The sequence below is a fragment of the Ceratotherium simum genome, chromosome 5 (genome assembly GCF_057802395.1).
Source record: "Ceratotherium simum simum isolate JZ-2026a chromosome 5, ASM5780239v1, whole genome shotgun sequence".
NCBI lineage: Eukaryota > Metazoa > Chordata > Mammalia > Perissodactyla > Rhinocerotidae > Ceratotherium > Ceratotherium simum.
This window is the reverse complement of record NC_141904.1, coordinates 45,790,495-45,862,583: the sequence shown is the minus strand read 5'-3', so window position 1 is coordinate 45,862,583 and position 72,089 is coordinate 45,790,495. Positions and strand designations below refer to the sequence as shown.

At 42.4% G+C, this 72,089-nt stretch overlaps 1 protein-coding gene and 1 long non-coding RNA gene across 2 annotated transcripts in view; both read right to left on the bottom strand.

Moving 5' to 3' along the window:
• Nucleotides 1-9,103, bottom strand: part of LOC147917019 (uncharacterized) — a 10,399-nt gene extending 1,296 nt beyond the window's left edge. Inside the window, exons 1-4 of the long non-coding RNA XR_015552204.1 lie at nt 8,949-9,103; nt 7,904-8,017; nt 4,535-4,615; nt 1-109 (exon numbers count right to left, since the gene is read on the bottom strand). The exon at nt 1-109 is cut by the window's left edge and continues 1,296 nt beyond it. This is a non-coding gene — a long non-coding RNA (uncharacterized LOC147917019). The remainder of the gene's footprint in view (nt 110-4,534; nt 4,616-7,903; nt 8,018-8,948) is intronic.
• A 27,582-nt stretch (nt 9,104-36,685) lies between these two features.
• ABHD5 (abhydrolase domain containing 5, lysophosphatidic acid acyltransferase) lies at nt 36,686-70,326 on the bottom strand. Its single transcript, XM_087430811.1, has 7 exons — nt 70,221-70,326; nt 58,415-58,500; nt 54,964-55,336; nt 45,194-45,348; nt 42,310-42,421; nt 39,575-39,761; nt 36,686-38,972 (listed from the first exon to the last, which is right to left on the bottom strand). Exons 1-7 carry the CDS (start codon nt 70,265-70,267, stop codon nt 38,883-38,885), a joined length of 1,050 nt encoding a protein of 349 aa, XP_087286937.1. The 5' UTR covers nt 70,268-70,326; the 3' UTR covers nt 36,686-38,882.
• Nucleotides 70,327-72,089: the final 1,763 nt, after the last annotated feature.

Below are 72,089 nucleotides of genomic sequence, written 5' to 3'. Positions count from 1 at the left end.
TGCTGGGAGCCAGACTCCACAGTCCTGACAGGTACGGCCAGGATGGATGCACCTTGCATGCAGGAGCTGTGTTTGTGGAAATGCCTTTGGTGGACAAGGTGGAGAGAGCCTGGAAGGTTGGAGAGTCAGGGGTCACCAGGATCAGAAGCCTCTCACTGGACCGGAAGGGGAAGTTTATGGAAGGGGTGAAGCTGCCCAGAGAAAACGACAGAAACAGTAGAGCTGGCCCCACAGGGCCGAGGAGGAAAAGGTGCTGAAGAGCCAGCTAGAGCTCTCATCTCCTCCTCCCCCCCACCCTCCTGCTCGGCGGTGAGCTTGGGCCCCTGTAACACAGCTGCACCGCCACCAATGACAAAGTCTGTCTCTTGGTTCAGATTCTTGAGAGGTAAAAGCTGATTGACGTGTTTGTTCAGTAGGCAGGGTGGCTTCTTTAGAAATAGCTGAGGCAGTCCAGGCCAGGAAACCTGCCCACTGCATTCCACCTCTTTGCCTGCCAGGCACACACGCCCCTCTTCCCATACAACACTTCTAAAGGATCCTCTGCTTATCAAGTTCTAAAAGCACGAATGTGCAAACATTTGTGTGCTTGCCACTTGCCAACGAGAGACACCCAAAGTCACAGCCAAGTGACAACAGCCAGAGATGATTTTGTTCACCATTCTTCTCCGAGTCCACAATCTCCAGTAATATCTATTTCTCTCTCGGCACCAGGCAAGCCTGGTGTCACCTCCTCACAACTGTGCAACTTAAAGACCACGGCAGTAAATTTAACCTTCCCTACTATACCCTAAATACAATAGCAAAACACAAACAGGGCAAGTTCAAACACACTTCCTGTCTGGGAGGGGGCAAATAACTCTCCAGGACGGCACCTCACAGTGGCCCTTGCTCCACAGCAAATTTCATAATTTCATACGATGTCACACAGCAGCATGGATCCTCCTCGTGCAGCTGCCATTCAAGTGAAGGACTCTTGTGAATGACCAGGAACATGATAGGACCAGGGAATTCCATGAGCATCACTTATTGACTGGATTCTACAGCACAGGGGTGAGTTCTTTGGTCAGCAAACCTGGCTCCCAGGTAGACAGGAACTGTGTCCTAGTCATTTTTATGTTCCTTACAGTGCTTACTAAGGCATGGTCCCTGCTCACACAGGCTTTGGTACAGTGTGAAAATATCTTTGGCAAGAGGTTGAGAAAGTGCAGCATCTCGGTGATTGGCGCTCAAGACGGAAGGAAGAGGAAAGGATGGCTGAGATGTGAGCTGGTTGCTGTTGGGTGGTAGACAGATACCTGGACCAATTAATTACCAAGGAAGGAGGCTGGTGGGGGTTGGAGAGCTGGTGGCCACCCTGAGCTTTTTTGCACTCCCAGGGGCCAAGCGAGGCAGAAGAAACAAGGCTTTGCTCTCCTCTCTCTACCCATCTCCTTTGGGACAGGCACCCTTCTACTTCAGAGCCCGCAGATGATTCCATCTCCCATCCAGCTCAGGTAGGTTGAAAAAGGCTGCCAGGATTTGAGCCCTGGCAAGGATGCAGAGGCCACACGCTGGCTCAGGGGAGCCATTAGCCATGGCCTCCAGGGGGCAGGAGAAGGAAGGGAGCTTATATCTGCCATCCCTGTTCTAGGGTCAACCTAATAGGCTACAGGCCCAGAAGTTTAAGCCTGTGCCATTGTTTAGCATAATCATAATGTAATTTAGTGAGTGTTCACCATGTCCTGCCAATTGCCTAATGTACCCTGAAGAAAGCACATTATTATCCCCATTTTCCAGATGAGTCTCCCAGACCTAAGTCGATTACTTGAGGTCACTTGTAGCACACACGGTCAGTGCCCGTCGACTGTGTGAACACCAGCTCTCGTGTGCCTTCACTCCAACAGCTGGCCCCTGTGTCACTTTGTGGGACCTCTGCCCTCAGACTTTCAGAGTCCACTTTGCCTACCCACAGGAACGCCTGGGGTGTCTGGAAATTTAGGTCTCCTGGGGAAACCTTTAACCCAGGACTGTTAGGTGCAGAGGAATAAATGTTCTAGCTCCCTTGCCCCTGATAGGGACACTCTGAGGTGTGACCTACGCTGACCCCAAAGCTCCCAGTGGAACTGAGCCAAGTGGGAGCCCTCCCTCCATGGGACGTTGTTCAATGCTGCCCACTGCACCCCTGCCTGGCTCCTTCCCTGCCTGCTCCCACTCCCATGGTCTCCACTGGTTTTTCCTGGGAGCATTTCCCAGTAACCACTTGCATGAAAAAGCTCATCTGGGGGTCTGCTTCTGAAGAACCAAACCTGGAACATCACTTGGCTATAAGTGCCAGAGTGTTCAAATTCACTTCAACTATTTACAGTGCAAACTGCTCAAACAGAGCACCACCCCTTCAGAAACAATGACAACAAAACAGCAAACCCCCAAATAGAAAGATGGAAGACCTAAACCAAACTCTCGCTAACACCGGGCTGTGACAGCCTCTGCCTGTGAGGACACCTGGAGCTTTGACACCCTGCCTACCCGGGGGTCCTGCAGACTCTGCTGTGTCCTCCTCTGACAACACGCCCAGCATAATCATGGAGGAGCAAGTCATTCGAGTTTTGGAAGCTAGGCAGGCTTTCCTTAGCCTGGTAATTTTTTTTCTTTCAAACCTCTCCGCAAAGGGTGTAAGTTAATTGATCAGTCTAACGGTCTGTGCATTCTGCTATTCTCTTTTCTGCAGCCAAATCAAAGTGTGCATCTTTGATGTGTGTGAATTAACATCTTCCGCAGCTCCTCCCACTCACTGAGAGAAGGGAAAAAGATACTCATCATGACACTTGCAGTTCTCACATTCTTATACCAACGTGGCATTGAAGCAAAATGCATGCCTCTAGCTGGGGGTGGAGGCCAGAACAGGGAGAAGAGCTTTTTCCCTGTCTCACCATTTTGAAGAAGTTATCTTAGAATAAGGAACACAAAATAGCATCCTTGTTAATACAACCTCATGTACAAAGAAAGGAAGGTGTCCTGTGACCTTCATGATGTACCTGAAACTCCACCCACTTGGTCTCCCCCAGAAACGCTGAAGTCCATGGATCTCAGGCACAGCCCTCACTTAACCCTTCCCCAGCCTCCAACTTGCTCAGGCCACACCTCACCCCTTCTCCACTGCACCTCTCATGCACAGAGAACTGCTGTGGAAAGGATTTGAAGGTGGCCCCAAGTGAGATGATCTAGAGATTACGTGAGGGAAGAGGATATCAGAGACTGGCTGAGGTAAGAGAAGAGTTTAGAACATTCCTTATATTACTTGGGGGAAACTATTTTGAGGAGCTAAAGCCAGGTTCTAGGTCCCTCTTTGCTCATGCCAACTCAGAAGCAAGCACCTTTCGGGGGGACAATGGCTTCGTTCAAGAACAGTTACCACTACAGATTTGCTTCACTGGCAGTTTGCACCAAGAGTAACACAAGCAAACTTCAACCAGACAGACTCCCAATCTCACCTTCTTTACACGCATTCAGTGTTTCGTTGGCTGTTTCCCAAATATTTCTGGTTCTTCTCCCTCTAGGAACATGATGGGATTGCGTTCCTAGGCCCCTGTGGTTGTTTGAGGATGTGTGACCGATTCTAGCCAATAAGTTGTGAAAGTGACATTTAATCGCCAGTGCCTGGTCCTCCAGAGCCCTCTTTTCCCTCTGGTATGAGGACCTGCAATGTTCAAGATGGCAATGCTTCCATCCAACTTTGACCCCCGAATGACCACGAGGAGCAGACCCATTCCATATCCATAATGACCCACAATGGACACGTGAACTAGTAAGAAAATCATCTTTGTTGTTTTAAGCCACTGGGGTTTGGGGTTGTTTGTTACTGTGGCACAACCAAGCCTATTCTGACTGATACACCCTGTCATCTGTAGTTTGGATAGCTAACCTCAGTGGCAGTTGATGTAGTATTTCCTAAAGAATGTAGATAAATTATAACTAATTATGTAATAATAGGGAGATATCTTTAGGAAAAATGACTATCCATGAAAGGGAAAAAACAAAAGGGCAAAAATTGATGTCAGATTATATTAAAAGATAAAAGCAGGCAAATGAGTGGATAGAATTTGCCACATGGGTGAGTTTTACCGAGGATCTGGCAGCCTCCAGAGGTGCCTCTATTGGGAAGAGGATTTGGGCAATAAAAACACCAACACAGGTTATATATCCCAAATGCCAGAAACCCAGAGGAAGAAGGAATGGTGAGAAATTGTTACCAACAGAGCTACATCACCTCCTCTGCTGCTACCAGCAGGAGCCAACCAGGCAATGTCCCCCAGAAAATCAGCACAGTGAGAAAGACACTATTACACAATAGTCATTTCCCTCTGTTAGTTACTAACAAAATCCCAACGTAGTCCTGGTTAGTGATGTGTTCAGTTAAAAATGTTCCCTTTTCCAGACTCCCTGGCAGCTAGGAATGGTTAGGAGACCAATTCTAACCGATGGGACATAAGCTAAAGTATACCAGATGGAGCTTCCAGGAAAGCTATTGTTTCCCTAAAGGGACAGATCCAGGTACCTTGTGCCTTTCCCATTTTGCCCTTCCTCCTGGCTGGAACAAGGAAGTGATGCCTGGAAGTGCTGCAGCCATCCTGTGAACCTGAGGATAAAAGCCACCGATTCAAGCAAGTGGAGGAAAGATGAACCAAGCCCAGGTCTCTGACAGCAGCATGTGGAACTGCTGCGTCAGCCCTGGATTGCCTCCTGAGACCTCTTATTATGTGAGAAAGCAAATTCCTGCTTATGCTAGCCTCGGCAGGTTTCTACCACACACAGCTGAACATACTCCCAACCAGCACACCTGGAAAACTGCAACTCACAGCTAGGGGCTGACCCACAAAGTATCTTGTTTGACCAGCATAGTATTTTAAGATATTTTAAAAAAGTGGCCAACTTCATTCAAAATCTAGATTTCTGGCTTTTTTTGAAAAGCTAGAGCGTATGGAAAAATTGGGCTTATATTCCTATATGGCTGTGCAGTCCTCCCTGCTCCTATCACTCCAATTAACGGAGGGGCAGTTGTCATTTCTCATCACACCTGAGCTGGTTTTCTCACACATCTGCCAACCCCTCCCCAACTCGATTCATCCACTTGAGTTACTTGCTTGGCCCCTGCAGCCATGCGAGTTTGTGAGCCCTCGTGTATAAAAGAACACAGGTTTGTTAATTGGCCATCTTGGTTTGAATCCCTGCTCTGAGTCAATCATTCAACATCTCCGAGCCTCTGTTTCCTGAGATACAACAACACCTACAGGAAGGGGCGGTGTGAGGTTATAGGAGAAAGTGTGAAATCGTGTTGCATGTTATCTGCTATTTCAAATAAACCCCATGGCAGCCCCTCAATAAATATTAGCTCCTTCCCCTCCTCTGTGGGTTTCAGAGATCAGTCTTCCTGTGATTGAAGAACTCAGGGCTGTGATTGCTCAGGCTTAAATGCCAGATGTCCCTTCCAGAGGTGACATCCCCAGTTTGGTGCCTAAGTTCAGCCTCTGACTTCTGACTTAAAGGAGGCTTCTCCTGCGGAGCCTCCCTCACAAACATTGGAGCTGGATTCTGAAAAATTCACTCCAGTGAACACGGGCCTGTGACTCAAGGGTTCTTTTTATGGTCCCCCTTCTATCCTGGGACATTTGTCTGCGTTCCTTGTTCATTGCGGTCTCCTGGGGTTTATTGGTTTCTGCTAGCCCGGGGTCCAGATGGCTCCTTCTCATTTCTGGGATTCTGATCCCACAAAAGGGATGCACCCCTTTCTCTGTCTCCCCCACCCAAGTCAGGTAAGGCTTTGGGGTGGAGTTAGGCTGAGGTGGGAGAGAAGGGGAAAGCAGAGAGAGGGTACAAATAAACAGTGGCTGATGGAGGGGCATGGTCACCGCATCAGGAAGGATGTTCAGAGGGGCCCTGTCTCTCGTCCCCACCTCTCCCACTCCCACCACCGCATTTGCGACCTCACAGCATCCAGTCCAGTCCCCAGCATAAAGCCACCGCCTGTCCTCCCCGCCTCTCCTCTGACTCTCAGAACCACGGGCACGGCTCCCAGGCCAGGTGCCTTCTGGAGTTAACCATCCTCCATCCTGACTGTATTTCTACTTCTCCCTTGCTAGGTGGGTCACCTCCTGACCCCTCCTGTAGCTGCCAGTCCCCAGGCCCACACTTATGCCTCCTGAGTAATATTTTTCTCCACAGAAACCTTCTCCCTACAGCAACAAAGATGTATTTGCACTTTTCAATAGAATCATACGGGAAAGCTTTCACAAGAGCAATACCAGGGAATCCAGTCTATGGTTGGACTCAGGAACCTGCAGCCCTCCACTTGAGGGCCCTCTCAGTTGCTGAGTGGTGACAGCCTGGAGCAGAGAAGGTGTCTCTCAGAGGCCGCCTCTGACTCTGGTACCAGCAAGACCAAAAAACCCGGGATTTCAGGCCCTTCCACCAGTCCCAACTCCGGGTGGTGGAATTGGGATGTGGGGAGGGACAATACCTCCCAGCTGGCAGAAGGCAGGCCCATTTCTCTGAATCTCAGGGACTGGACAGTTACCTGCTGTGATTTCTCACGAACACCAGAACTGCGGGCATAGCCTTCCTCACCCAGGCTCCAGCCCTGTGGAGAACTGGGCAATGCATGGTCCTAAACGAACGTGTTGGTAAAAGATTTAGGCCAGTTATACTACCTAGCAATATACCCTAAGAAATCCTATGATTTGCATAATAAATATCTAAGGTTCCCAGTGGAAACCCTCCTCTGTAATGCCTTTTGCTGCAGCCAGGAATTACGGATTTTCTTTATGAAACCCCCACCTATACAAGATAAATAAAACTAATAATATTGATAATAAACATGGTGACTACCATTTATTGAATTTTTCTATGTATGTTAAATACTTACACACATTTTCTCATATATAACTCAAAACTTGGACACTTCTCGTAACTTCCCAAAACAAGAAGGGCCAGCTCCTCCCACCGACACGCCAACACTACTACCCAGTGGGATCCCGTGCCACCTCCAGCTATGCTGGGCAACGATATGCATTCATTCATCCATCCATTCATTCACTGCACATTTATTAAGTTCTCACTCTGTGCTGCGTATTTTCCCAGATGTTGGAGGAAACCATTGTGGATGAAACCAACAGAAAAATCAACCCCATGGATCCTCTCCTCCATGCGTAGAGAGAAAAAGCAAACAAATAATTTCAGAGAGTGATGAGGGCCATAGAGTAAATAGAAGGAACCGTGGAGAGAGGGGAGAGAGTGTCTCTGACCTTGAAGCACATCTCTTCAAGGTGACTTTTCCTTCCTTCACGCCTTGATGCAGCAAAGATTTACTGAGCACCTACTCTATGCTGAGCATTTGGCCCTGGGGATGCAGAAGTAATTAGAAGCAGCTGGAATGCCTGCCCTCGAGGAGCTTATGTTCCGGTAGGGGAGACAGAAAAAAATGAGTAAAATAGAAACCATGTGAGATGGGTAAGTATGGTGAGGGAGGAAGAGGAGAGGATGTGCTGGGGGTGGTCAGGGGGACTTTCTGAGGTGACGCCCAGGCAAAGGGGAGGGAGCTACAGGTGTGTGGGGGAAGATCCTCCCAGGCAGCGGGAACAACACCTGCCAAGGGGCTCTAGGTAGAGCCCAGAGGGCATTGGGATAAGACCTCAGAGGTGATCAGGAATCAGTGATGAAGAGAGCACTGCGCAGAGGGACAGGAAAGGCTGCGTGCGTTCAAGGAACAGAGAGGATCTGACCAGCAAAAGCAGAGGGGCAGCTCCTGATGGGATCCTCCTCCACGGCAAGAATGGCCAAATACTTCACACCTTGGGGCTTGGGCTGATGCTGTTCCCTCCGCAGGAATGCCCTCGCACCTTCTTCTGAGAAAATAAAAACGACCACTCACTTGCTAAGGCCCACTCCTACGAGGCTCTGCCCTCTTCTCTCGGGCAGAAAGATTTGCTCCCTCTTCAGAGTTTCATCGTTGAGTGAGCTCCAATCACATTAAATAGCAGTTCATCTAGGAGGAAAGGCAGTCTTTTAATACCCCCAGCAACCGCTCGGTGCCTGGAGCTTAGTAGGTGTTTAGTAAATAAAATAAATGTTGGTCAACTGACTGACTGGTGGATGGTGGGCTACTTGCACCTGACGGCAGCCAGCCAGAGAGGAACACTTTCTGGTTCTAGCCTCACCCTCTGCTCTTGACATTTCTCCTTCTGAGACCTTATGCCCCAGAGGCTGGACGGGGCAGAAAGCAGCAGAAACGCCTGCATTTTCCTCCCTTTGAGCATGCCGACACAGGGAGTGGCCGCAGGAAAGGCAGCAGGTCCACTGTGCTTCACCTACGTGCTTTCTCTCACGCCCAGTGCAGCAGCTCCGCCGCCACCTCAGATCCCTGCTTCAGGGCTGACCTTCTTCAAGGGCTTTCTCCCTTGCCAGTCTGTCAAACACCCAGCTCCTCTCCCTTCCCCGCCTCCCACTGACAACCAGCTTCCTATAGCACGGGGAAAGCAGAAGCCATCTGGAGAATTCCACAGGCTCCCACCCCGCCCCCATCCTCTGAGCTGCGCCTCAGATCCCCCCCTCTCCTGTTTCTGGCTGGACCCTGCCAACTAAGGGTAACCCTTCTGCCCGAGCCCCCACTCCCTGTCCCACTGCTCTGCAGCTCCAGCAATTCTCCCTCTCAACCGCAATCTTTTCACCATCACACAAACATGTTATTTCTTTTATCCTAAAAAAAAAAAAAAAACTCCTCTTAACCCACTTCCTCTCCAGGTTTTACCCATTTCTCATTCTCTTTGCAGCAGAATCCTGGAAAAGTTGTGTGGAGTCCCTCTCCAGTTGTCCCCCTGCAGTTCCGCCGCAAGCCCGTGCCAATCACCTTTCACCCCAGCCTCCACAGGTCCCCCAGAGACCCCACCTTGCTGGTGCCACGACTGCTCGGGCCTCACCTTATTACACTCTCTCAGTCGTGCCTGACAAACTTCTCCTCCCTCCTGCCTGGTACACTTTCTTCACCCGGCTTCCAGGACCCCGCCTTCTCTGGATTTCCCCTGCCTAAGCCGTTCCTCCTCGTCTCTCTAACGTCTACACATTGATGACGTGTAACCAGGGCTCAGTCTTGGGACTTCTTTTCTATTTACACACACTCCCTTGGTGACCTCATCCAATCCCGTACATTGAAATGCTGTCTATACACAGCCGCCTACGTGTAGATATCTGTAGACAACTCCACTTAGAGGTTTATCAGTCAGGATAAGGTGGGTTATGATGCAGAACAAACTAGTCCAGCATCTCAGTGACTTAAAACAACAAAGGTTTACTTCTTGCTTGTGCCACCTTTCCACCACAGGTCAGCGGGTCTTCTACCTGTTCTTTCATCCAGGAGCCCCTGGGCTGATGGAGGCCCCTCCCTCTTATGAGCAGCGGTGTTAACACAAAGCCCCAGGGCGTGCCATGGCAGGGCATAGAGCATGAAGAGCATCTCTTAGCCCCTGACGTCTGGGACGTCTAGCTAGTGTCCTCTCGGCTATCACCCTAAGCAGTTTTCAGAAAGGATATATGTACTCACATGCACAAATTAATGTCTACTTCATAAATCTTCACATGCAACAATTCACTCTCACAAGCAATGGAGTTAACATTTTCACAACCTTCCACCCCTCAGATGGAGTTATACGAGTCTTGTGGGTAGTAAAGGATTGGGCCTCCAGCACGTGAAGGCTTTCCCCAGCGGGGCTAGTACATGTTTAACAACCAGCTCTCTTAGAAACCAAAAGCTCTGATTTGTACTGTTTACCAATTACCACAGTGTAAATACCCCCATTGGTTGATTTCAGGTCACCAAGAGTCTCACAACCAGCTCACAAATTTACTATTTAATCATTGGCTCTCACGAGCTGGTGTGAGCCCGCTCTGGCACACCACTGGCTTTACCCCAAACTCCTTCATCACACCACTTAACCTATCTCCTGACAAAGAATGAGCAAGGAGGGGACATATATCCAGCCACTGTGACAACACTTTGTGTGCATTAAGACTGGTATTAGTTGATATAGTGGTTCCAATGCTTTAACAAAAAGACCCAAAATAACTTGTACACCCATGTTCATAGCAGCATTATTCACAATAGCTAAAAGGAAACAGCCCAAACGTCTATCAAAAGATGAATGGATAGAGGCCAGCCCAGTGGTATAGTGGTTAAGTTCGCACGCTCCGCTTCCGCAGCCCAGGGTTCACAGGTTCAGGTACCAGGTGCAGACCTAAGCACTGCTTATGAAGCCATGCTGTGGCAGGCGTCCCACACATAAAGTAGAGGAAGATGGGCACGGGTGTTAGCTCAGGGCCAGTCTTCTTCACACACACAAAAAAAGATGAACAGATAAATAAAATGTGGTATATATCTACAATGGAATACCATCCTGTCTTAAAAAGGAATGAGAGTCTGACACACACACTACAACACAGATGAACCTTAAAAACATTATACTAAGTGAAATAAGCCAGACAGAAAAGGACAAATACTGTATGATTATATAAGGCACCTAAAATAATTAAATTCATAGAGACAAAGTAGATTCGAGGTCACCTCGGGCTGGCGGTAGGAGGAAATGGGAAGTTTTGTTTAATAGGTACCGAGTTTCAGTGAGAAGATGAAAAAGTTCTGGAAGTAGTGGTGATAGTTGCACAACATTGTGGATGCGTTTAATGCCACTGAATCATACACTTAAAAATGCTTAAAATAGTAAGTTTTATGTTACGTGTATTTTACCACAATAAAAAAGGTTTTAAAGACGACTCAAGAGAGTAGAGGCTTAAATACCATTTCTGTCACTCATAAAAAGCTGAATAGGTGTCCAGGGCTGGTAAGGTGACCCCACATTGCCAGACTGAGGCTTGTTCTACCCTGGTACTCTGCCACTTGCAACATGAGGTTTCCCCCTCATGGTCTGGAGAGCTACTTCTCCTCTTACCGTCACGCCAGCATTCCAGCCAGCAAGAAGAGAACGTGGGAAAGGGAGGCATGTTCCTTCCCTTTAGGAGTATGGCCTGGATACTGCACACATCACTTCCACTTTTATCCCATTAATCAGAATGTATTTATCCAGCTGCAACAGACGCTGGAAAATGTAGTCTTTCATCCATACAGGTATGTGTCCAGCTAAAAATCCTACTGCTTCATAAAATGAAGAGAATGGATGTTGGGGTATAGTAATCTCTGTCCAAAGCCATAAAAACCCTATGAAGTAACCAATATTACCCCCATTTTACAGAAGAGACTGAGGCTCAGAGTGGTTAACTAACACGTCCAAGGTCACTCCACAAGTGAGTAGCAGACCTGAAAACTCTGTTTCTGACTCCAAAGCCTGTGCTCTTTCCACTACATTATGCTCATTCCCTCCAAGAAGTGAAGTTCATCTGATGTTACCTCCAGAGATACTGCAAAAGAGAGCATAGGCTGCGGGTGGAGGGAGGGGGAGCCACACAGGATCACCTGTTATTGTATCTGAACCCACATACTCAACGCTGGTGACATTTGGGATGATGGCCATGTACTGACTTGGAGTTGCTAACTGACTGTATGTGTGGCACCATGCTGGAGCTGGCTCTTCACTGGCCCATGAGAACTGCTTATTAAATGTTCAGGAATTTTGTGAGCCAGTTGTTAAACACAACCGTTATAAAATTAAGTTATATAGGTTTACAATTAAATTTTATTAAAAACAAAGGTAATACCCAAATTCATCACTTCCTAATGATTTCTACGTTTGCTCGTCTCTCTGCTCTCGAGGTTATGTCTATGTATCTGTATGGTGGAAATACTACGTAAGGGTGAGCTGCTGTCTCCTGCCAACTCGGTGCTCAGCAACGTCACATGGGTAGCTTGATGTCAGCCTTGGGGGGAACGTTTACAACACAAACTCAGCAAAGGCTACAAATTAGGGCCTTCAACGGCTTACCAGCACACCACTGCACACACGTGTGGAGGTAGTGTCACTGAGATAACTGGAGAAACAGCCTGCCGGGTTAGAAGAGGCACACACTGCTTTCTGTCTCTCCCACCCTTCTTTCCTGCATTCTGACCTCTCTTACTAAAAAGGCATGCAGAAGCAAGTTTCCTGGCTGCATTTTTTTTTTTAACTATTTTTTTAGAGCAGTTTTAGGTCCACTTGCAGTTCTATTGGTTTTTGCCTCCCATAGTTTGATACTCTTTTATTAGACATGTACATATTAAGGACTGTTATGTCTTCTTGGAGAATTGATCCCTTTATCATTATGCACTGTCCTTCTTTATCCCTGATAACGTTCCTTGCTTTGACTTCTACTGTCTGAAACTAATATAACTACTCCTGCTCTCTTCTGATTCGTGTTAACATAGTAAATTTTTCTCCATCCGTTTAATCTCTGTGTCTTTATATTTAAAGTGGGTTTCTTGCAGACAACACAGTTGGATCTTGTTTTTTGATCCACTCTGATAATCTGTCTTTTAATTGGTGCATTTAGACCATTGATGTTCAGTGATTTTTTACATAGTTCAATTACTATCCATCATATTCATTATTGTTTTCTATTTGTTGCCCTTGTTCTTTATTCTTATTTTTGTCTTCCACTTTTTCTGCCTTTTGTGGTTTTCATTAGGCATTTCTTTAATTCCATTTTCTCTCTTTTCTTAGCATATCAGTTATACTTCCTTTTTTCAGTTGTTGCCCTAGAGTTTGCAATATACACTTACAGCTCATCCAAGTCCGCTTTCAAATAGTACTATGTGTATTACTTCATGGGTGAGTACCTTATATTAAGAAAATCAGCCCATTTCCTCCCTCCCACCCCTTCTATCATTGCTGTCATTCATTTCGCTCATATATAGGCATAAGATGAGCACACAACATGAAATACATTGTTGGTATTATTTTGAGCAAATTTAGCAAATTTCGCTCATATATTGCCAGACTGAGGCTTGTTCTACCCTGGTACTCTGCCACTTGCAACATGAGGTTTCCCCCTCATGGTCTGGAGAGCTACTTCTCCTCTTACCGTCACGCCAGCATTCCAGCCAGCAAGAAGAGAACGTGGGAAAGGGAGGCATGTTCCTTCCCTTTAGGAGTATGGCCTGGATACTGCACACATCACTTCCACTTTTATCCCATTAATCAGAATGTATTTATCCAGCTGCAACAGACGCTGGAAAATGTAGTCTTTCATTCATACAGGTATGTGTCCAGCTAAAAATCCTACTGCTTCATAAATTGAAGAGAATGGATGTTGGGGTATAGTAATCTCTGTCCAAAGCCATAAAAACCCTATGAAGTAACCAATATTACCCCCATTTTACAGAAGAGACTGAGGCTCAGAGTGGTTAACTAACACGTCCATGTCTGCCACACAAACTGGCAACACTCGGGCACCACGTGTGGGGCTGAAGTTCTCGGCAGGGCTTTATTTGCCTCTCCAAACCAGCAAGAGTTTGATTACTCACTTCATTTCCAGCTGTGTGGCCTGAGTAAGTTCCCTTATCTCTGACTCTAAGCCTCTGATCCCTTTTTTGTAAAATGAGATGTGAAGAGCTCAGGACATTGGAGGCTCTGGGCAGACGTGAAGCACCTTTCTCCTCCCTCTTGTCCCCACCCTCCGTGAGGTGACCAAGACCCTCTTCTCCTCAATTCTCTACAAACACATTCTTCGCCCTCATTTCTCTTACTTCCTCAGGGTCCAGGTGCCTACCAGGGCTGTTTGGCTGAGGACCCTCTTTTCAGAGCGTCTGTCCAGCTCCCCAAATCCAGGGTCAAGATCTTCAAGAAAACAATTGACCAAGTTGCCCACCTTTTCTACCCCACTCCCCAACTTAAATCCTCAGTGGCATCCTGGAACTTGCAGGCTGTACAAAGTTAGTGGCTTAAAACAACACAAATTCACTATCTTCTAGTTCAGGAGCTCAGACATCCAAAATGGAGCTCTCTGGACTAAGACCAAGGTGCCCACAAGGCTATGCTCCTTTCTGAGGCTCAAGGGGAGAATCCTCACCTTTTCCAGCTTCTAGAGGCTGCTGCTTCCCTTGGCTCATGACCCCCTTCCATCTTGAGAACTGGCAACGTCTGATCGAGTCTCCCTCACATCACCTCACTGTGATGCTGCCTCCCCCCGCCTCCTCTTCCACATTTAAAGACCTTTGTGACGACATTGGGCCCACCTGGGTAATCCAGGACACTCTCCCTTGTAAGGTCAGCTGATTAGCAACTTAATTCCATCTGCCACGTTAATTCCCCCTGCCATGTAACACAATACATTCACAGGTTTCAGGGATTAAGACGTCGACATCTCTGGGGGAGCCGTTATTCTGTCTATCACACAGGCTGAGGTCAGAATGCCCTCCCCAGGGTTTTCTCCCCTCAATGTAGCCAGATGGAACTTCCAGAAAACAAGTCAGTCAGTCATCTCCTGGTTACACCCCTCCATTGTATTGAGAAAAAGTCTCTAACCAAATCCTTGGGCCTGGACTGTCCCGCCCCTGCCTCCCTCTTTGGCCTCACCTCGGGCTGCTGCCCCCTCCTTTCCCTCCTCCTGACCTACAAGCTTCAGATGGTCCCTCATCCTCACCTGGGTCTGTCCTGCCACCTAGCCTTCTGCTGTGTGAATCACCCTTCTCTTCTCTACCTGTTGAGTCTTCCTTAGCCTCCAGGTCTTGGCACCGTGTCACTTCCTTGGGAAGGCCCTGACCTCCCTGACAGGCAGTCTGCCTCTCCTCCCTTGCATGTGCCATGATTTAACAACTAATCACAAAGGAAAACTGTCATGGGGACAGTGTGGCAGGCAGAAAGATGGCCCCCTCCCCACAAAGATGTCCACATCCAAATCCCCAGAACCTGTGAACAGCAAAGGGGCTTTGCAGGTGTGATCAGGTTAAGGCTCTTGAGATGGGGCGATTACCCTGGATTATCCAGGTGGGCCCCGTGTCATCACAAGGATCCTTCTAAGAGGGAGGCAGAACAGATCAGAAAAAGGGGACGTGAGGACAGAAGGAGAGGTTGGAGTGATGCACTTTGAAGATGGAGGAAAGGGCCCCAAGCCCAGGAATACAGGCGGCCTCTAGAAGCTCCAAAAGGCCGGAAGTGGATTCTCCCCTGAGGCCTACAGAGGGAACCAGCCCTGCTGACACCTTGATTTTAGACTTCTGACCTCCAGAGCTATAGGATAGTGAGTTTGTGTTGTTTTAAACCACACGTCTGTGGTAATTTGTTACAGCAGGAATAGGCAGCTAAACTGGACAGGAGCTCAGTCTGTATCTGCTCAGCAGGGTATCGCCCAAGCCAAGGACAATACTTCCTATGTAACGGCGGCTCAATAAACCTCTGATGAATGAATGAGTGACCCTGGCAGGCACTAGTGCATAAAACACCCAGCAGTCAGGCTGTAACAGCTCCCAGCACCTCACTGCCCTTCACGTGTGTGCTTCCTCCACACTTGCAGTTCCTGAAGGAAGAAATGTGGAAACCGCTTCTCAGAGTTAGCATATGAAAGACAAAAAAACGAAGGTTAGGAAAACAGGCTGCAGTGTGGGGAGAGATCAGGAGACGCTACCTACCCTACTCATCTCCAGCCTGAAGGACCACAACCAGCAGCCCAGATGCCTCTGGTACTAAGGAAGAGACTGTCCTGCAGGTGAGGACTTTTTCAAGTCACACGGCCCTCGGGGGAGGGGCAGGGAGAGCTTCCAGGGCCTCTGACTGGGTGGGGTGTGCTTTGATGTACATGGTCCCAGGGAGGACCTGGCCAGGCTGAGGCTGCAAGGACAGGTTCATTGTGGGGAGGTGGCAGCCCTGCATTCCCTGCTGTACTGGATCCACAAATGAATGGAGATCCTAGCCAGAATTTTGACAGTTTCTTCTCTCGGAGGTTAGGAAAACAGAGAACCGGCAAAGGAGATGTGAGTGTGGCAAGAGGAGGTGGGTGGAGAGAATGAACTGGAGGGGGCGAGGGTTTAAAGAGGGAATTCAAATGTGTCCACAATGTTTATTTCCTTAAAAATAAAAGAATCTGAATACAGCAAAATGCTAACGTTTGTTGAGTCCAGGAGTGGGTTATATTATTCTCACTTTTTCTGTGTTTAAAATATTTTTAAAAGAATAGAAAAATGGAGAAAGTACTGCTCTCTGATATGTATTCATAAAGGAATCACACTAATTCTCTATTACACACACACACTGGTTTCTACATAGGCTAATTGCCCACCCTATCTCTCTTTCCTCCCATCACTAAAATAATTTCCTCTGTATGTAAAATTTATATAATCACAGTAAGTAGTCTTAGTGCTTTTAAAAATTCAATGAGTTTTGTTATCAATTTAATTATTTCACCACATTGTTCAAGTTAATTAACTTTCATTGAATTGATTTATAGTCAAAAAAGGTTTTTAAGCTCAACAAAAAAGATTTTTGGAAGTCAACAATATAAAAATGCATGTTTATTTTTGAAATTCTAGTTTTAAACATATTTATCTGTATTTTCCAATTACCCTACCAGCCACCACCCAGACATAAACTCTTTTAAATATTTTATATATTTCCTTTTGATTGCTTTTTTTTTAAAGTACAGGTGAAAATATGTGGTTTATACAAATTTGTCTTCTTTTTTTCCCCTTAACATTGCACCATAAGCATTTTATCATATTATTAAAACTCTAGCCCTAATTTTAGTGGATCCTCAACATTCATTTTGTTGTTGTTGTTCTTTTTTGTGTGTGTGTGTGAGAAAGATTAGCCCTGAGCTAACATCTGTTGCCACTCCTCCTCTTTTTGTTGAGGAAGATTGGCCTTGGGGTAACATCTGTGCCCATCTTCCTCTACTTTATAAGTGGGTTGCCGCCACAGCATGGCTTGATGAGCAGTACATAAGTGTGTGCCCGGGATCCAAACCTGCGAAGCCTGGGCTACCAAAGCAGAGCATGTGAATTTACCCACTATGCCACCAGGCCAGCCTTCAACGTCCATTTTAATATATGTACCATAAATTGTTTACACCTCGACTCCTCACCAGCATTTTGCATATTCTAGTGTTTCACTATTGCTGAGGCAAACATTTTTGTGTGTGAATCTTTGACCCCATCTATGCTTATTTTCTCAGGGCAGTTTCCTAGAATTGGAGCTACCAGGTGAAAGGGCATACAAGTGTTTAAGCTTCCTGACACCAGCTGCCAAACTGCCTTTGAGAAAGGACATAACCCTGTAATGTGGCCACCAGAGAGTGTCTTCACTCCAGTCAGCTTGGCAAGAACTTAGGAAACCTACCTCATTGGTTTAATTTGCTTTTCTTTCGTCATTTGGTGAACTTGGACATTTTTTCCCAACTGTTTTGAGCATTTTCATGCCTACTTTTGCCTATTCCTAGTCTGAGCCCACATAATCTCTGGAGTCTGTGTGTCATCCCTATCTACAGGGGGAAGCAACCCTTTATCTGTTTTCTTTGAAAACCATTTGCTCCAGTTCACCATTTGCTTCTGCCCCAGGTAAGCAGATCCCGGCTGTGATTCTTTGGATTTGCCTGTCTCTCTGGGTTTTGGGGTGGCCGTTTGCCCTGCGACCTCATTTCTGTGATGGTCTAAGAGAAGTCATTGATTTTCAGTTTTTTCAGCTTTTTCTTGTTTAAGGATGGGAGTAATGACGTCCAAGTTCTTTACATGTCATAGCTGAAACCAGAAGAGATTTATTTTTTCAAGAGCTTTAAAATTCTGAATTCAGTGTCTTTAACGGTTGTAGGACTATTCAACCATTAAAGAAGTCAAATTTGTAATTAAAAAGCTCCTAAAAAAGAAATCTCCAGCCCCAGATGGTTTTACCAGAGAAGTCAACCAGACACTGAATAGTCCTATAACTTCGACTTTTTAAAAAAATGCTCTGCCTGAGTGATTTTCTAGATCTAATCCTCTTTCCATTACCACAAATTTTCATTTTAACCTAAAATGTATTTCTAGTTTGTCTGTCTAGTTATGTATTTCTTTATGTCTGCAGTAGTGACCACTAGAATATAAGCTGCAATTATTGTAGCCTTGCACACTTCTTAATCACCACAGTCACTTCATATTTTAGCAGATTTTCTTGGTCTTCCATTTGAGGTTTTCCCTTTCCTTTCTCTTTCTCTATATACTTTCTGACTTTGCCAATAGAAATTTAAACATATGCAGACAGAAACGAATGATCCCTGTACCAATTGCCTTTGAGAGTAGCATGACATGGCACCTTTGGATTTTCACCAGCACCAATTAAAAAACAAAACAAAACAGGAGGATGACTTTTAGTCACTTTCCTGCTTTGCCATATTTACTCGAGTCAAGGGTTGGTGTCCCTAACTTTCTGTCTGTGGCTGCACAGGGGCGTGTAACTGGTGCTGTGATTTAAACATTGTCTTGGGGGCTCTTGGAGGCAGGAACCATGTCCTAACACTGACCTCCTTCCCTGTCCTCTGGATGGTAGCACAGTCAGGCAAAAACACCAGGGGCAGTGGGGGCACAGTTTGGGGCAATCACTTCAGCTCTGCTCTAGGGCCAGCAGAAATCTTGAGAGGTCCCCTAGGCCAGGATCCCCGAACCAGGCTGTGCGTCAAAAGTATCCGGGAAACTTGTCCAGTGCAGATTCCCGGCCTCCACACCAAGACAGTCTGACTCGTAGGCTGGGCCTCAGAAGTTCTAACAGGACCCCAAGCTCATTCTGCTTCATTACCAGTTTTGGAAACCTTCAGTCCAATGCATTCATCTGCCTCCAGGAAGCAGCCCATCTAGCAGGCCTCAGAACTCGTGAGAGGACTTCTTTCTCTGGAGATCTTTTTTAGACATCTATTTTTGGTTACCCCTTCCCGGTAGGGGTCAATTCATAAATTTTTCTGAGTGATTCATTCAACCCCTGAGTACATAGCCCAGCTCCTGAGTGGGACCCCCCACAGGGCCTGGAGTCAAAGCAAGAGATGCGAAGTTTGCTTGAGTTAAATTTCTGGGCGAGCAGCGTGAACGCTATTGTCGCATAACTCCCCAGCTTCACAGCCAAGATCAGGGATTTTAAAAGCTGCAGATAGAGATGCTGGTGTTTTCACCAGAACTAGGCCTGGGTATCTCCTATGGTAGGTGATGCTCATGGCCCTGCATGGCAGGCCAGACCCTCACAAAGCACTAGCCTTCAACATCTCCTACCGAGACCTCCCTGCTCTCACAACTCCCTTTCTGGCTCCAAGTCTAGTTCTCCAGCCTCAACTCCTTAGCTCCCAACTCCTGAGCATGGCGCCTCTGTCCCAGCCATTGCTGGGCACATTCCCCTGTCCAAAGCAGAACTCTTCATGATGGTCTCTGCCAACGGCCTGGAGCTTGTCAGAGAAATGGGCTTTCCATCTTCCTTATCCAGTCTTGATCAAATTTGCGCAAAGCAGGACCTGCTTCAATCTCTCTCCTGCACTTTGTCCTGCTCCTGATCTGCTGGAGCAGCTACTGCTGAGTGCAGCCAAAGGTCAACCAGGCTTTACCACACAACTGCGTGTCCAACTGCCCTGGGAACCCGGGAATGGAGTTCCAAGAACGTGAGACCTATGACCTTCCTTGGCCATTCTTGGATGTGTGGTTCTGCCTCATGGGGGTTTTCCTCCTGTAATGCTGACCCAGCCTGCCCTTCTTCCACAGTGGAGCAGAGCTAGACAAGCCCCACACAGCAGGGTGGCCAAGTTCCATGAAGCCAGATCACCAGGTGGGTCTGCCTTCCTCACCCTCTGGGAAATAGGACAGTGCATGATCCTGCACTCTCCTAACAACTGCTGAGAACCTGATTTTCTTGGGAGTGCATTACCTTTGGGCAAGTGGCCCTCCCACTTTCTTCTCCAAAGCCCTTTCACAAGCTGTCACTTCCCCCGCACCGAGGATCAGGGTGCTGTCCAAGGCCCCAGCACTTAGCTATTCCCAGAGTAGAACAGTCTAGATTGTAAGGCTTGTTTTCTTATCTTACCCTCAGGACTGCCATGTAGAGTTATGCAGTCTGTGCACTGCACAACTCCATGCGACACCACTTATACAGATAGATATAAATGATGAAATGCCCTACTAACCCTAATCCTTCTCACTTCTTCATGTCTCATCCTGACCCCTCCTGATCCGTCTATGTCATGTGACTCTAAATCAGGGCTTGGCAAACTATGGCCCACAGACTGGACGCCTGGTTTTGTAAAGTTGTATTGGCACACAGCCACAGCCATTCATTTACACGTTGTCTATGGTTACTTTTGACCTACAATAGCAGAGCTGAGTAGTTCCGGCAGAGATCATATGGCCCACAAGTCCTAAAATATTTACTCCTTGGCCCTTTACAGGAAATGTGTGCCAACCCCTGCCCTAAATGGAAGTTGCTCAGTATCTTCATTCTTACACCCAGTTCCAAAGCCCCAAGGTGTAGCACCTGGCCGAGGGCTTCCCCTTGCTGAACCCCCCAATGCTCCAAAATCACCAAGGAGGCCAGAGTCACCTGGATTTGTCCATGGGCTCTGATCTCATCTCAGTTTGCAAATCACTTAACCCCTCGGGGCTCTGTCTCCTTGTGGGGATGGTGACAGTACTTACCTCACACCATGATGTGAGAATCAGTGAAATGACCTATGAGACTTTCAGCCTGCTATTAAGCACATTTTGCATGTGAAGAAACTGAGGTCTGAGAGATTTCTCACCAAAGTCATGGGTCATGGGAAAGCACGTGGCATGCAACTGTCACCCACTCAACACTAGTTTTCTCAGTTTCCTTTACCTGCTTCCTCTCTCCTTTCCCACCCTCAATTTACCGTTAAACACCTCCCTCCAAAAAAACTAACACCCTGCATGAGGATGCGGACTGGGAGCGCTGATGGGCTCTGGAGGTGGATGGGGCATTTCTAACAGACGTTTGGTGTCGTAAAGTCCTCCCCACAGTCCTGGGTTAGAGTCCGGAGGCCATGGTTAGGAACATCAAATCTCACTCTGGAAAACCCTCGTACCTCTGAAGGAGTGGCCACACGGGGAGGCCCTGCCCCCAACTCCAGGTCCCATCACCGTTATTCAGGGGGTGACCCTCTGACCATGGGGCCCCTTGTGGAATATTAACCAGGAAAGGCCTGCAGCTCAGGGGGTGGGCATGCTCTCTGCACTGGCCACAGCTGGTGGCCTGGAATGGAACTCAAGTTCCAGAGAGGATCCAGGGCTGGGGTGGGGATGGGAGACCTTTGTTCTTTGGCCACGCATCTCTACTCCCTGCTATGGCCACCCATCACTTGTTCTGAAAAATCCAGGATGAATCCCTCCAAGCTTTCCCTGACTACTCAGCAGTGAGTGGATAGGGAGACATAAAATAACAAAAAGTCAAGTGGGATGAGAACCACAGAGGACGCTGGGTGTGGGCAAAGCAGCAGGGAGGGAGCCAGCGTGTCTCATTATTGAGCCGCGAATCCCAGCACACAGGGCCCCAAGGAAGTGAAGCCTTGACCTATCCCTATGGGCCTAAGGAGATTGTCACCAGCTCTCATTGCCCCAAACACCAAGCAAGGAGGGTAGCTGAACCTGGGAGAGCCACTGAAAGCCAGGAGTTGTCTCCTCCATTGAGTTTACAATATGATGGGAGGTGACCAAGGGTAAAAAGAGGGAGATCAGGACCTACCAAGGATGCCCCCAAGGGCTGGCACCTGCAATCTAGACATACGTGCTAAGATTAACCTCATATACATTGCCTTCCCCCGGCCCTGATCTCTATCATGCTTCTAGAGGAGCTGGGACAGAGTGAGCTCTCTGCTAGGGCACACCAGACTTTTCCTTGTACTCTCTCTCTCTCTCACCTTTGCGCCCCCCAAACTCTTCCCTCCTACAATCAAGCCTCTTATAAGAATTCTAGGCTGCCTTTTAGAAATTCAATTTAATTTAGTTCAATAATTACTGAATACCCATTCCAAGAAAGGCGTGAGCAGACGTTTCTACTTAGAGGTCACACCATCACCACAAATGTAAATTAAATTGTCTATAAACTAAAGATTGCATATTTATTTAACTCTACCTAGTGCTTTAGTTCAAGGCTTCCTGTCTGTTTTTACATCTCACCATTCCCCATTTTCACGGTGACCTTACACCCTCAGGCAGATTCAGGAAATCCCACATCCACAAGCCCTCCCCTCTCAGGCAACTTTCTTGGATCAAGGTCCCAAGTAGTAGAGCCTGAGAGAGAATTTTTGTGTATTTGGGTTTGGTGGTGCTCAGGAGAAGGGAAGAGGAGAGCAGGAGGGAGTGGGGGAAGGCGCTAAGCAAAGATGTGGTTTCAGCTGGAGACTAACCTCAGCCTGATCCCCTGGGGAGTTCAGAAGAATGAATTGCACCACAGACTGGCTCCCACAAGGAGGCAAGGGGGCAGGCTTTTTGTGCCCCCTGCCAGTCAGTCATCCGGTGCAGAGTGTAACCTCCTAAGTAAGGAAGCTCCTGTTTGGCCCAGGGCAATTCCCCAGAGAAGGAGACAGCTCTGAGCCACTAGTGGCCATCCTCCCAACAGTTGGGAGTGGTTGCACCAGCCTGGTAAAGAGGCCTGGGCGGAGCACCACAGCACCTAGTCATGGTCACCCCTGGGAGCTCACTGCAGAGTGATAGATTCCTGACTAGATCAGAGAGATTATTCATTTGAACCCTCTGTTCCACAGACAAGAACACTGTGGTGCAGACGGGGATGGTGACTTGCCAAGGCCGCTGAGCTCATCTGTGGTAGAGCTGGGACAAGAATCCATACTTTCTGACCCTCAGATGTGGCTTTGCAGCATGAGCATTGGCCTGACTCTTGTGTCAAGAAAAAGTGGTAACGATGTTAATGCATCAATTCTCAATAATGTCATCTTAAAGGCATTAACTGAAGGGGTTAACATAACCCAGTCACTGCCCATTTGCACACAGTATTTTAAAATTTATGGGACTACTGTTGTGGAAAAGTATCTATGTACCCCAAAATATGTTTTCCTCTTTGAGTAAAGGACATTTAAAAGGAAGTACTATATTTGCTCGAGTGTCTTCAGAGAAACATGATTCAAATGTAAATGGCTGTGGATGGCAGGACTATGACAACAGTCCAGATGTGAAGGGCAAACACAAGGGTATGCTGTGGAAAATTTTGTTCTGGAATGTTCAAGCCCTTTTTTTTTTTTATCTTGCACAGCTCAAAATGTTGACCTCTTAATATACAAAACTGCCAAATCAGTTTTATAATGCAAATTTAAAACAACCTACTAATGGTGCCAGACTCTGTTTTTCAAAACTGCTTTCATTTGCAGCAAATTGATATGTTCATTCAACAAATAGTGATTATGTGATTGCACTTCAAACCACGTACTGATATTTATGGGCAAGTCATCTACTCTGTCAACTATGAGGAGAACAGGCGAGGCTTTCTGTAAACTGAGGATATTATCAGGTCTCCCATATCTGACAGACCTTACTGTGAAGGCATGTGGTAGCAAGTAGGCTTAAGATGGTCCCCATGATCTCTGCCTCCAGGTGTTCAGGCCCTTCTGTGATCCTCTCCCCTCCAGTGTGGATGGGACCTGTGACTTCCTCCAGGTCAGACCAATAGAATCTGGCAAAGGTAAAGAGACATCAATTCTGTGGTTACATTACATAAGATTGTAACTTCTGTCTTGCTAGCTGACTCTCTCTGTTGTCTTCTCACCTTACAAGCTTTGAGAAGGAAGTAACCACAATGGGGAGGTTCAGGGGGCAAGCAACTGAGGGCGGCCTTCAGTTGACAACCAGCTAGATACTGAGGTTCTCAATCCATCAGGCTATATGGAACTGAATCCACCAACAACCACGTGAGCTTGAAAGCAGATCCTTCTCCACTCAAGCTGTCAGATGAGACTCATCCCTGGCCACCACCCTGATTGCAGCCTTGTGAAAGATCCTGAAGCAGAGGACCCAGCTACACCATGCCTGGATTCTTGATCCAGAGAAGCTGGGAGATAAAAAATGTGTATTTCTTTGAGTCACCAATTTTGTGGTAATTTGTTACACAGTAATAGATGTGCAAGACATTTTTGGGGGAAAATGTCTATAAAAGGGAGAGAGCTAAAGTAGGAGGGGTGAGCTGACATGTGTGAAAGGAGAGGGAAGAGGAAAGACAATGCGGCAAGAAGAGTCTCAGGCAGCAGTGCAGTTCCAAGCAAGTTTCTGCCAGGTCAACGGGGGGCATTTAGGGCAAAGTTGTCCATTTAGAGGAGGCCTGCATCAGGCTCTAGCACCTTCCCCATGCTCAGTCATTGGCTGGGAGGTGTCTGGGATGAGCATGGCCTCAGTGGGAATGCAGAAGTGGATCCAGAGGAGCAGCTTTGGGGGTGTCGGTCACTACTTCCCCACAGCAGATGGTCTGAGCAGTGCCTTCAATGGTCACCTTACCCTTTTCTGAATAGTGAGGACTTTTCTTTCTGCAGCCACTCATCTCAGCTTAAATCTCACTCCCCAAGGTTTCCCCAATCATCTGCCACATGGTCTCAATCTCAGCACTTATACCTTCATAGCATTTACTGGGAACTGTAATTATTTTACTTATTTCCAAATAAATACTTTTTAAACTGCCCCCCATCCCAGCTATAAGTGCCAAGAGGACAAAGAGTGTGTTCTGTTCTGCACTTTTTATTTGCTCAGTGCCCAGCACACATTAAATGCACAACACACACTTTTGAATGAATAAGTAAATAAACTTTCACAATTTATTTAGTTTTTTTTCTCTTATAAATGGCAGATAGCTGAATTAAAACCCCATTGTTTTAGGGTATTTGTCTTATTTAATATTGATTTTATATTATTTGAGAGTCTTTTTTTTTTTTTTTTTTTTTTTGCTGAGGAAGATTTGCCCTGTGCTAATATCTGTGCCAATCTTCCTCTATTTTGTATGTGGGTCACAGCCACAGCATGGCTGATGAGTGGTATAGGTCTACACCCAGAATCCAAACCTGTGAACCCGGGCCGCTGAAGTGGAGCATGCCACACTTAACCACCAGGCCATGAAGCTGGCCCCAAGAGTCTGTCTTTTTAACTGAGGGTGTAGTAATTTCCTATTGTTGCTGTAACAAATTACCACAAAGTCAGTGGCTTAAAATAACACAAATTTGTTATCTTATGGTTCTGGAGATCCAAATTCCAAAATGGGTCTTACTGAGCTAAAATCAAGGTGTCAGCAGGGCTGTGTTCCTTTCTGGTTGCTCTAGGCTAGAATCCATTTCCTTCTCATTTCTGGTTCTAGAAGCTGCTCACATTCCTTGACTTCTGTTCCCCTTTCACCTTCAAAGCCAGCAGTGGCGGCTGGAGTCTCATGCATCACACTGACTCTGACTCTTCTGTCCCTTCTTCCACATTTAAGGACTTCTGATTACATTGGCCTACCTGCATACTCCAGATAGCTTCCCTATTTTGAGGTCAGTTGATTTGTAATCTCAACTCCGTCTGCTACCTTAATCCCCTTTTGCCACATCCATATTCACAGGTTCCATGATTTAGGAGTGGACAGCTTTGGGGACCCACTGATTCTGCCTATCCCAGGATTTAACTCATTCATATTTGTTGTAATTGAATGTTTTGACTAATTTATTTTGTATTTTGTTTTACATTTATTATGATTTTTATATTTTCTTTTTTCTTACCTTTTTTTTGTTATTGAATTGGTTATTTTTCTTGGTCCTTTCTTCTCCTCTAGTGGCTTTGAAGTTTTAAATTCTGTTTTCATCTAGTTCTTATCTCTAAATATTTAAAATCAATTAAAAAAATATTTTGTTCCAGCAAAGTGAATAATTAATATCTAAAACATCCCCTGCCCCTGAACCTGAAAAGTCATTTAGCATGCTTTTACTTTTCTCTTACTCCTCACCCGTCTCTTTTATTTTGTTGACATCATCAAATTTTAATGTATAGAATTTTAACATATGATTTTTAAATAATTTTGCTTCTATTGCTTATGTTTAGAAATCCCTACTTTAAGCTTCACAGAGAATATAGTTAAGACAATAATTTTTTTATAAGTTTTAATGAGAGAGTATTTTGGTATTTCATTTCATCTTATTTATAAGGTTTTTTGCTTACCTCTTTATAAAAAATTTTTCTCCAGAAAGAGCTCTTAGGTGGTAAGCTTTCTGGGTCCAGGGGAATCTTCATGGGCATGCAACCTGTGTAGTTGCATGGGGCCCTACATTCAGAAAAGCCCCCGCTTGGTTTAATGTTCTGCTATTACCATCTTAAAACTCCTAATGTATTTTTTAACAAGGGGTCCCACATTTTCATTTTGCACTGAGCCCCGCAAATTACACATCCAGTCCTGTCTGGGTTTTTGCATGTTTAAGAGCATTGTTAATTTGCTCTCACACTTAATGATAGTAAAGTGAGTATAGAATTCTAGGTCCAAAGTCGTTTTCCTTCAGAATTTTGTAGATAGTTCCCATTTTGAAGACGAGCAATCGGGTGCCAGTCTGATTGTTGAAACATAAACTTTGTGTGTATGTCTCCCTCTGGGAACTTGTAAAATTTTCTCTTTATTCTTAGCCAAGGATCCTTGGCATCTTCAAGAGGATGAAATTTCACTAGGTGACGTCCATGTGTGACTTTTTCCCCACTTCTCACTACCTGAGGCACCTCAAGGAAATTCACTTCAAAAAATGGACTATTTTCTATTCCCTATTAAAATATCTAAAAAGTCTCTCTTTCTGCAATGTCTATTAGATGGACGATAGATCCAGGAAATCCAATATTCATGTCTCTCATCAGCTTGTTTTTTCTATTTTCTATCTCTTTGTCAGGTTTCCTTGACCATACCTTCCAGATTACAACTCCAGGCAAGGCTTATCTGTCAGCAGTCCTCAGGAGAAAGGTCGGATGAACCAGCTGGCAGCCAATGCCAGCAACAGCTGGCCCAGGAGAGGCCACATGGGCAGAGTACCAACTGCATCTGCTCTAACAAGTTAATTCTGTGAAATAAGGGTACCATTCCCACGGAGGTCTTATAAGGATTAAACAAAACAATGTTGCAAAGCTCATAGCACACAATTAGTGTGCTATAAATATTAGTTTTTATGAGAGATGAGCAGTATTTAAACACCAGCTTCTTAATATTTCATTTCAAATGCCACCTCCTGCTTCAGCTTTCTTGATCCCCTAGGCCAGATGCAATCTCCCTCCCTTTACAACAACACAATGTTTACCTTACAGTATAGTTGCCCAAGTACACAAAGAAACTATAGACTCCCAAATAGCTTACGACCCAGAAGGAAAGAGTCCACACCTTACTTATTTTCTTGACTGGAGTCTCTGTAGCATTAAATACAGTGTTGGCCTATACTGTTACAATATTTACTTGAGCACCTTCTATCATAGAGCAACTTGTAATCATTCTGAAAATACCACTTCTGCTTTGCTAAGGCATTGGCGGCTCTGTGAGATCGCAATCAAAACTTACCTACACAACCAAGTTATCTACCTTTGTTATGTCTGTGATTTTCTGTAAAGATCCTGCCCACTCTAACGCATAGCAGGCCAACCGTACACAATTATTTATATTTGGCAACACTGCTAAAGGAAGTCCGAATGAAAATAACTCTAAAGGAAATGAGTCTATTTTGGTTCCAATGTCCTGGCTGATCACTCCTTAGCTGTGTGATCTTGGGCAAGTCTTAACCCAACCCTTAAGTCTTAACTTAACCTCTTTGAGCTTTATTTTCCTCCTTTGCAAAATGGAGATGGTTTTGGAGATACCTTTCAATTATGCCTGGTCCCATCTCCCAACCTCCTCATATTCACTTCTACATCTGCACGTTGCCCTTAGGATGAAATCCAAAATCTTGTGAGTTACACAGAACAGACAGTAAGGGCAAAATAAGGTTTTTGTGGAACCTTTTGTAAAAGTGCTTTTTCTGTCTTCATCCACAGGATACCATTTTCCTCCAATCAACTGAGACGACCTTCTTTCCATTCCTCAGACACACCGGGCTCCCAGTCGTATATTCTCTGCCAACCTCATCATGAGGTCACTGCAGTTGTGCATCCTTTAACCTGTCATTATCAGGAAGGTGACCTACTGCTTGTTCGCAAGGGTGGATCTCTTGGGAGTTCTGCCCAAGGCCGTTATGGTTAGAGTTGCCATGAAAACTTTAAAAACTCATATTTTAAAATGAACTAGCTTTTTCTTTGCTGCTCCTTGGTGCTCAGTCTCTCTCTGTCTTGACATGAGTACAGCCATGTTTGGCCGCTCCATTGACCTACAGCCACCAGCACAAAAAGAAATATAAAAGCTGCTTTCTGCGTGGTGGGAACTGGCCCTTCTCTCACGGAGGGAGTTGCAGGTTGTAACATTTCAAGGCTCTTGGAGCGTCGTAGCACGGGATGGACTGGCCATCTATGCCGGGCTGGGACGATAACCAAAGAGAACAATGCACGTACACAGCTACTGGGCTGGGACGTTAGCCAGGGGGCTCAGTGCACGTACGCCACTGATAACCATTTTGTGCATGGAAACGCTAAATGCTTGCTCTGCAAACTCTGTAATTGCTTACCCTGAAAATTACTGATGGTATAAAAACTGCTGGAAACTGAGACCCGGTGAGAGTTCCACCTGTGGAAGGGACACCTTGCCCAGGACGTGTGATCCTTGCCCAGCCGCGTCGATTGACAGAACTCTCCCGGCAGTGGGGCGTGGATATTGTGAGTTTTTGATTTGATGTGAAGTAATTGATTTGATATGAAGTAATTGATCTGATGTGTTCTCTTTTCGGTCAACCTGGTGTTTCTCTTTCCGGTTGATTTGTGTCATTTCTCTTCAGCCGATGTGGGTGTTTTCCCTTTCCAGTCGGGCTGATGTTTTTTCCCTCTTAATATTTGACCTATTTGGATCTGTTTGCAGACTATCGCCTTTACTATCCTCTATATAATAAAATATACCTTCAGTCCATTTGTTTGGAGTGGAAAGTGTCTTTTACGTCTCCGATCGAATCCCCGAACCTTTCGTAACACTCTCCCAGCAAACAGGTTAGGAACCAGGAAACCCCTGCTGTTACATGCAATTCTAACCACCCAGCAGATTAAAAAGAGCAATTTGGAAGTGCAGTGAGAATGCCAGCTGCATCTTCCTACATCCAGGGCTTTATGTGCAAGGCTTAGGGGTATGCATTTTAAGCGCTCAGGTCTTATTCCTCTTCCTTGGTTCTCAGCTGTGTCTCCGAGTAGAGGTTGCTCAGTAGGTATGAGTGTGACGCCTGACTTAATGGCTGGCTCCTGTTCCCACAGGCCAAAGGTTAATGAATGATGAGGCAGATATCAGAGCAGCAATTCACAGGTCACAGGACTGTAATTCTCAGAATTCCAGATCCCACTTCCTCAGTCTCAGTGTAGTAAACACACCCTCATTAGTATCTGCTCAGTATTTTCATATTCCTTCTTGATCAGCATTGGAGAGTGGAGATATGGAGGAAATGTATCAGGGGCATCACTTTAGGGTTTTTATGGGTTAGTGTTAGGAAATCAGGAATAGTTTCCATCAGTAATGCAGAAGTTTAAAAGCATTCATACCTCAAGATTTTTGCTGGCTTCCAGACTAAGATTTCACTAACCTTATCCTATAGTTGGTGCCATGAGGTTCCGAGTAATGCAGAATATTGGGGTACTTTACTGTATTATCTGGAGCTAGAACCTTCCTGATTTATAAGAATTTGACATTTCTCAAAAATTTACCTATTTTGTTTTTGTTAGCTTAGGAAAAATTTGCAGCACTAGGGCTATTAGATTACAATAAACCAGCACAGCTCCAACCATAAGAATGAGAAATACAATTCCAGAGAGAGCAGAGGCCTCAGGAACAATGCACCAACAAAACGTTGCAAGCTTCTGGAGCCACTGGTGGGCGGGGTAAGCAAGGCCTGAGAGGCCAGCAAAAGCTAAAGACTGAAGGGCTTAAAAGGAAGCTGCTTTAGGGAGATGAGACCGAAATGGCGGATTCTAGACAGGATATTGACTGCAAGCTATATTTGGTTTTCATCTCAGCTAAGTTTGGGGCCTCATTCTCTAAGGACAGTACAAATACCACACTGCTTTTCCTGCATTCGCTAAGTCTTGTTTACATTTCTACAGCAAACTGAAATATCCACAGATCGCTAGACGTGGCCACAGGAGGCTGATGGTAAGTAAAGTACAGAAATAAGATGCAAATGTGTCTTTCTGCAAGGCCAGCCTCTACCTGGCCAAGTCTCAAGCTTGTACAGCAGGAACACTAGAAAACAGTGATCTCAAAGTCTGATCCCAGAGTCCCACTTCCAGTACAGATGAGGAAGATCCTACTGGGGACCAACCCACCCACTGATAAAGCTATAAACTAGACAATATCAAGAAACGACAACCTGAAGGCGCTGGAGAATGAGCAGCAGCAAGCACAGTCAGGGACAGGGGAGGCCACAGCTCAGGGCCACGAGGCGGGCAGCTTCTCCCAGAACTCTGGTAGAAAACCAGCAGTCTTTCTGGCTTCAGGAAACAGAGGACAGAGTTCAGGGCAAGCACAGCCACTGCAAAATGAGGGGCAGTCCTGGAAACGAAAGAGACAGAGGGGAGCCTCAAAGTCTGAATATAATCTTACCTGAATTTCTGCCTGGCTGAACAGGGCAGACTATAGCTAAGGATAAAATAATTGAACTGAGATTTCAGCTGCCACCAAGAGACAGCATTTGCAGTTTGAGTCCAACCAAATTACCTGCCTAATAAACTAAATAAAAAATCGACACTGCTATGTCTGATGTATTGAGGGGTGCTTGTTAAAAATGTAGATTCCCAAGCCCCACCCACAGATCTGCAGAATTGGAATCTCTTGGGGGTAGTGCCTCAAGTCTGTATTTGTAACAAGCAGCCTGGATGACTCAGGCACCCTGGAGTTTAAGCCTCGCTGCTCTGCAAGTTGGTATCGTCCACACCTAGTGCTCAGATGTTTACTGAAACAGCCTGTACTGGAGAGCACAGTGTCTGTCTTTGGCTGCCAAGGAAGATATGTCAGCTGCCTGCGTTTTTGGTGCTGGCCACGTGAAGCTGAGAGGTCATTCAGAGGCACAGGGGAGATGCTTCACTCCTTAAGATCATCACGGAAAACTTTTTGATATTGAACAGGGCCACATAAAGATGGGACAGCTGTCCCTCAATACTCTCCTGCAGGTCAGCATGAGGCCTCCCTGCTCTGCCATCTTTGACTCCTCATATCCTCTAACCCCAGTGCCCCTCCACTCCATGGAAAGCAGCATTTTCAAGTCTTAAATAGATATTAGTTAAAGATTTGCTGGGGTTTTCATGAATCAGCAGAAATACGACAAGCTGGTTGGCATCTTGGTCTCAACATTTGTTTCCATTGCTGTAACCTCCAATTATAAAAATATTCATAGATAAAAACTAGGAAAACAGCTCATAACAAACATGACAAACATAGCAGTAATGTTTGTAATGCACTTATCCTTCCAACCTGGTCATTGTGATGACTATGTCTAATTTTACCGAGGAGGACATGGGCCCAGTCACTTAGCTCTTCATAGCTGTCTCCATGCCAAGTGTCCAGAGTCATACAACGTGGCAAACCAGATTTAGAACTCTCAGCCCTTGCATCTGTCCGCCAAGTGACCCCTCTCTCAAAATGAATACAATGTTTAATAAGGAAAAAGTAGGCATGTGTTATTCTAAATTTTCAATTAATGGGCATTTCATGGTAACCTTTTAAGACTTAAGCAAATATACAGAAAATGTTTTAAGGATTAAAATATATGGTGGAATAAAATTCCTTACCCATGTAATTTAGAAAACTACTTGATAAGAATTTCAATTTTATAAATTTTATTTTTGGAATTTTATTTATTTTTTCCCCCACAGCCCCAGTAGATAGTTGTATGTCATAGCTGCACATCCTTCTAGCTGCTGTATGTGGGACGCGGCCTCAGCGTGGCTGAAGCAGCAGCGCGTCGGCGCGTGCCCGGGATCTGAACCTGGGCCGCCAGCAGCGGAGCGCGCGCACTCAACCGCCAAGCCATGGAGCCGGCCCAGAATTTCAATTTTAAATCTGGGAGCTAATCTAATTAAGTGGTCCTATAGCCAGGCTACAGCCAGAAAACATAACTGGTTCTAATTTAATATAAGGTTAAAAAAATTATTTTAAGGAGAATTTTTAAAGGAAATAGCAGGAGAGATATGATGGGGCATATGAGATGGGGAGAGATAGAAATAAAAGTAGAGCTTAATAGATATAAAGATTTGGAGAAATATATACTCTAATTTAAGTGCCTCTTTCAAGTTTAAGCAAAGAGGACAAATGAAGAGGGCAGTTTCGTGTTGGGATTGTGTTTCTATCTTAGGGAGAACAGAGACATACCAGTTATAACTTTACAGCTTAATCTGCGATAATTAAATTACTGAGACATAGCCTGCTACACTCTGAACACCTGTCCCCCTTCCTCCAATCTGGGTCTGCACATCCACACAGATAACACCACAGCTGGTAAGCCCCTTTAGTTATTTTCTTACCTATTTCATATTAACCAAGATGTTTTTTCTATATTTTATATGGTTTTTATTAAAACATAATGAATGCACAAAGACCCAAAATTTACAAAAGCATATACAACAGAATTGTCCCTTTTCAAAGATAACCACTGTTAACAAACTCATGTACATATTTATCCTCCCCAAAATGTCTTATACATGAGCATGTAGGTAAGTATATCTTTATGTAACTTCATAGACACACACTATTCTGTATGTATATACATATGTGTGTACATATGTATATATATAAAATACTATCCTGAATTTTTGGTTTTTTTTTTTAATTTTTTTCATTAAAGATATTCTGGAAATTTTCCATATTGTCACTTATAAACCTACCTCATTTTTTTCCAGCTTTATTGAGATATTATTGATGAATAACATAAATAAGTTTAAGGTGTAGAATGTGATTTGATACACATATATATATTGAGATCTACCTCATTTTTAAGGCTGCATAATATTCCAGTGTATAGATGTACTATAATTTAATCAGTCATATATTGGGTTCCAGGCTTTGATATTACAGTGCTGCAATGAACATCTCGTAGATGTCTTTGCACATTGGTGCTGGTGTATTTGTGGGATTGAAAACTGGAAACAAAATTGCTGTGTCAAGTTGGTATGGAGCACTTATAATTTTGTCATATATTGTAAATTACTTGCCAAAGGGGTAACACCTATTTACAGTCCCACCATACATCACCCCAACCACGCTCTCCTGCAGCATCATTTTTCCCCTCTCTGCTGGGGTTATTCAAAAGGATCCCCCTCCAGCTATTATCCACTTGTCTGCTCCTTCTTTACTGCTAAAAAAAGTTATCTATACTGGCAGCCTCCAATCTCTGTCCATTCTCTTTTATTCTTTACATTTCTATTATGGAAATTCTTAAGCATGCATAAAAGTAGAGGAAATAGAATAACAATAAACCCCTACAGAAGCCCCTATGTATCTGTCACTCAGCTTCAACATAACATTCTGCTCATTTTATCTATTTCCTGCCCCTTGCCTTTTTTTTCTTAGAATATTTTCAGGTAAATCTCAGTCATAACTTCAACCACAAATACTTTAGTATGTTATCTCTAACAGATAAAGGCTTAAACACAACAAAGGTAGTCACTATAATTCCTTAATATCATCTGATATCCAATCCATCTTAAATTTTTCTCTAAGTGCCTTGAAAAATGTCTAAGTTCTTTTTGTTCAAATCAGGATCCAAACAAGTCCTTTAAGTTTCTCCAATCTTTAAGTCCCATCACCACCATCTGTACTTTACACCTTAAAATTAATTGAAGAAACTGGATTATTTGTCCTATGGAATTTCCCACATTCTTGATTTAGCGTGTTATTTAACACATTCCTCAATATCCCGTGTTTTTACAAACTAACTGTTAGGTGTAGAGGCTTGATTAGATTCAGGTTCAATTTTGTTTATGTGGGGCAATAACTCACCATGGCTGGTGTTGGGTTCTTGCCATTACAACACATCGCAGGCATGTAACATCTGCTTGGTCTTTTTTAGTAACGCTAAGATTAATCACTGAGTTCAGATGTTATCAACCTGAGCCATCCAAAACATTTTCCCATCAACTTTCACCAAATACTTTTAGCAGCCTAGATCCATTATTTCACTAGAAGTGACAAAATGGTGATTTCTTAATCCTATCATTTCTCCGGCATTTAGCTATGATTCTTAAGTGAGGAACTTTCCCTTATCAGGTTAACCTGATACACAAAAAAGGATAAATGCTTCATTTTTCCAGTTAGCAATTTTCAACATAATGTGTTGGTGGCCTAGTAACCTCCAAAGGTGACCAATGTATTTTTTTTTTTAACTGTCATTATGACCTCACGGATTTTTATACATTTCAATCCACTATTCTTTTTGATGCTCCAATTGTTCCATCTTTGGCCAATGGGAACCCCTTCAAGTTGGTTCCTGGGTCCTTTTGACATGACCTTACTCTGATTACTTCCTTGTTTTCAGACACAAGATGTTCCAGACTCATCTTGTCCTTTCCTTGCCCCTTTTAGTGGGACAGTCTTGCTGCTAGGGTGGACCTTACTGCTGGGTTTTGATTCTTTCTAGGTCTTTTCAGTGGACAAAGCTATGCAAAATGTGTTTTTCAGAAAGAGAAAAATAAGTTGGAGTATTTTACTGGTATTTCCAATTGAAATATACAACTACAGGGGTTTTACTTGATTTTATTTTTGTATCTCTTTTCTCTTATGATGAAAATCTTGGCTCTTAATTCCATTGACATAAATATTCGCTTTGTCATATATAAAAATACACACGGTTTCAAAATGACAACACCAATATCATGCCTAAAAATAAAAGTACTGAATGCAGTTTAAGATTTCTTTGTGATTCTTTGGTTTGTAGAATATATTCCATTAGGAAAGTGCAGACAAAATGCTGGGCTTTAAAGTCACTTGAAATAATTCTTCTATGTGTCGTTATACTTTCAACTTGATAGTTAAGTTTTAGTTTTAAGAGCTGCTTTTTTTTAAATTATAGAAAACACAGCATCCCAAAGTAAAAAGTGTAAAACAAGATACAGATCTAGTTGCCATCCCTGTCAAGCTCCCTACAACCACTACCAAGGGAATTATTTATTAGTTATTGGTATAACTAATTCTTCCATTGCATTTAAAAAAGAAAAATAAAAGCAAATGCATATTTGTTTTTTCATTCATCTCCTCTTTTACACAATAAGTAGCACACCATACAACCTATTCTTCACTTCCTCTACTTCAGAGATAACTCCAGAATAGTACTCAGAAATAGTCCTCATTTCTTTTTATAGCTGTGCAGTATTCCATTGATGTACCACAGTTTCTTCATCAAGCCCTCTCAGATTTGGGTGGCTTCCAACCTTTAGCAGTTATAAACAGTGCTATAATGAAGATCTTTGTATACACCATTTCATATTTTTGCCAGTGCATCTCAGGTAGATTCTTAGAAATGAGACTGCAGGTTGAAGGATACACTCATATGTAATTTTGCTAGTTATTAACAAATTCCATCCACAGGAATTTGCACTTTTCAGAGTGCCTGTTTCCCCACTGTCTCACCAACAACAGAGCGCATTGTGTACCTTGGATTTTTCCCAATCTGACAGGTAAGAAAATGTGTCTTGGCGTCTTGGTAGTCTAAATTTGCATTTCTCTTATTATGCATATCCTCATATGTTTGAGGGCCATTTGCATTTCCTGTGAACTGTCTGTTCATATCTTTTTGCCCATTTTCCTTTCAGGTTCTTCTCAAAGTTTAGGAATTCTTCATATATTAGGGTTATATTTACCTTTTGTTATAAGTGTTGCAAATATTTTTGCCAGTTTATTATTTACTTTTTAACTTTGCTTTTTTTAGACCACCCCAAACTCTTATTTTCAGTTAAAGATACAAACTTTTCCTTTTATTGCTTCTGGATTTTCAGTCATAGGAAAGTTTTCCTCACTCTCGGATTATAAAGAAATTCACCAATGTTTTTTTCTAGTTATTTAGAAGGTTTCATTTTTATAATTGGGTTTCTGATCCATTCAGATTTTACCCGTGTGTATAGTGTGAGAAACAGATTTAATTTTATTTTCTTCCATACAGTGAAGCACATTTATCTCAACCCCATTTTTTAAGTCTTTTCCTCCATTGATAAGATGCTTCCTTTATCATATACCAAATTCCTGGATTTTCTCTATACTGTTTATAGTATGCTATGATATCTGGTAGGGTTATCCCTCCTTCCCCACTGTTCTTTTCTAGTGTTCTTCTGACTACTATTGCTTATTCTTTCCAATACCTTCATACAGGGAAAAACTTCTTGTTTTATTGGGACCTAGTATACCCTTTAAAGGATAAAAATATATATATAAATGGAGACATTTCAAAAGTGTTTTCTAAATAATATTCTAAAACCAACTCTAGGCAAACTTGTTTCTGAAAATTAGTTTTAGAAGAAAACAGAAACCACACTAAGGGATGTGTGGACAGAGGTAGAGCCACATATGGAGGTCACAGCACTGCAGGACAGCCCTCCCTCAGAACGCCAACAAGCGTTACTGAACGCTCACTGGATCCATGGTCCTATAACAACTAGTGTAAACAGACTGGGCCATACTAGAAACTCAAGAAAATATACAGCACTATCACAGTAAAATTTATTCCGTAAAATAAAGTTAAAGTACATTGTGCATAATTTAATCAACTACTCTAACAGAATTTTTTTTTTTAAGAAAACATTTAGCACCCATATATTTTCAGGAATTTGAAGACTGTGACCTTCCCTGCTAGTTCAATCATCACAAATTACATATACTATAGCCCAAGATAAAATTTAACTTTTAAAAAGAATTATGACAATATTTTTCAAATAAAGCAAAATCAGTCAGTGAGAAAATAAGTTCCACCTGACAATTGGGTACATCTTTTTTCTGAATCACCTGGCACATCTGTGGCCAGAAACCCCATTTACTAAGTAAACCTAGTAACTTCCCTCCAAGGGCTGGGACCAAGTTTGCTGCACAGAAACCCTCCTGTACAAGTAAAAACTGTCATATGCTCAGCAAAGAATAATTAAGAGAGACTGGAGAGTGTATCAAATTTGTGTGTCAAAAAATATAAAAACATTATGCAAATTATTTGTACCACTTAGAGGTCTGAATCTGGCCATCCAAGATACTAACTAAAAAGTAAAGGCTACTTCTGTTCTTAAAGTAGAGAAATCTGACAACATATCTTGGCTCTCATGTTACCTTTTGCACTAATCTAGTTAATCTGATGAGTGAGACAAATTATTCACTGGGAAGCTATTTTTCATGCTTCAGTATAATTTGCCTATTCTTTCGTAAGGGAGATAATGTTGAAAATAGAGCATTTGGTCTTTCTGGCAGTTAATCAACAGTGATACAACCTTACATTTCCTAACAACTACAAATTTCCTAATTAACCATTTTAAAAATGCAACAGTCAAAACCATTAAACCATTATTTGCTCTAGTTCACTGTTTTTATTTACATAACCACCTTTCTCTTAGACAAGCAATGCTAGCAAAACATACGGCAAAGATGCCTTGTGGGTGATCCTATTCAATTTTCTTTTTCAGAGGGTATTCTCAGCAGCCAGTTACCACAGGGAGATTTTTCAGTTTCAAAGTAAGTTTTCCTCATTTTCAAAAAGGAAGAAAGTGCTACACTTCATGGTAATTATTGTCAAATAGTTCAATCAACTGTATAGAATTTTTGTAATATAACTTCAAGTATGTAAATTATTTAATTAACACAAAACTCTTAAAAAAAAAAAAAAACCCAAGTGCTAGCTCATTTCTGGTGCCATGAGATGTAACAGCACCACCTATTTTTACATTTTAGTGGTAAAAATGTAATCCAGTTTTAGCACCCATCTACGAGAGTTAGATGTTAATGAAATATATGATTTGGCTTACTGGAAGGTAACAGTCTTAATGTCCCCTCAGTGGAGAAATCTGCTCTTTTAAAAGCTGCATCCTGGTTCACAAAAGAATACTAATAGGGGTTGGGGGGTGAAGGGACAGACTTCTAGTTAAGGCTTTTCAGTACTTGAATCTCTTAAGTATTAATGTCATACTTCCCTGGAAATGGAGAATTATATCACACACAGAAGATTCCACAGAGTTATGCTGATGCAGGCTTGTCAGGATGGATCACACTTAAACTGCTGAATATGGCTTTGCAGCCTTAAAGAGAGAACACAGGAAAATCAGAAAAATTAATGCTAGTGATCAACTCCCATCTTTTTAACCAAAATGCTGTCTCATCACTCCATTTCAAAAATGAAGTGAAGTATTCTAAACAAGCGACAAAGTTTTACATAAAAACACACTGAATTTTGATTAACTATATCAGTTATCAGATATGGTAAATACAAGCAAAGAAAATAAAGTGCACCTTTACAGTATATAAAATAATAGACCCAGAAATCACCCTTTAAAATTGGCAATATAGAATGCAATACAAAAAGTACCTGACATAGCAAAGTTATACAGAAATGAAAAAAATTTCAGTTGAAAAATTATAATTTTTCAGTATAGCAGAGGGACAAATAACCTTTATTAAAGCTATTAGATTTAAAGACTCTTGTATATTTCGATTTTGTGTAGGAGAAAAGAAAGCCATTCTTCTAGAAGGCATTAACTGGTTTAAATGTACAAGCAACTTCATAAAGAAAACATGTGCAAAGTACAGTCAAGAAGACTGCCTGGTTCTTGTGTTGTATTCCTTCCTCTTCACTGTAGACTGTGAATTATTGCTGAGGAAGTGTATCAGTCAGCAGGTTTTCCCACATCATCTTCAGTGTGCTCAGTCCACAGTGTCACAGATCTCCTTTACTTTCTGGTTGAAGTCTTCTGGTTGATCTGCATACACATAATGCCCTGCACCAAGAATGGCCTGGGAAAGGAAAAGCAGTCAGATGGTCAGTGAGTAAAAGCATTTAATAAAACGCAATGACATAAGCAAAGACACTTAGCATTGAAAGTGAGAACAGCTATATATAAAGAAAACATAAAAGAAAAAGCAACACTGATCTGTAGTAACTATTATATTTTTCCATCAAATAAAGGATCTGAGAATAAAGAGAAAAATCTATTGAACCTCACTAAAATTTTAATATGCAAAAAAAAAAAATTCTAAATTGACCACTAATGATAGGGCCAGTAGATAAACTGAACAAAATGAGAATGTGCTCCTTGTGAGGTGGGAGCTGGTCGAGGTGCTACAGGACTCGTCCCTCTTTCAGTCTCTCCCACCTGAGAGATGCTCCGGCTCTAAGGACAGGCAAGACCCCTAAGAAAGGCGATTCACTGTCTGGACATGAAGATCTGTGTGGGTCAAACCCTGCCCCTATCACAAGTGATATCAGGACTCTGACTGAGGCTGCAGGTTTAGCTCAGATGTGAAAGCACAGGGACAACCTGAAATCTCATTGAAGGCAAAGATAATAGAACAGACTTCACCTACAACTGAAAAGCAAAACTAAGCCACACACTTACTATCGTCTTCACATATGAATGTGGTCGTAATGACTGGATGCTGGTACCAGAATTGCCATCTATGCAGGATCGGGCGCCGTAGATCACTGAAACTGGAATGTCAGGGTGCATTTTCCCAATTCGCTGGAGCATTGGCCTTTTTGCCCATCCATAAGGAATAGTCATATTTTTGAACGCTGTCTCACCACTTAAAGGAAAAGGAGAAAATCACATGTATTACTTCTGGGGATGAGTATGTATCACACTCTCACCTCTATCAAAACACCCATATTTAGCTTCTCCCCCATTTAAGAAAAACTTCAGCTTAAATAGAAAATAATTTAGTAGAAACTGTAAGGAACAAACCCCACAGAAGATATACACTTCTGTATACACCCCACAGACAATATATGCTTTTGTTAGGTAAACAAGGATGCTTCAAACTCCAGTTGATTAAAAAAAGTCATCATCTTCGAAATCAAAACATGCAACCCTAACCCCATATCATTGAATTATTAAATTTCCTGTGGGGATAGTTAAAACATGTTTTTTCACTCTATCTTATTTCAAATGTAGAAGGTAGCTTTTCCAGATTCATGGCACCAGCTCTTTACCTGCAATGGCAAAACCAATACCAAGATACGAAGAAATTCAGATTAAGTACTCTTGATGTATAGGTTATAGTTTTAATTTTCTGTGTATTATGGCGTTTGACATTTTTAAAAAAACCTTTCTTGCTGGGGAGAGACTGTGCCTTCTGGAGCTAGCCAATTCTTAGAGATAGCAAAGGACTCAACAGGGAACATGCCTTTGATATGCAAACTAACCAATCCAGAGCCTTGCCTCTTCTGTCCAGCCCACATATCCCAGGAGGTAATATTCCTCTGCCTTAATCATCCCAGGGCCAGGTACCAGGCAAACAGAGACCACCCCTACATTTTAGAGCCCACAGAAATTATTCAACTAGTCAATCCTAAACTGTTCACCCTGCCCTGCCTTGCCTTTCCTGAAGAATCCAATAAAGACTCTGGCCTAGACTTTTCCTTCACTCCTGTCTTCTGCCAGCTGACCAAAATCTGGCAGCCCCCTGTGACCCTTCATGGCATTCAGTGATCCACTCTCCAGGACCTGTGAGTATAATAAAATTTGTTTTCTTGGGCTTCTCTTGCGTCTTGTCTTGTGGCTGCACCTGACTGACCATCACATAAAAGAACAGGGAACACTTCGCAAACTCCCAGGATAGATCCATTTTGCTGTCATTTCTGCTTCCTTTGCGGTACTAGGCATAATTCTGAAATGTCTTTTATGAAGAATTCAAGTTCCACCATAAGAAAGGCAACAAACTAGAACTACACAGGCATAGGTAATTATGAAATGTGAATAAGTGAATAATAAAACACTTAGATCATGCAGGAAAACAGATGATCTACCTCGGACAGACCACTAAAAACAGCTGGCAGTCAATACAGTACGTGGATCTAATCCACCAGACCGGATTGCCTAGCGAGTCACAAAACATCAATCTCTTGAGTATCCGAAACCTCTCCAGCCTTCTTCACTCTTGGCAGAGAACCTCTAATCTACTGTGTTAAAAAGACTGAGGCTACAGCTATACTTCAATAGCTCCCATGGCCTCAATCTTTTTAATAGAGTATGTGTACATATTCTCTGCCAAAAGTGAGGGAGGGAAAAAAAAAGTGAGGGAGGCTGACTCTGCATCTAGCCTCTCAGCCTTGCACCCAAGTCTCAATCTCAGAAAGGATGAGGTACCACTTGTATGCTTTAAAATGTGGTCCATGGACCACCTATACTAGAATCACCTGAAACATTTGTTAAAGATGCAGCTCAGAACTGCTGAATCAGAGTCTTAGAAACAGGCCTCAGGAATTTTTGACAAGCTCCCCAATAATTCTGGTGCACAAGGAAGCATGAGAACCAGAACTCTCACCATCACACTCCATTCCTGACCTCTCTCTAGCAACTCTAGGGTCCTGTCTTTCAGGGTCCTCCTAGCTCCCCACTAACTTCAGGCTCTGTTTTCTCCATGGGTGCCTTTTATTTTTTTTAAATTAAAAAACACCTTTGTTTGGTCCTCTTGCTCCCTCTGGCTACTATGCTCTCTCTCTCCTTCTTCTATCACTGTCAAAATACATGCAGAATCCCTCCCCCTCCTCTACCCAACCTTCACCCACTGCAGCATTGTTTCTCATGCTGATCTACAGACATTAAGAGTTGCTCAGTAAAAGAAGGGTATCATCATCAAACGAACTTGAAAAATGCTGCATAGCATTTCCCATGCACTTAGGGGATTTAATACCCTTTGGCATAGTAAAAGGTTCTAAGAAGATCCACAGTACAGAAAACCATCTACTTTTGTTTAATCCAGCACCCCTATTTTTGTAGAACATTCATACTCAGTTTGGGAATGCTGTTTTATTTGAAATTCTTCTTGAAAATCTCTCAACTTCAACCACTTTCTAGAGATGCCTAAGACCAAGACTTCCTCAAGTTATCCAGAAGCACCTCACAGAAAAAAGGACATCTTGCTAATCTCCCATAAGAATCCAGTAAGATGTTTTACGTAGTAGGTACCCCATGAACAGATGGGTAAATTAAGAAGTATCAGTCATTTAACTACTTGTCCTTTTAAATTTAGTCATTTAACTACTGATACAAATCTCCTGGACTATTCCCATATTTTCAAAAAAGAAAAGTCTAAAACACAAACACAGTAAATTTAGAATCATAACCCTTACCTCGGAGTCTGTACATTACAGTGGTAGATGTATTCTGTCACAGTATCATCTTCAAACATTGAAGAATACTTCCGTTTGAAATCAGGCCTTAAACGCTGCACTAGACTTAAACCTATTCATTAGGAAATGAATGTTTTAAATCACGTTTTAATTTACAATTAACTTACAGACTAATATAGACTAAGTTTAAGTGTTTGCTTGTACACTGTGTTATATGCTACATATATACATGTATTCAAATATATATTTTAGATAGAAAAAAGCACTGATCCCAAAAGCTGCTCTCCTCAAGTTCCCCAATTAATAAAAATTAATGAGTGTCATATACTGACTTACAGATGTGCTTTAGAAGCTCAAAAACATATAAGTTAGTTGTCTAAGACTTGTTTTTGTACGAAAATAAATTCTATTAAACGTGGCAGGTGAAGAGAGCAGCTCACATAAATTTAACTTATTAACTTGTATTTCTTCCACAATTACAATACTAACATCTAAATAAAGTAAACTGAGATATATAAATATTTCTGTGGGAAAACAAATTCAGAGTTTCTGCTTGGACACTAGCAATACTCCTTGCTAAGGCCATCCACAGTGGCCTCCACGGTCCCACTCCTGAGGTGAGAGGTAGGGGCAAGGCCCCCAAAGGAAAGAAGATGAAGTCTGGGAGCCTTCGTCTGGTTGTCTATTTTCCCTCGAGGGCCCCCAGGACTGGCCAGTTTCCCTTTCTGCTATCACTGCCCATCATTCTAGCAAGGTCTTACTTCTTTACTGGCCCTGCCCTCCTATCTCTGAAGGAATTCTACAGCTCCATCAAGACTTTTTAGGATGCAGCTGATACTCCACATCACCCCCTACTACCAGCTCCACATGCAAGCAATAATGGGAGACACAGGACATGGCTTTAAAGGTCCCCTCCCCTAGGCATCCTCCCTCCCCCATCATTGTCTCCAAATTTCTTTTCATACTTTACTTTTCCCATAACTGCTACTTATGTAACTGTGAGCAAGCAAAATCCATTTATATTTGAGGACTATATAGACTAAACAATGTAGTTCATCAAAGGAGGACCAGGTACCTAAGAAGGAGTGGCTCTACTAGGGAGGGGTGCAAGACCGGGGGCGGGGAAAAAGGCTATCTATAAGAACACTGAGGGAGTGTAGTGTGGTCACCAGTTCAACCCCTGTGCCCTCTTCTGATTCCTATAGTCCCACTATTCTCCTTACCCCAAACAGATGGCACTAGGGAAGGAGGGGCCAGGCCTGGCAGAGGGTAGCAGAATCTACAGTCACCTATGCAACAGTACTTCCACACCCTCACTCACACCCCCCCCCACCTCATGCCTCTCTTCCTTTCTTGCTAACAGAACCTGACTTTTGTATATCAATTAGGCAGCAACACGCCCAGGAAAGCAGGCACCTCGCTCATCCTCTGGGAACAAATCATGATTGATCAGTCATAGAAATTTATTCTTCTCTGCTGTTGGAAGAACTAGGGGTGGGCGGAAACATAAGGGGAGGTCTGCTGGGGCCTTCCAGGGAAGATTTTTTTCCCTGACAAAGAGATTCATGGAGAGGAGAACCATTTTCCATGCTTTCCCTTCTTCTTGCTCAGAGTGCTGTTTTGTGAGATAATGTTTCCTGCCATAGCTGCCATCGCACAACTGTGAGGAAAAAGGTCAAGAGAATCACAGACACAGACTCAAACCCTAACATCAATTAGGTAGCTACTAGAAGAAATGCTAAAACCACCTGTCTCCAGGCTGCTTGTTAAGGAAATAAGAAAAGGCCTTATGTTTTAAACCACTTAGGTATTCAGTTACTTTCACCTAGAAGTGCTCCTAACTGATATAAGTTGTAAGAGAGCAAGGCAGAGGTCCAGACCATCACCATCTGCAACAATAAGGGAAGGAAATTCCCTTGGCTGTGGGGCTGAGACAGAGGAACTGAGAGTCAAATGAACTTAAATTGGAGACTAAACACTGGTACCCTCAAAATATGACCAGAATCACAAATCAGGAGTCCCCAAAATCTTTGTGGAAAAGGATGACTATCTTCTTAACGCTCTAACATTATGGGGCAAGGAAGGAATCTGTGAGTGTGATGGTATCTGTTGTCCCCATGGTTGATCAGGTCAGGCTTTGTGATCTGCCAGCTGGATATCATCAACCTGCCAAATGCTCTCTAATGCTCACCAACAGGTCAACATGCTGCACTTTTCCCAATGCCCTGGGCTAGCAGATAAACTTCCCCAAGACACTCTGCTTGCTTGGCTTTTTTCAGAATGTTCAAGGCCAGCTAACCTCATCCTAAGTATTTCCTGCCTTGTCTACTTTGCTAATTACCTGTAATGTTTACAATATAAAGACTCCTGTTTAAGGAGAGGAGCCTGGTTTCATTCATCTTTATGCACGGACTGGTACTTTTTAGAGGAGGAGGAGAATTAAGGTTCCATTTTTTCATTTGTTTTTTTCTGTGTGTGTGTGTGAGGAAGATCAGCCCTGAGCTAACAACCATGCCAATCCTCCTCTTTTTGCTGAGGAAGACCAGCCCTGAGCTAACATCTATTGCCAATCCTCCTCCTTTTTTTTTCCCTTTTTCTCCCCAAAGCCCCAGTAGATAGTTGTATGTCATAGTTGCACATCCTTCTAGTTGCTGTATGTGGGACGCCGCTTCAGCATGGCCGGACAAGTGGTGCGTCGGTGCACACCCGGGATCCGAACTCGGGCGGTCAGTAGTGGAGCACATGCACTTAACCACTACGCCACGGGGCCGCCCCTCATTTGTTTGTTTTTAAGATTTTTAACTAACAATGATGTCAGTAAATATTCCTCTATTGCTAATCTATAAACATTTTGCTTTCCTAGGACACAGCCATAAGCACTCACCAAAGGGTCCTGCAATCCTGAGGCCAGCTAAAGGGTTAAAGGGAGTCAATGCTGCTCCCAAGGCTCTGATCCAAACTGGAATTGGTCTGTCTTGATCAGCCAGGTCTGGTCGCTCAGGAAAACCCCAAGGCTCCACTAAAATGAGATGATTAACCCTGTTGGGGAAAGAACAGATTTAAGTTTATTTGGCAAATTCACCCTAGAATGATAAAGAACTAACACGATTTATAAAGTAAAGGTAGAATGAACCACCTTCGAACACCTTCACATTAAAGAGAAGACTAATGGCTGAACAGGTTACATCACCCTCTTATTCTATGCAAATTCTTGAGATCTGGCAGGATTTGAGAGGTATATGGTAGTAAGAGGGCTTCATTTTTAATATATCTAAATGTGGATAATAAAGGATGTGTGAAAGGGAATAGGAAAACTGTGTGACTATCCTTGAGAAACAAGAAAAGACAGCATTTGCTGTTAAGCTACAACTTGGCAGATGATATAGATCATCAACCACTCAGAAAAATCCAATGGTTCCATGTATCTCAAGGCTGACACTACAGAAATGACTGAAGATTAATATTACACTCACATGGCTTCAGACACCAACAACAGTTATCTCCTATCTCCTATCCTACCAATCACTCTAAAAATGTAGGTGGCATTAGGACTCTAGGTGGATTCAAAAGGACTTCAAATGAACTTTTCACAAACATAAGGATAATGTAATAATATGGGCTGAAAATATACCCCATAGTTTGTGATTCTAGTTTGGTAAATAGGAACACATCTACCCTACCCATGACATCATGACATACTAGCATTAGATTCTGTTCCTAATCCTTCCTAATTTTCTTCTTTACTGACCAAACAGATAGAAAATCTTCAGTCCCACCTCACATAAAATTGTTTCATATCACTAATAGTTTTAATTTTTCCATCTTATGAAACCTCCATGTGATGAGGGAAAACCAGAACTACCAGCAGTACTTCCATGTGGCTGCATCATGGTATTACACATTATAAAGATCCTGACAAAGTATAAAGGTCTTCCTGACACAAGATGATATTCAACTGTAACCAAAACAGTCAACAAATGCGAGCAAAAATCTCCCAAGGATGAACTGACAATGATTCTGAAGTCCCCTTCCTAAGCCATAACTGAAACAAAAAAGTAAAAAAACCAGAACATGAGAACAGATGGCCTTTACTCCCTATATAAAATGTTTTATTATTTTTGTCAGCACAGATAAGGATGAGTTAGTAATGAGTCCTTTGCTTTGTTGCATTTTCCCAAACAGAAAGCTTCAGAACATAGACCTAGATCATAAAGCTCCGAGGGCCCTTGGAGAATACTCAGCCCAATCTTTCATGTGACAGATGAGAAGGAAGCTGAGATGCACTATGTGACCCACTCCAGGACATAAAGTTAGTTAATGTAGAACTTGAGCTAAAATCCATATTTCCTGACACCAGTATACTGACAGATGCCAACAAGCCATCAGGCAGAAGGCTCTCTCCTAACAATAGGCCAAGCAACGTAAGATAAACATATTAGTAAAGGTAAAGCTTAACTTTTATCAACTCTAGGCCAGTCCTAACACTATACTCTCAATTTCACAGCCTTGAGAAGATTTGCAGAACGTAACTACGAATCTGTGTGGAGATATGTGATACACGAGATTTTCATATACTTTGAGTGCCTTCAATGCTTTAAGTTTTACAAGACTATTTTCTAATAGTGTGTGAGAAGGGGGATAGAAATGAGTTTGTTTTGTTTTTTAATGGCAGAGACAGTCTCTGATATTTTGACTGCCTCCTAAATTCGTCTTATTACAGCCCACAGTGAGATATGGGGGGGGAGGGGGGGTGGAAGTGTGCCAGGAGTATGAGGGGAATTAATGAAATAGCCACCTAGTTGAAAGCAGCAAAGAATCATGTTAGCAAACAGCCAATATTATTCACTATTGACCTACCTCCTAAAGAGAACAATGAACCCTTTATTAAACATACTTTACCTTAAAAGATGATTAAATTTTTGTTACATATTTGTTAAGGGATCTTGCCCAGTCTGGTCTAGGCTCTTACTGACCTGCTAACCCAAGAAGGGGCAGAACAAAGAAAACCTGAGGGAGGAAAGTCTCATCTACCTCTAGTTAAGTGATTGTTTTGTTTTTGCCTTAGTTTTGGCTTGCTTTGTTTAACATGGATCTTCAAAATACCATCTCTAGGTAAAACGCCAGTTTAACAAGTTATGCAAAGTATATATACCAGAGCAGATGACTTTTTTTTCCGAAAAGGAGTAAACTGCCCCAACAACTGGTCGATCCTGTGTCTTTAGAACCTAGCACGGTGCTTAGCACTTGGAAGATGCTCAGTACACATCTGGAGTATTATGCTTTTCCACGTTTCCTTTTGGTCCTTGTCTATAAGGATATACAAATTTTATAAAGTATAACCATAGATTAAGCATAGGAGTTAGTCCAGTCTGGATTTTTCTGATCCCCTGCATGACACCAGAACATCACTGTTAATTTCTTATATTAATCTTGCAGGTCACTACTCATTAGTGAGTAGTAAAATCCATTTAGAGAGTCAGAGCCCGTCTGTTTTTTAATAAAAGTGTATAATTTGGAATAGAAAAATATATCATAACAAGCATGAGTAACTCCACAAAACTTTTGTTTCAGACACACACACACGTATAAAATTCTTGAGGGTTATAGTCAAAAAAGTCTGAAAACAATTTTTTAAAAAGCTCTCCAGCAACGTCTAAATTGTAGTTATATATCATCTGCTTCCACTACGCGTAAATGACCTCAGAAAGTAATTGTTGCTTATTTTTGGTTTAAGGATTTTAAATGAGATAGACCACGCAAAGCACTTAGGTTGGTGGCTATCAAATAATAAATATCCAGTAAATGTTAGCGTTATAGTAGCAAAAATCGGAAGACTACTAGAGCAGAATTTGTTCCAGGGAGCATGGGAAGACAGTGATTAGAACCATGCAAGCAGCGAGTAATTTAACTTCTATTCTTCAGGAAAGCCTGATCACAGGTTTTGGCTCACAGGTTATTACAACCTGGCACCAGACCAAGTTCCCAGGCTATCTTCTCACCTCCTTTTCTAGTGCAAGATTATCTCCTCATCTGAAGAGTTATTTTGTTTTAACGTGTATCTACAACTATTATTATATTCCAGACCCTACCGTCTAACATTCCACAGAGGATAGCCTGGTGGGGTTGTTAATTCATATCTAGGATTAAGGAATGGCTCTAGCCAAACAGCAGATGTAAGTCATCCTATCAGACATCTTTGTCAAGAATCAGAGACTGATTCAAACTACAAGAAAACACAGAACCGGCAGAGCAGGAACAAGAGAACACTGAGGCATTCCTCTCCAGGTTAGTCATTAGAGGAGGTCTTGAGTTTGAAGGTAGAGAGCAGATTACAACCTAAAGAGAAAAGCAGTGGACAACACACCTGCTCCAACATGCTGGGACAGCTGAGTCTAAATGCTAACAAGAGTATAAAACCTGACTCGCGAGATTTAAAGTCAGCCATCAGGCAGAAAGAATACAACAAGAAGAAGGATCAGACCCAGAAGCAAAATGCACAAGAGAGTCTACAGGACCTTCTTGTGGAATAAGGAAAGGAACAAGAAAAAGAACCAGAAAGAACTCTAGTCAGTGCACAAATGAGGCATTCTCAAGATTAAGTTAGTCCCAGGTAGTTCCCATTGGCTCCAAGCCACTGGGGGGAGAATGGGGCAGGCCCGGGGAACAACCAACTAAATACCTCCAACTTCAGGTCAAGTAGAACAGCCTTTCTTCTTTAGAGGGGCCAACAAGAAATGCTCAGCCCAGGTCTGCAGTTAGGAGATAGAGCCAGACAAGGTCAAAAGATCAGATGATCTGAAAACCTTTCAGTGGAGAAGTAAAGACCAGTTGTAACCTATTCTATTGGAACTTGGAATAGATCTCTTTGCTTAACACTTTCTAAGTCAATAAAAGTTTCTATAGTGTCCTTTTCCTTAGTTTATAAACAAATACCTATAAAACACAGATAGTCTTTGTATGGGGTCCTGAGCAGTAGGGGCCAGAAAGAAAGGAAAATTTTAAAAAAGCTAAGCATACAAATGAAAGAAAGGAGATGGCATCTTTGGCTATTATTACTGGCTTACCCTACTCTCCCTTCATTCCCACCTTAAGGCGATCAGAGACTGCTTGATAAAGAAGGTTTCACAGAATGGCAGCCCAAGAAGCCCTACTGTTTGTGACAGTACATTAATCTACGAGTGAAATTACAGAGGGCATCTCTAACTATTACACATTGTGGTAAGAGAACTGAGATAAACTAAGGTCATCTTTTTGGAAGGAACATGGGGGTTGTGCCCCCAATGGAGTAATCTACTGACTAGTTCATAACTTTTTTGCCCGCCAGCCGCATGGCCTTTCCAGAATGGCCCACATGTCCACCTAGCATGGGGCCTTTGCAATGTCTGTCCTCACTGCCTGGAATGTTCTCCTGCTACTCCCCTTTGAGACCTCAACCTCAGGTCAAGTTGGACTTCTTCAGGGTACCATATTGGACCCAGAGACTGGGTCAGGTTCTCATCAAGAGTTGTCACAGCACTGCCCACTTCCCCTTCACAGCACTCACCACAGCTGTCATACTACTTGTGTGGTTATTTAATTTGTATCTCTTCCCGCAATACACCATAAGCCTACAGGCACAGAAAGTCACTCAACATTATTTAAACACAACCAATCTGCTGGAATGTGATGTTAGAGTATTTCACTCATCACCAATATTTCAATGGAGGAATCATTCAGGTACTTTTACATAAACTACCAAAATTGCTGAAAACTTAGTTTTTAAATAGTATCAAGAATCTGGGTAAAATATGTGATCACTGCCCCAAGTGAGGCTATAAAACAACTTGCATGGACAGAGGCACTCTGCTGCTCATAGAAATGAAGCACCAAGGCTGACCTAACGTACCAAAAATTAAAGAATAAAAATGATGAATTTTTTCCAACATAAGAATCCTTCCTAAACGAGCACATTAAATTAAGCATTTTCACTCCTGTCCTCAAACCGTCCTACAAAAATAAACAAAGAATGGAAGAACGGGGCTGCCCATAAAAGATAAGGACAGAAATAGGTATGGATTGGGACACTAAGTCCTAACAAGTAAAAAACTGTTGTTTTTGTGTTTATTTTTCCTCCATGCACGGAAACAACAAAAATTAAGGAGCTGTTGTTTTACTTAAGAGAGAAAAAAAAAAGATTATATTTTTCATACCTGAGGAGGCAAAGAAAAAAGCAACATTCTCTAAGACCATTAGGAGACAAAAAAGGAAAGAGACAAGAAAAGATGCATAGTGAAGAAATGAACTGTATTTCATTTGGTTTCTATTAGACCATTTTTCCCCTCCTCTCACGGCCTTCTCCCCCCTCCCCAAAAAAATTTTTCTCCAAAATATATAAAGAACTCATACAACTCAACAAGAAAGAAACAAACAACCTGATCAAAAAATGGGTAGAGGATATGAACAGACATTTTTCCAAAGAAGATATACAGATGGCCATCAGGCACATGAAAAGATGTTCAACATCACTAATCATTAGGGAAATGCAAACCAAAGCCACAATGAGATATCACCTCACACCTGTCAGAATGGCTATAACTACCAGGACAAAAAAACAACAAATGTCGGAGAGCATGTGGAGAAAAGGGAACCCTCATACACTGCTGGTGGGAATGCAAACTGGTGCAGCCACTATGGAAAACAGTACGGAGATTTCTCAAAAAATTTAAAATAGAAATACCATATGACCAGCTATCCCACTACTGGGTATTTGTCCAAAGAACTGGATATCAACAACTCAGAGAGACTTAGGCACCCCTATGTTCATTGCAGCATTATTCACAATAGCCAAGATGTGGAAGCAACCTAAGTGCCCATCAACTGATGAATGGATAAAGAAGATGTGGTATAGGGGCCGGCCCAGTGGTGTAGTGGTTAAGTTTGTGCGCTCAGCTTCGGCAGCCCGGGATTCACAGGTTCGAATGCCAGGCATGGACCTATGCACTGCTCATCAAGCCAAGCTGTGGCAGCATCCCACATACGAAATAGAGGAAGATGGGCACAGATGTTAGCTAAAGGCCAATCTTCCTCAGCAAAAAAAAAAAAAAAAAAAGATGTGGTGTATATATATACACAATGGAATAATAGCCATAAAAAAGATAAAATCATCCCATTTGCAACATGTATGGAACTTGAGGGTATTATGTTAAGTGAAAACAGCCAGACAGAGAAAGACAAACACCATATGATTTCACTCATATGTGGAAGATAAACAAATACATGGACAAAGAGAACAGATTAGTGGTTACGAGAGAGGAAGGGAGTTGCGGAGTGGGCAAAAGGGATAAAGGGGCACATATATATGGTGACTGACAAATAATAATGTACTACTGAAATTTCACAATGTTATAAACTATTATGACCTCAATAAAATTAAATTAAAAATTTTTCTGAAATTCAGATTTATTTTACTGTCATGACAGCATAATAAAAATGGTACTTGTGGGAGAGGCTATGCATGTGTAGCGGACAGGGATTATATGGGAAATCTCTGTATCTCCCTCTCAATTTTGTTGTAAATCTAAAACTGCTCTGAAAATATAAAAGTCTTTAAATAAAAAAGGACTTGGATCAAGTGAAAGTTGGATAAGAGACATTTGGAGTAGGTGGTTCCGTACTTGCTTAGCTGATACTAAAAGGGCCACTCTATTGTACCAGAGAAAATATGTGTGCGCCACAGGAAGCTTCCCTGGCTCACGTCAAACATTCCAGATCACAGAGACAACAACCCGGACACCATCCCATCTGCTCAGTATGAGTACAACTTGAAGAAACAGCTAATGCTAAATCTCACTTAATATGAGGCTTGCTATAATTATGAACATTTACGCTTGTAGTAATCAATCTTGTTTAACTGCGTTTGGATCTGTGAGTCTACTGAACAGTTCTTTTAACCATAACATCAAATCATCTATGTAAATGAGTATGAATTTGCCCAGACAGGATCAAGCACAAAAAGTTTCTTTAAGGTAAGAAATTAACAAAAATGAGAAACATTAATAGTAATCTGAATACAATGTGGGCAGTGAGGACCATCTGCAACAAAGGAGATGATGCACATACAGGAAAAAATAGAGACATACTTATTATCTCTTTCCTCTCCATTGAAAGAGAAGTGCTTCAAGGAAAGCCATCCTGAAAAGCAATAGAGGAAAAAAGCTAGGGAAAGGTGGAGGCCCAAGACATTGTTACCTCCTGCCTTCCCATACTATGTGCTACACTGGGGTATTATCTGGTCTATAAGAATAAGAAGAAGGAAAGAAATTTTAAAAATCTTATTTTGTAGATTTAACACACTTCTAAACTAACTAAAGTTGTCGGCTCAAATGGCAGGTTAATTAATTATGCAAAATATGTATATATATTATGTATATATTAGAAAAAACATTCTCACTAATATCTTCTTCTCACACATACACACAAAATGATCCCACCTTTATTTCCACTGTAACTTGTTTTTATGAGACACACTAACTTAAGATGTAGATTAACTGGTCAAAAGGTCTAAAACTGAAATCTTTCCTGTTTACACATATATCTGAAACCTATTTTTCTCTCATAAAGAAATTGGAAAGGTATAACATAACCAGCTCCTATCTCTTGATAGTTTTATGCAAGATGGAAAGAGAAAGCAGAAAAAAATAACATAAAATTGTAAACTAAAAGGTGAATTTAGTTACAATTCTCTTTTTCAGATTCATCTATTCAAGAAATCTTTACTGGGCACCCACTATGTGCCAGCACAGTGTTCTCAATGGACTTCATTCATTATCTGGGATACTGAAAATCTACAGAACCTCATTATTTTGAAATTAACTTGTGTTTAATAACTTAAGTTTTATGCAGTTAAGAATCTAGGCTTTAATAGCCAAATATTCTGCAGAGTTCCACTCAATATTTGGCAGCAATCAGTCAAGTGAAACATCCTAATTATTTCAAGCATTCTTATATTCATCTATTGCTAATACTTAGTGGTTCTTGGTCTTGATACAGTACTTTAGTCTGATTTCTAGCATCAGGCACAAACATTCTAGAATCATTGTATAAAAGGTAGTCAATCCAATGCAGGGATCATTGGCTTTACTTTAGACACTTATTCTACCTCCCATGTCATTCAAAATATGTTGCTATTCTCTTCTACAGATGGTTTTGAAGTAGTCATTCCCTCCTGAATCACTGAAGCCCCTTATTTCTTTAGAGCATTTCACAACTGCAAATGAAAATCTCACCAAATGAACTAAATAGCAGATAACCATGAAGACTCAGGTTTCTAAGACTTAGAGGTTACATGACCAGAGTCTAGCCCACAGAGTCCCATGTCACATCTCCAAGGGATAAATACCACAAGAGAGACATAAGAAACACCTGATAACAAACAAAGGAAGCCCAACCCCCACAAATAGCCCTGTTGTCTTATACCAGAAAAGTATCCTTCTCTTCCTTTGCTCACAAATACAGCTAGCTGTTTGTCACTGATAGTAGGACACAATAAAAGACAGTAATCCCAAAAAGCCAACTAAGAGGAAAAAAAATTGGATTTCTTTTGAAAGAACAGGGCTGCCAGTTGACAAGACTATTACCATCTAGCACACACAGGATTATGAACTCTCCAGAAAAATCAAGTGTAAGTGCTGACGTTTTAGATAAAGAATCTGTAGAGAAAAAGCTGGCTGCTCTAGAAGAAGAAAACCTCAGGTACACAGGGCTGCTGCTCCACACATCAAATTCTGTGTCAACAGCACACCTGGAGTTATGCAATGGGGCAGCTCACAGATGGCACACATGCACTCTGAAAGTGACCATCATTCACGTCTCGTTCACAGACCTCAATGTGAAAGTTGGTTGCATTTTGGATTTAAAAATTAGTCCAATGGAAAAATACACTGGCAACACAAAAATGCTGATCTTTTTTGTCTTTCCAAAGGATGAGCAAAACAAAAATCAGATTTTCTCAGCACCCAAATGTGACCTCCCCTCAGAGTAGCAACATAAATAATAGGAAATAGCATAAAAAATAAGGTAAAGAAAGGAGATGCTACAAAGATTCTGAAGCAAACATTCATTAATTCAATGTCTCTGAAAAATAATTCTATAACAACAAAGGTTAGGGCACAGTATAATCAAAAACTCTGTAAGATACACTATGCAGGTATATTTTCTGTAGTTTAGAGATAAGGAAACTAAAGCTTAGAGGTTAAGTGATTTGCACTAAGCCACAAAGATAGCACTAGCACCTAGGTGTTCTAATTTCTAAACTTCTGTCTTCCCATCATAGCTTACTATAACCTAGACAAGGTTAGGAAAAGCCTCATAGATCCATAGGTCTAATGATGACAATAACAATAAAATGACAAGAATTTTCACTTGTGGCTTAAATTATATACATTCTAAGTTTAACAAAAAGTCCTTTCTCAAGCCTTCAACCAACGTGTAGCATGTTTAATAGGAAAATCTGACATCATTATTTCAGCTACAAAATTGGCCATCAGTTGCAGCTATTTGGTCTACAGGTTCCTTTAAGAGAATATCTGTCTTATAAAGCTCAGACACCAACAACCACCAAAGACAGGTAACTAGAGACTAGCACTTGGGTGCCTCTCTTCTGTCACCATCACTTACCTTGACGGGTACTTCAGGGAGTAAGCAGCAGCCAAGAACCCACCCAGGTTGTGTCCAAGCAAGATCACTTTGTCCAAGCCTAGGGCACATCTCCATTCTTCAATGGATTCCACAAACTGATTCTCCACTTCTTCCGCATCACTGTCAAATCTGGGTCTACTACTTCGTCCAAAGCCCAACAGGTCAAAAGCATAGACGGGTCTATCAGTGCAAAGATGTTCAAAATTCAGTGCCCAGAGTCCAAGACCTCCTCCAAAACCATGAAGGAGGACAAGTGGAGTCTTATTTGAAATATTATGAGAGAACTTCAGTGTCCATATTTTATTTCCATTAGATATACGAACAAGTTCTTTTTTGTATGTGCAGGGGACATCTAATGAAAATATAAAAGAGAAATTCTGCTTAGCTTCACTAATTCTGAGAAGGGTAGTATTTTAAGAGCAATCAGAAATTAATAATCTAGAAACCATCTGGTATCCATTCATATGATTTTAGTCTTTACTCTGTCAGCTCTAAAAAAAAACATACAGATTTTATTGAAGTAAATAATTCTTAATTACCATATTTCACATCTAAGTGGGAAGATCTAACACAGACAAGTCTCAAGGACCTGTGGCCGAGGTCTTTTGGCAAGTCATGTTAGCTCTTTGGACTTCTTTCCACATTTATCAAATGGAGTATTACTCTCCTAGAATGGGAGAGGAATTTAGTGGTCACTAAATCCATTATTTTAAGGTCTTTAGCTTTGCTGACAGTAACAAAAGACTACTACCTTGAATTTGTAGAACACTTGAAGATTAAGCATTGAAGATTGAAATCAGACTGAAAAGAAACATTTTTCCCTAAAAAGTAATCACGAATTCAGGGAAGGATTAACAGTATATATTAAACACATAACTGAAATCTTAAGTCATTACAAAGTTTAGCAGAAAAAAGGTGACCGGGTATGGTAGGAACTCCTCAGCTTGAGGCGCCAGGTAGTCAGAGTGCAAGTTCAACAATCTCCCTAGAAAATGCAAATAATCACAATTTGGTATTGGGGCCAGCCCGGCGGTATAGTGGTTAAGCGCTCACACTTCACTGTGGTGGCCCAGGGTTCGGATCCCAGGGATGCACCAACACACTGCTTGTCAAGCTATGTTGTGGCGGCATCTTGTGTAAAGTGGAGGAAGATGGGCATGGATGTTAGCCCAGGGCCAGTTTTCCTCAGCAAAAAGAGGAGGATTGGCAACAGATGTTAGCTCAGGGCTAATCTTCCTCCCAAAAAAAAAAATAGAAAAAAAAAGAAAATGCAAATAATCACAATTTGGTAGATAAAAACTCTTACGTACCTTCAGTGCTGTGGGACTAGATACTTTAAATCTCCCCCCAAATTGACTAAAGATGAAACTAATTTGAAATTCATTTACATTAAAATATCAACTGAATAGCTAGACTTTAGATCTACCCCTTAATTATTTGTGCATATTCATCTGCAGTGGCGAAACACTGGAGAACCAGAGCTTCTGCTCTTTTAACCAAAGAAATCATCTCAGGTTTTGTACCCAAATAGTGGCAGCAAAGAGGAAACCCAAGATTCATTCAGAATATTAACAGAGCCCACTCCCCTGGGTGAGGGGAACCTTTTAGAAACCAGTTTAGAAAAGGAGGTGATCCGGCATTACTGCCACGGCAAACCACGTCAACATTTTGAACACAGATGTCTGCGTGTTCCCATAAAAACCATCTGTAACGTCTATTAGAGAGCTCACCCCACTGTATTAGCCACTTGCTTTTATGTCTGATATTGGAGCAGGGGTCAATTCTCACTCCTATTTGCATCCCTAGAACCTAGCAGTAGGGAATCAATATGCTTCTTAAATGCAGGAAGCGAGCATCTAGCACCCTTTTTTATCTTCTGACAAGAAACTTTTTATTTCAGTATACCACAATGACAAGTTTCACAGCTTTGTAGAGAACAAGATTACTGAAGTATACAGAGCAGAAATTCATTTTCCAGTTAAAAAATCCCAGTAAGATGGCTAATTGTCCCTTTCTACAGATACGGTCACTTACTCCTGAATCATTCAAACGCACAAACAAGAAAACTCATTTGTGGTAGAGAGGATGAAAAACAGGTGTGGACACATATCTGCAGATACATACACAGTAATCATGTATGTGAACTATACCACTTAATCCACTCCTCTAAATTGTATCAGTAGAACAAAATTGCACAATAAACACTATTGCTTACAAGTTACCTGGGAATACCAAGACAAGCCAAGTGTGGGTAAATTTCTGTGCTCATAAGAAATAAAAAAAGGTTTTCACACTACTATAAATGTAGAATTAAGGAATCCTAGAATACTAGAACCAGAAGGAATTCTAAGGATCATCCTACCCCCCCATCTTACAGGTAAAAAATGGGAAGCTGAGAAAACTGACTTGCCCAAGATCCTGTTAACCACCTGACTGCAGATGTAGGCCCAGACCAGGTTACCTGGGTATAGTCCAGTGTTTGTTCCACTATACAAAACTGCTTGGGGCCGGCCCAGAGGCGTAGCAGTTAAGTGCGTGCGCTCTGCTGCGGCGGGGTTCGCCGGTTCGAATCCCGGGCGCAGACCCACGCACAGCTTGTAAAGTCATGCTGTGGCGGCATCCCATATAAAGTAGAGGAAGATGGGCATGGATGTTAGCCCAGGGCCAGTCTTCCTCAGCAAAAAGAGGAGGATTGGCGACGGATGTTAGCTTAGGGCTAATCTTCCTCACACAAAAAAAAGCTGCTTGCTCTGGAACACCTAGAGTCTGTTCTCAAAGCATAGTCTAGGGACTGCTGGGGAGTCCCCCGAGACCCTTTTAAGATGTCTATAAGGTCAAAACTATTTTCCTAATAATACTAAGACTTCGTCTTTTTTACTCTCATGATCGATATACAGTGGAGTTTTCCAGAGATCACATGATAAGTGATTACCAGCACTGCAGAATGCAGTGGAGATATAAGAATCTAGCTGCTTTATATTAAGCCAGACATTAAAGAGATTTGCAAACATGTAAACAACGCTACTTTTCTTACTACATTTCTGTTAAGAAAGTAGTTATTTTTAGAAAACATGTTATTTATTTTAACCTGTAATGGGTTTATTACTACTGTTTTTAAACAAATTAATAAATTAACATATTTTAAATTATTCAGTTTTAATTTCTAATATGTTAAATATTGATAGCTATAATCTATAAATAAAGCTCCTTGAAGTCCTTACTAACTTAAGAGTATAACAGGGACCCAAGCCCAAAAAGTTTGAGAACCCCTGCCTCCCCACATTTATGCACTTACTGATGACATGGAAAAGGAAAAAAGTTCTATTGCCAACAACTAACCACAGAATCTTATCTCCAGTTTTAGGGCAATGAGATACATTGGACCTATTTTAGTAAATAGCTCAGTTAACTTACAAGAAGAAAACCTTACATTTTAAAATTTTCTCTTCAGCTTCTTTAAGTTGTGATGTAGACGTAGGGCACCATGTGGGAAGCCAACCAGTTAGCCATCCTGACCTAGAGCATTAAAAACAAAATACAAATAGTGAGTTAATGCTCTTCTCAACTCCCAACTATTACATAGGGAGAAGAAAAGCAGAACAGAAAATTTACTGTCTGTGTGATGGTGAAGCTATCTGTGACAAAATGCACCTAAGAGGTACAAAGCCCTGTGGCAAAGTACTGGAATACAGATATTCAACCCAGCCTATGAACCTACAAGTAGATATCAAAGTCTATCTTCTCTTCATGGATAGTCAGATTCCAAATAGTCAAGCAGAGACTAAAAATGGACAGAACTAAAAAAGACAAAAATGGCACTCCCCCACCCCACTGCAAGACAGCCTCTCATCAGGGTTGAAGTGTGAAAAAGTTAAAGACCCTGAGTGGGTTCATTTCAATGGTAGGTTCACAACAGGTATAAAATATACCCACTATGAGAGTTGAGAGAAGAGAAATCTTATTAAAATATGAGATCTCTTTTTTTTAAAAAAAAGCTTCAAATTTCACAGTTATGAATAGAATATCCTCCTAATACAAATGCAGGGGACTGGCCCATATACAGTCTGCCTAGGGTGAACTGATTAACTGAGGCAAGAGGTGAGGAAAGGCATGGTGGGGAGGTTGGAACTGACACACTTTGCCAGTAGCCAACCAAGGAGAGGGTGAGCCTTCAACTCCTGGCCTGGCAGCAGCAGACCATAGGTTTATCGTAACAATCTGAGATAATGTAGAGTGTCAGCAATCATCTGACAGTCAGCAAGGGCTCAGCACATGGCCAGGGTTATTTAAAGTGAGAACTTTCTCATGAAAGAGAAAACTAATTAGAGGAGGAAAAGAGACCAACTACTGCAGATTCCAGATGAGAGGTAAGAGCCCAAACCAAGGCTTTGGCAATAGGGATAGAGACAAGAAGATGAGGTCAAGGAATATTTAAAAATAAAACAGGCTAAAGGGTGCAAACTTGCAACTAGAAGATGAATAAGTTCTGGAGATCTAAAGCACAGCATAGTGATTATAGTCAACAACACTGTATAATATACTTCAAAATCGCTCACACTAGATCTTAAATGTTCTCACCACAAAAAAGAGATGTGATGTGATAGAGGTGTCAGCTAAAGCTACGGTGGTAATCACAGAGCAATCTATAAATGTATCAAATCAACATCTTGTACACCTTAAACTAATACGATGTTATACGTCAATTATATCAACTTAAAAAATAAATAAACCCAAAAAATCCAATGGAAGAAACAGGTGACTCAATAACTGTAATACATGACAGAATTAATTCATTCCACAAGTATTTATTGAGCACTTACTATCTGTCAGGAAGCATTCTAATCACTTGGGACATACCAGTTACCAAACAGAGGTAAGAGTGATTAATTCTCCTTGAGGCAGATCAGGAAGCTGCTTTTGAGCTGGATCTTCACAGATGAATAGAATATTTCAAAAGGTGGAGCGGTGGTTCAGTGAAGGGAAGGGCATGAGCACATGGCACATAAAGAAGTACATAAAGATATTGAGATATCTTTGTAATGAGATAACAAGTGCATTGTTTACAACAGTTGTTGTAAGAAATTACCACAAACTGGGTAGCTTAAAACAAAAGAAATTTATTCTTTCACAGTTCTGGAGCCCAGAAGTCTGAAAATCAGTATCACTGGGCTGAAATCAAGGGCATCAGTAGGGCCACACTCCCAACAGAGGTTGTCGAGGAAAATCCATTCCTTGCTTCTGGATTCTGGTGGCTGCTAGTATTCCTTACCCTGTGGCAGCATCACTCCAGTTATCTATGTCCATTGCCACACTGCCTTCTCTATGTGTCTTCTCCTCTTCCACCTGTCTGTAATCTCTCACTGCCTTTCACTTATAAGGATACTAGTGATTGCATTTAGGGCCCATCCAGATAATCCAGGATCATCTCAGAATTTTTAACTGAGTTAAGTTAAAAGTCTGCAAAATCTTTGCCATATAAAGTAACATTCACAGGTTCCAAGGATTAGAACATGGACATATCTTTGGAGACAACTATCTTTAGAAACCACTACCACAAAATATAAAGCATAAAGTATGTAGATAAAATATGTAGATAAAGATAAAATATGTAGAAACGTTCAATAAATGGTAGTTGATATTATACTGATGACAGTAACAGTGGGTCACCAACAATTATGTGGCATTAATTAGGAAGGAATTCCTAAAATAAGAGTTTTAACTAAGGTTAGGAGGGAGTTCAAAGAGAGGAATTGACAAAAAATTGTTATTTTGCATCACTCCTTGCCTCAAAGGTAAGGCTACTTGTAGTTGACCTACAATGGGACACTTAGCCTTGCTCCAGCCTTTTACTTGACACTCTAGTATCACTTTTGTCATCTCTTCTTCTCTCTCTGTTCTCTAGCCATATAATATTCCCTGTCCTCTTGCTTCCTGGCCCTGAATATTCTTGGAATATGCATCTCCCTTTCCTTTCATGATTCATTACACCTCTTAGCAACCTCAGATTAGATTTCATTTCCCCTTTATCCACATACACAACCAGATTAGGTCAAGGGGGCAGGATGGCACACTATACTCAAGCTCTATTTTCTTACTTCTCAATCACATTACAAAGTTCTTATTTACTCATCAGTATCCTCACCCAACCATAAGAACCTTGAAGGTAAGGACTTTGGGCTCACCACTGCATTCTCAGTTTCTATTCCAATACCTGGCAGATCAATATACATTGATGATATGAATGAAGTTATTGCTTCATCTGAAATGTACTGGTTGCAATGAATTACAAGGGGATCACCTGAGTAATAAGAGAATTTTCCGGCATGACAGTGAAATTCTCCATCTTAACAGGCAATTGAATTACACAAATGTATGCATATGTCAAAATTCAGCAAATGAACACTTAAAACTTAAGCATTTCCTCATAATAAAATTTTACACCAAAAAAAAAAAAAAAGTAAGAACAGGCTGGATTTGATAATTGGTTATAAAGAAAGTATAATAGAGGATTCCCAGGTTTCTATCTTAGGTGCCACTAATAACGCCAGAGAACATAGAATAAGACTGGGTGTGAGTAGAAAAATGTGCTAAGTTTTGGATGGGTTGATCCAGTATCTAGCTTTTTCTAAGCTTTGTAGGCTCATCCTACTGCATTTCCCTTGCCTACAGAATTTCTCTGAGCATTATGTATAACAGGTGCTCAATAAATAATGTTTGCTGAACAATTAAGTCACTCACAATCCAGGGTATTCTCAGTCCAAGCTATCCCCATTTCATAGATTTGAAAAGTGAGGTTCAGAAATGTTAAGCACCAGGTCCAAGAGTATACAGCTAGTAAATAAATGACACAAGCAGAGATCTGAATTCAGTTCTGAGTGACTTCAAAGTCCTTTTTTCTCAGGTGATTACTTTCCTTAAAATGTCTGAGGAATTGTCATTACCTACAGGATAAAGTCACATTCCTCAGACCTGCACAGAAGGTGTTTTACAATCCATCCACAGCTTACCCTCTCCCCATCTTGTCTTTTGCACCCTGTACTTTTTCAGTACCTCACAACTCCCAAAATTTCACACTATTTTATGCCTCTATGGCTTTGCACAGCTATTCCCTCTGCCCAGAATGCCCTGCCCTACCTTTTCTGAGATACTGTCTCTGATCATGATGCCAAGGGCAGGGATCATTAATCACTCCTCTGGCCCTTGTTTCAGGTAGTTCCTATTGCAGTGGTTACTGGTGTACACACTTATCTGCCGTACTGCACTGTGAGCACAATGAATGCTAACCCCATGTTAAAAGTTATCCTTCTATTGCCAATGCCAAACAGACTACCTGGCTGGTAGCCACGCGAGTGCTTGATAACAGTGTTTGTGAACTGAAGGCTTTGGTCATAAGAAAACCCAGAAGTGGATGAAGGAAGGCAGATGAGGTTCATCTGTATAAGCAGAGAGCACTTACAGTACCACTGGTTCTTTATTAGGAGACAGGATATGGGCAGAACAAGGGCCTGAATCCCCGAAAACAAAACAAAAATTAAAAAATGTTGATGCAAAGAGGTAAATCAAGAAAGGATAATCAACAGCACAAACAATATAGGAAGGTGATCAGAAGCAGAGTAACCCACACTTTTTTTCATATAAATAAGTTATTCCTTTATATTTGCTAGTCAACTTTCTTCTTGTCTCTTTATCTTTAGATATAAGAACGTCCTAGTAAGTTCGATGGCATTATATATGTATTTATGTACATACATACATGTGTATACACACACACACACACAAACACAGGACTAAAGGACAGGACTATAAGCAGATACATTTGGTCAGGTTTTCATGGCATGTGGTTATACTATGGCGATGTATGTGAAGAAAAGAATGTTGGAACAGAAAATACATAATAGCCTGCATTATAATGAGGCTCTACTCTGATATTCTCTGCTGCCAGTTTCAAACCTTCTGCATTAACAGGCTAAGAGGATAAGACCTCTATCCCTTACAAAAGTTACCTATAACTTATTATCAAGGTGTAAACATACTAGAAAACATTATTAATATTAATTAACTAAGCATTAATATTAGTCTATCTATAAATATATACACCTATTTACAAATTAGCAGAAAAGCAATTCAAAGCTTCAACAATGAACTTTTCAACTCATTCAACAATTTTTCAATTGTTGAAAAAAAGCAGTTAACAGGCAATTAAGAGAAAAGAACTTCATGACCTTAATAGCTTAAAATAAAAAAGTAAATTATTATTAAGTTGAAGCTCTTTTGTCCGTGACCAGAAATGGTCATCAAGGTCTATGTTTGGCATAAAAACATGAATTAGTAACAACAGGAAGGTACTTACAACTCAGTCTCATCTATTTTCTTAAACAATTATGCCTCAAATTATAGCACAGTTCTTTGCCAGAGAGCAGCAGAGGTCAGTACAGAAAAAGGAAAATTAAAGTGAAATGAACTATAATCTACTATTGCTCCAACTGACATCATAAACATGTTGGGGCAAAGAAAACACAAATGTAATCTTTGTTTCAGTCTTTAAAAGAAAATTATATTCAAAAAATAATTCAGTCTCTGAATACCTACTATGTACAAGGCACTAAAGTTTAAAATGTTATATACCAGCTGGTAATATAGGAATTATGCCTACCTGCACCTATTTACCACTCATCACAAAACCAACTTTCAAAGGATAGGATAATCTTGTCCTTGCATTCTGCCTCCTAGTGATGGGCTTAAGTCAAAGAGAAGGGGCAAAATAAGGTTTTTATGTTTGCGAGTCTATTGCATTACATTAAAAATTAGGGCTCTTCAAACACAAGAGGCACCAACACTCTCCAGGTTTTTACAGCAGCCTTTTCATCAACGCAAGTAATTTTTATTTTTGTGAGGAAGATCAGCCCTGAGCTAACATCCATGACAATCCTCCTCTTTTTGCTGAGGAAAACCGGCCCTGAGCTAACATCTACCGCCACTCCTCCTCCTTTTCTTCCCTTTTTCTCCCCAAAGCCCCAGTAGATAGTTGTATGTCATAGCTGCACATCCTTCTTAGTTGCTGTATGTGGGACGCTGCCTCAGCACGGCTGGACAAGCGGTGCAACGTGCGCGCCCGGATCCGAACCCAGGCCGCCAGTAGGGGAGTGCGTGCACTTAACTGCTGAGCCACGGGGCCAGCCCCCAAAGCAGGTAATATTTTTAAGTGGAGTTTTTCTAAGGTATATTTAAACTGAAAAATCTATATTTAACAAAACATAGTAAGATATTTTATTTTCACTCTTAATGGAACTGTAAAGATACCTCTCTTCCCCCAAGCCCTGACAATGTTTCTGTCCAATCACTTTTTGTCTTAGCCAGACGATAAAATGTTTTATAGAAACTGTCTTCTACATCTTCCTTGGAGATACTCTAGAGCATTGAGTGCTATGCACATAAAAGGATCAAAGGAATATTTTCTGAAGAGTGAAAAGCAGGGTCTCTCTTGTCCATCCTTTAGTTGATCACCCTTTGTTCAGGAGTTCCCACACCTTAGCTTGCCGCCTCTACTGCTTCAACCCTCTACAACACCCACCCGACCTCACCTCCTGTCTCTGGGGTAAATTAACCTCATCTTCAAAGAAACCTTCTGTTCCTGCCCCAAGATCTCCTATGCCATTTAGTGTTGTTCTGCATTTCTAGGCTTAGCGTGTGGACGACTGGAACTAAGGACACAGGCTGAAGTTTGTCAGATATCCAGCCATACTTCTGAGGTCACAAAATCCAAAGTAAAAATTAAATTCATGTGGCCCAGCTATAAAACAGTGAACAAGATACAGGGCTGCCCCCTCATAGCTTTGGAAAATAAATAGAAAAGCAAAATTTAAGCAGATAATCAATAAATACCATCATCCATTGCTGAGGCCCTAACTTTAGAAAAGACCAAAGTGTCAATCACAACATAAAGAAAAGCCCTTCACCACAGGGACTATACCTATCTACGACACCAGGAAGGCTTACTAATGTGCATCAAAGGGTCTTCTACACAGCCTCCTCAGTTGAGCACCGACCTTATTAGGAAGGCTGAGGATCCAAGCCCTAAATCATCTAATGAAAAAAAACAAATTAAAGGAATCCTGCTCTATAACCTGTGATATAGAGCAAGAATCTTTTTAGTGAGCAGACTTCTGAGTAAGAAAAGCTTTAAAAGAAAGCCAAATAAGATATGCTTAATATATTAATAAAGTTTATTAACTTAAGAATTTGATGTTAAGTATCCTGAGTTTGAGAGAGAAATCACCAAATTTTCTCCCTTAATTTCTTACCTGATCTTTTTAAAAAATATCACTAACATTGTACTTATATTATCCTATGCCATTAACATTTAAGTTTCCTGGTAATCTCTGTTTCGTTCTCCAAGACACTTGACTATCTATAGTATTACTAAACCTGAATTGCACAATCTATAAACATTATGAAACAGTGAAAGAAGTTTCAAAGTATTCTGAAGAAAATATACAGAAGTCTGGCCAATTTCCACACACCCTTGGCCAGTTAACATTTCTAATTAGGTTATAAGTAAAGAGGATCTCATTACATTACAGGTTTGTTTAAAATGGCCTCCATCCCTCTACTGGTACTGTTAAGAGACAAAAACTATTTTTATTATTGCTCTCCAAAAGCTACTCTAAGCACAGTATTCTACCTCATTTAGAGAAACTATGAGGTTTTTGTTTTTATTATAAATATATAAATTCATCAGAGGTGTGACTATATATATTCCTCTGAAATAATTCCTCAACCAACGAATGATTAAAAACTTTCAAATTGGAAATTTTAACACTTGGGCAAATAAAGGCCTTCTTTCCTGGGAATTGACTTCTTAAATCCTATTCTTGGAAAAGAGAAAAAAAAGGAGTATGTCTCATACAACCACAATTTAAGTGACTAACATGCCATTTGATTTTAAATGATACTTAAATGATTCAAATGATCATTAACCATTAGATCAATGACAAGACAGGCCCTCTAATATATTTTAACACATTAATTAGCATTCTTTTAACTTTTTTTTTTTATTTCTAACCTGTAACTTTTAAAGACCCAGAGTTGGAGAATCAATGTTTTAGACACAGCCACGTGCTGTTTACCCAATTGTTTCCTACCTTCTCTCACACAGTAAACAAGCCATTGGGGAGTCAGACACAGCATCATCAAACATACTTAAAGAAGCCGCACATGTACTTTTAGATTTACATTGCTTAACAAATCCAAGTGACATTTTGGGTTAGTTCTCAAATAAGTTCATCCACTAGACAAAGAAAATAAAAACTAAAAATCCTAGGTTTCAAACTGAATAATAAGTTTTAATAAAATCGTATTTCTATAGGTTTTTTATCTTAATGTTCATGTCAGCATAAATTTACAATTGAAGTATTCAATTCATAAAAGTTTGTTGAAGCTTACTATTTATAAGTTTTACTATATATATAAAGCCCCTTTAGGCTCTACCAGACATTTGAGTAAGACAAAAGCTTTGTTCTCAATGAGCTGACAAAATAAATATACAAATAATTGTACTTCAAAATATGGTATAGGTGCCATAAAGAAAGCTTAGGAAAATACCAAGGACCTTTAGAGAAGGGAGATGACAATCTGTTTTGGGTCAGACAAAACAACATGAACCAAGCCATGGGGAAATGGGAGGTGAGCAAGAAACATGTTTAGGAAACAATGAAAGCTACAGCTTGGCTACAGCCCAGTGCACAGAAAGGAAATAAGACTCCAAAGATAGATAGGAGCCATGCTGCCTGCAAAAGGCTTTGAAGTCAGGCTGAGGACATATAATAATGTGCTATATTTTATAATGTGGCTATATATAATAATGTGGCTAGGCTACAAACAAGACTGTGCCTCCTGGGGATATAAAAGTAACTAATGAAATAACTTATGTTGAGAGCATAAGAACAGAATGTGTTACTAAAGCCTGCAATAATCCGAAAAGGAAATAAGGAGGGTCTGAATCAGATGGCTCCCAGGTGACAGTGAGAATGGAAAGGTGATATTGTACTTAGAATCTACTGGACTTGGTAACAGATTTGGTTGGTAGCCAGGGCAATGAAGACGGGAGAAGAGGCTGAAAGATAACGCCACAGTTCTGAATCTGGATGACTGGAAGAACGTAAGCGCCCTAATAAAAACAGGGAGGTTGAGCAAAAGAACTGAGCTTTTTGTATTGTTTAGTTCAGGAAGGACGATGCAAATGAGATCCTGGTCTGGACGCGTTACATTTGAGATATCAGGTGAAAACATCTGGCACACATTTAGAAACATCACTAGAGTACTGAAGAAAGATGAAGACAGAATCTTGGAGAATGACTACATTTAGAGAATGGAAAAAGAAGAGAATCTAATAAAAGTGACTATTGGTCTGAGGTAAGACAAGAAGCAAAAGGTCATAAGAGCTAGAATGTCTGACAAGAGTTTCAAAAAGGAGTAGCTATCTTTACAGTGTCAAACACCAAAAAGGACCCAAGGAAGATAAGTACTGAGAAAAATAAAAGCCCGCTGGGATGCAGCATTGGGGAGTTCTATGATTTTTAAGAAGTCAGATGGCAAGGGTTTGGGAAGGGGAGGTGGCAACAGAGTCACTGATTTTAGCAGTCTTTCAAAAGATAAGATAGAGAAATCCACTCTCCTATCTCCAAGGCAAAGAAATACAGTCAAATTCTAATATAAATCCCGTAGGCTGCTGGTAAACCTACTAGAGGGAAAGGTGAGGAAAAAAAATCTCTTATTTATACCATTTGATGGTTTCCATGGTGTAAATACTACCACCATGGCTGATTTCAAGCTGCCAATGGTTGGCAAAATTCTGAAAATTTAGCAATAACTCCAGCACACCATTACAAACCACCTATTTTATGGTCTACTCTGCAACTGAGCAATTCTGTGACAGCTTTCCTCTAAATTCAACTGTTAAGCATTCTGTGGGACAACCTTGCAACAATTCACAGAAGTCTGCCCTACTCTTTATATTTAGCTTTCTCAACTGTATTGCAACTGAAAAGGGTTAGATGTTGAAAGCCAAATGGCTCCCAGGCATGCCTGTCTTCACTAAGAGAGTCACAAAAGAAAAGACAAGAATCATATGCTCCAAAAAGCCTTCCAATGACCATTTTATAATTGTTTCCTTTGTTAATGTGATCTCCCCACCTAAACGTGAAATGTCTTAAGGATAGGGAACTTAATTCAAGACTTCTGTTTTCCCGCAATCCACTTGGCTCTTGGGATAGTTCTACTGATTATCCAAAAAAAAAGTGAGCTCTGTATTAATACAAGGATTAAATAACCAAGTGTCAGTAGAGTAAGCAAAAGAAACAAGAACCAAACATCCCACATGAGTCCCAATCCCAGCGAGAAGCAGCAGAGATACAGGGAAAGTGATCTGAGACTAAATCCAGACACTCGGAGGGCTCCAATCCAGCCCTGCTACTTGCTAGTGGGGTGTTAGCAGCCTTCCCAGGTGCAGTTCCAAGTGAAAAATGGGAACAGTAATACCTAGTACATAGTGTCAACCTTAGGTTTAATATAAGACATTTAGGGAACACCCAGCAGGAGTAAGTACTTGCTCACCGGCTTGGCACAGTTCAGAGGCCATACTAGTTTGGACACTGCTCAAGTGTAATGCCAAGAGTACCAAGGAGGCCCACCTCTGTCGAGAGACTATGGCTGGTCAGCTGCTAAGCACATTTTATAGTCTGTCCTCAGTGATGTCCTGCCATCACTCAAAGCCACAAATTCCTTTCACAGTTGTGCCCTAGCCTACCAAGCCCCACAACAACACCGACACCAGAGAGTCCACTTAAAAGCAGTCTCCGAAAGAGCCAAAAATGCTGTGACAAACTAGACAGAAATAAGCTACCAGTTAGGTTCCTACTCGTGTCCACGTGACATTCAGCATCTCACCTCAACTTAACAAGGAAGTTCATCAACAAACCAAACCAACCAACTCATTCATCACATAAACAAAACTCAAGAGAAGAACCGAGTTTCTAATATTTCACAACTTTTCGCCCCCAGCATCTTTCCAAATACTCCTGTCTTCATGGTACTCCATATCTTCTATCATTTAGGTTATGTTTCACATGCAATCTTCTCCCCATGTCTGAAGTAGAACTTGTCAAAATACTAAACATATATGCGGAACCATAAGTTTCTTTACTTTCCAATATGACTAGCCTAGAGAAATAAGGCAATATTGATCACAGTGATTTCATTTTTCCACTAATTAACTACTATTCGCCTACTGACAAGTGCATGAAGTTAGTTATAAGTAGAAAACAATAACTTAAACTTAGTATATCTCAAAAGCTTCATATTGGACATCTGTACTCCAACTTCCATAAAGTGTTCTACATGTGTGTTCTGAGGCGCATACACACACACACTTCTCCAGTAACGCCAGAACACTTGGAAGCAAAGGAAATCTCCATCTGAAAGATCATTAATTCCGAACCTCCTATCCATATCGTGTTAACTTACTTTCTATAAAGTGTCTGTAAACTAAACGTTTTCTGAAACCCAAAGCCATATATCCACCCTCTCACCCCCTTTCCGTCACGCCGGGCTCCTCCTGCCCTCGACACCATCTCCGTGGCTTCTGGGGTGACTTTGGACTCTCCATCTAACACGGCCCCAAGGCAGCGCCTCCCCTTCCTCCAGGCTCCGGAGAGGCCCGGCCCCGGCGCACTTTCGTCGCTGTTCCAGGCTGGACAGAGCGCGGCGCGTACCTGACACGGAAGCCGCGCTCGGAAATGGACAGAGTGACTCGAGGCAGGTGCAGGGACGGCCGGGCCCCGCCCGCCGGCCGCGCTGGGGCAGCGCCGGGTTCCGACGCCGCCGCCGCCCCGGAGGAGACCCTTCGCGCACCAGGAGCCGGGTCCGGGTTCCGGTCCACCCCGCCGCCGGCCCCGCGGAGCCGCTTACACAACGGCGCGGCGGCCCCTCTGCGCTGGCGCCAGCGGCCTCCGGGCGCGGCCGGGTCACCTCAGACGGCTCCCGCGCCCGGCGCCGACAGATGCCCGCCCGGGGCAGAGCGAGGCCGGCGCTTCTCCTCGGGGCGCCGCGCCAACACGCGCCCGGGACGGACGAAGGAGCGGTCGGGCGGGTTATGAGTCCTCCGGGCCGCCCGCCTGGCCCGAATTCGGCTCGCGCGGAGGGCGCGCACCTGAGCACCACGTAGCCCCGGCCGCACTCACCTCTCGCAAGCGTCTGCCGAGTCCACCTCCTCTTCTTCCGCCGCCATGGCCGGTGTCGCCGCGCAGGCGCCGGGCCAGGCCTCGGAGCCCGCTGACAGGCCGACTGGGCCGCCCCCGGCCGCCGCCGCCCTTAAGGCCGCCGCCGCCGCCCGCGCATGCGTTTCCCGCCCACTCGCACGACCCGGCGGCGCGGCCGCGCGCTTGCGCGTGCCCGGCCACCCCTACCCCGCCCCCCACCCCTGACCCCCCCCCCCTCCAGCCGCGCATGCGTCATCCCACCCGACGCGCTCGGTTGTGGGCGCTGGGTGGGACAGCCAACCCTGAGGAACAGGTGAGAGTCACTGGCAGAGTTAGGAAGTAACTAATTTCAATAATGACCGTATTAATACATCATCCGCTGGTAGTGTCAGGTGCTGGGCGCTGGGCAGGCCCTTGCTAGTACCCTGCGGACTGAGACGCGCGCGACCTTGCGCTGGAAGAGCCAAGATAGTATCCGATAGATGCTGCAGTGGCGAATGGAAAGGCCGTAATGGAGGTGATACGTGGCCTTCCGCCAGCCCTCCCCCGCAGGTGGGCAGCCAGGGGGACAGGGCGACTCACAGGATCCTTCCGTCAGTCGATAGTCACTGACGTGTGGGGCGCTGCTGGGGGCGCTGAGGTTACAGGAGTGGCCAAAACCAGCAACTCCCGTCCACCCCGTGTTCTATATACGCGGGAGGGGTGTAAAGAGTCAGTGTTTAGGTACTAAGAGTTCTTGAGGGGGAATCACTAGTATAAATGTCAACATTGCTTAGCCTGTTTTCAAGTCTTTTAGCCATCAGATACTTCCTGCTTTTGTAATTATACCACTCCCTACTATTCATCCGTTCGTATTTACTGTGTGCCTGCTATGTGCCCATTTTGTTCTAGGCGCTGAGAAACAATGGATTGAAATAGGGCTCCTGCCTTTACGGAACCCAGGCTGTTACCCTTTATTTTAGACGCAGTTCATCGCTCTCCTTCCCTAACTCTCCTCCCTCGCTGCAACCTCTCTCTCTGCTCTGAGCCCCTGTAACCCAGATTGTCTCTATCACCCATCTGGCACTCAGATTCTCAGCCTTGTATAATTGTTATGGCTTTTTAATGATCATTATTGAATATCCTTCCAACTACACTGGAAGTTCCTTGAGGATAGGGATGGTGTCTTCTGTGATTTAGGGGCGAAAAAAGCCACTCATGATCCCTTGAGCATAGTAATAACTAAGTATTTTTATTGTATTTGATCCAATTCGTAAATATCTTAGGGAAGGCTAGGACGTATAAAAACACTTTTCCAGGAATTCATGGTGTTGCCAGAGACTTGTGTGTCTGCTGAAACTGACCCTCTGCAATCTCCGCCTCTCAGACCATGTCTGTATTGGGGGCACCTCCTTCTATATTGGCCAGGCTGGTTGTTGGGGACTCTAATGCCTGGAGTACAGTCCCAGCCCAGTGGTACTGAATCCAGCAATAAGATCCAAGGGTGTGGTCACAACTCCTACAGCACCTTCAGAGAGTTGGGCTGGCATACATGGACCCTCAGAGGTCTTTGTGGACTTGGAGCCTGCTCTCAAAAATGCCTCTGGCTGCTGCATGGTAAAAAAAAAAAAAAGAGAGAGAGAGAGATCACTGATCCGATGCTGGAGTTTATCCAGAAACTGACAAAGCAGTGTATAGGGCTATGGGACTTCATGATCTTCCCCAACTCTGGGGGTAGCTGTGGCCCAGACTTCACCTTGGTGAAGGAGCTACTCTTGACTATGGCAAGAAGTCCAAGCCGGAATCAGCCATCCAACCAGCCTCTGGGTGCTGCCAGCAGTGAAGGAATCCTGCAGCTCCATACTGACTGCC

What these genes read in the sequence shown, in the direction of transcription:
- ABHD5 (XM_087430811.1), bottom strand. Translation starts at nt 70,267, where the DNA reads ATGGCGGCGGAAGAAGAGGAGGTGGACTCGGCAGACGCTTGCGAGAG. An exon ending in TGAAGAGAAAATTTTAAAAT is followed by an intron (nt 55,337 to 58,414) that starts GTAAGGTTTTCT and finishes TATTTTCATTAG; the next exon opens with ATGTCCCCTGCACATACAAA. An exon ending in CAGGATTGCAGGACCCTTTG is followed by an intron (nt 42,422 to 45,193) that starts GTGAGTGCTTAT and finishes CCTAATGAATAG; the next exon opens with GTTTAAGTCTAGTGCAGCGT.